Here is a 72089-nt window from a genome sequence, read left to right as displayed (position 1 = left end):
AGTTGAAGTACGGCCGAGCATCTAAGCTACGCTCCTAAAAATGTATGTATATATTGAATGTTCTGTTTGCACAAAAGGTTCCGCGAAATGTTATTTTTCTGGTTACATTGCGATGAGCCAGCTTGGCAGTCAATACATTTTAGGCAGCTTTACTTCTGTTGAAGCGAATAAGTTTTAACACATCTCAAACCAGTGCATATATCGCGGTGAATTAAGCTGTCCAAGTCGAAAGGAATCGCAAAAGTACTCTATTGCAAATTGGAAAATTTATTTCTGCAAAATATCAAAAAAGGAACATATTGGGTAATTGGCAAAATATTAAACCACCGACTTGTGCTTGGCGACAGTTTAAACTGTGTTACTTGCATAATTAAAAAAAAAACTGAAAATAGAACTTTTTTGCATGTGTTGGCTTGAAATAAAATGATAATGCGAATAGAAATAACTTTAACACTAACTCATTTTCTGGTTTGGTTACAAATAAAAATTTCGTACACGCAGGAAAATAAAAAAGGAAGGGCAAACACGACGTAGTCAGCGTTGATCACAGTGATTAGTACCCCGAGACGGAGGTCAACACGAGGCCGTGTTGGGCGTATGTCTGCAGCATCAGGACGCATTTCATGAGCCATCCAGCATGTACCCGGAACATTACGTCAACAATACCATATTGACAGCTCAGCTGTACCTCAGACCAACCAGTCGTCACCTTTTCAGAAAATTCCGGGTGCGTAAATAATCAAGCATTGCCAGCTTTGCATTTCGAAGTTAACAGCAAGTAAAAGGACAGGAGTAGCAGACGACGCGCCGGCAACTGCCCTTTCTTGCACTTTTTTGCCGGAAAAGGCGCTGACTATACCCCGATAGCGACGCCTCCTAAACACGTGCTCAGCGCCTATCGCGTCCCCGATTTCTGGGATTCGCGCCTCATCCGTGGACGCGCGGACTGAAATACACTAGCGCCTTTTCACAAGCGGATTTTTGTGCGGGGGATTGATTCGAAAACCGCTTTTATGGCAACAAAACAAAATGCTGCTTTTGTTTTAATTTGTCGTGGGACGAGCAGAACGAAGATCGCGCAATATTATGTTTTCTTTGTTCAGTGCCTTGTCGAGCAATTTCTGGTTCCACGCCAGTGAACTAACATCTGGAATGTTCGGACCCCGCATCGGTGCCTGTCTTCAAGTTATTCGTTCTCCAGACATGGAAAGGCCGACATTAGCACCATTAGCACGTACAGCGCGTGCGAAGGAACCAGATTTGCGTAAAGCGGAGCCTCCGCTCGTGCGCGTGTAGAGGCGGGACGTCGGGGCCGCATGTTTGTGTCTTTCCGGCCAAACAAAACTCGCAAACAAGCGTCGGTTCGTGGCGCAATTTCTGTGCGTGATTGGTTCAGTCGGTGATAGCATGCACCCAATGACAATGGCCTCCGTGATGATGCACTTTTGGCGCCACTTGTTTGGGTCCATCAGAGTGTAGCGTCGACTGGGGTCGGACTTAAAGTCAAAAGAATTAAAAGGGGGGGGGGGGGGGGGGTGTTGGCACACCCCAACGAACAACTAAGGATTACTTTCAACCACCCGGGACACTTCTTTTGCTGTGCATTCGACATCTCGGTTACCACGTCGCTTTCTCCGCAATAAGCCTCCGTCGGATTGCGGACACCTCGGTCACGGTTCGAGCCCGCGTCAATCTGAGGATCCAAAGGCCCTATATTTCGTTTCACCTGAAGTCCTGACGCAGACAACGCTACGAGCCGATGGAACCAGTGAAACAGCGTCATGAAGAACACCATCGCTATGTTCGCCATGTTTCTACCTGTGTTCTGTCATCGCTGAAACAGTCATAAACGGAAAAGGCCTATAGTGACTTGCGTTTTTGACGCTTCTTGATTGTCCCAGTACCCCGTAGGGTTCGCTGCGTCTGGACTTAAGCTAAAACAAAGCATTGCCTCCGGGCCACTGCGGCGGCTTAAAGTGGAACGGAGGATGACGACGCTAGAAGGGCTGCAATTCTTGTACATCTATGGTCGTAACTCAATCTACGGGCCCTGAGCACCCTAAAGAAACAAAACTTACATCTATACGCAGTTGATTTCTCTATCGAAATCGGCATCAAAGATCGATTACCTCGGTGACTGATGAGGAGCGTCAGGGGTGCGCTAGAATCTAGTCTATCTAATCTGGTTTAGTTTCGACCGTGAACAGCCATTTCGCTAGACGGTTTTCTCGCCATTCTTCTTTATTATCTTCTGTCTACATTTGTGGAGTATGAAGGGAAAATGTTTGTGCATAAGGAAGGCCTGCGCACTGAATCCTCGGTTGCACCGGCTTTAGAGGAGGTTTATCTGAACTCATTGGATTCTGTTGTGTTTGATCGAATTCAAGTTCTCAAACCGGGCACATGTATTGTTACGAGATATGTGAGCGACAATCTCGTCAGAACTTTTCTGGATGATATGTCGAACGGTCTCGAGCGATTGATAAATTTAGCAACTCCTAAAGTACGCTTCACTATGGAGAAACCGGGGAATGGAGTAAGACAAGTCTTGAATCTAGGAGTTCACCCTTGAAGAAGGTCTCGGCTGGGGAGTACGGCAATGAAAGCCCAAAAGCGGTACTGTCAAACATCAGCTGCCATTCGAAAGCGGTGAAAACGGGAGTTGTGAAGTTTTTGATCAGAAATGCTCTAAACGGTCGTGCATACATTTTATCTCAAAGTCGTTCGAAGGTCATTGGAAGAGACTAGGCAGGGAAGTGTACGAAGCTGAGTTCATCAAATAGGAATTTAAATGTACGCATCAAGGAGAAAAGAGAAACGTCAAAAAGACGGACTGCTGTGAATCCCTATTTCAATTTGATTTCGCATTACTTGAAGGTACGTGCTAAGTAAACTAACTCCTTTTGAAACGGGAGTGTATGAATATAGGAAAGCTCACCGGTGAAAAATCTATTTCTTGCAATAGCAATGTAGTGTATGAAACTCTGATGTCATCTGTTTTTGCTTCTGTACGGCAAACTTCGAGGTGTGTTTATGATAGACTCACAGAACACAGGAAGGACGTGCGGATTAACGCAACGAAATCGGTAATAGCAAAACACATAAATGAATGAAAAGATTGCACTGCTTTGTGGTAAGGAATGTAGGTAATATAGAGAGAAGGTGAATGACACTAAAGGACTGTTAAGAAAAGACGGTGGAATAACATCAATTGGTAAATGTATGGTTGCATCTTTGCAGCTGGGCAACAACGACAATTCATTTTTGAGACTGTGAGCGATTTTCTATGTGTGTGTATTTTTTGTGTGTCTCGTAGAGGAGCGTTACAGCAAGAGCGCCGACAGCAGAGCCCCGACAGTAGAGCGCCACGACGTTAGCGCGCGCGACACGAGAGCGCCGCGACATTAGCTCGCGTTTCATTAGAGCGCCCTTCACGAGAGCCCCCAACCAGTCCAGCGCTAGAGCGACTCTATGTGGGAGCGTAGCTGCCAGAGCAGCGCCACGCTTTTCCCTGTGCCGCCTCTCACCACGATTGGTCACACGCGGTACCACAGCAACGAGCGGAGCTGGCACCGTGCCCATAGCAACCGGGTGACTACTCGTCACGTGACCTCGCAAGAGTCGTGATGTCACCGGTAAGATGGCAGCACCCAAAGCTGGTGGATGCGAGTTTGTTTGGTGTACGGAGTCGTGACGTGCAGCTGCTTGCCGACGATTTCGGACTTCTCCGTGCTCGCTGATGCGGGTATAGCGTGAAGATCTGAAAGAATGAAACTTTATACCTCTTCTGTGCAAGATCGAATCAGTCATCTCGCCGTAGTGGTGCCCGGATTCCCGGATGTGTTCGAGGATCGATAAGTCTCTTAGCATGCAACTTTCGCATACTCTTGGCTTCGTTTCAACGTTGGAGTGTCTGAGAACCGGTGCGGAATGTATAAGTCACAAGTTGGGCTTTACGAAAGTTGTTTCAGCCCCAGGTAACCGCATAATCGTATAAACGTTTAGCGAGGAAGCCCCTGCGATCTTTACTTTTTGTACTAATCAACGATTACACGATATAGCTTTTAGGATAAAATTTTAGCATTTTTCTACTTTTCCTTTGAACGTCTGAATGTCTGAGAATCGAAACGAAATACCTGTCTACCTCGCGTGTAGGGGAACTTGTTTCAGCCTCGCGCATAGGGGAACTTGTTTCAGCCCTGGGTCATCGAATAATCACAGCAACTTTTAGCGAGGAAGCGCCTCCGATCTTTGACCCTTTGTACTGATCGACGATTTTACGAATTGGCCGTTCTAAAGACTTTGATATAACGTGCTTTCGTTGCAATGGATTGCATTTGATCGCAATGTTTTTCGGCTTGTTTTTTCAAGTGACGAGGTGGCGTTTCCTCTAATGACGTATATGAAATGACCTGCTATATAAAAATGCATCAACACATACAATTAAAGAGGTCATGAAACGATTTTCCTACTTCTTCCACCTGAGCTTTAAAAAAAAATTGGGTTGTGTGTGTGTTTATACAGACCGCGTGATTTCACACTTCGCTTTAGAGTTGCGGATTATAGCTAAGAAAGAAAAAGTTAAAAAATCATTTCCTGGTCGCTTTAACACAGATATATGTGCTACACCAGATAAAAATATTGACTTTTTGCATGCTGGTAAACTTCCGGACGACCACTTGGCCTGTCGACAAGAACACCTCATATCCGGCATCCGTCTCTTTTGATGGCGTTAACAATATTCCTGAGACCACCAGGCTGTCCTTCTTGGTTTAACCCCGTCGACTTTTCATCGCCGAAACGAGAGTAAGACCGTCGTCGACGTCGCTCCTCGCCAGTCGGTGAGATAATTACATCTTGAATGAATGATTGGTCTTGAAGAAGTATGATGCTACGCATACATTCGCTTACTATGGGGCAGTCTCGAGCGATAGTCACGTCCCGAGGCAATAGTCTTGTCTTGGCCGGCGTAATCGGATTTTTTTTTTCATAGGAGCGAAGTCCGAAAGTACAATTACGGTACGTGCGTCCCACGAAGCGGCCACCATCCCGGCGACGCGGAAAACCAGTCGCCTTGTCCGCGCACCTACGATACTTAGCAGCTGTTGTCGCCCGACAGTCCCCGGGCTGCAAATTTTCTCACTTCACAGAAGAAACCGGCAGCGTTCCTCCAGAGGTTGTGCCGTATTGCCAAGCCAAGCGTCTTTTACCACTTTCGAATGGACGAATGGAGATATCAAGTTCAACTAGCAAAAAATTTCCGCCCGGCGTCACTAGCGGCACGGTTACCATGGCAACCTCCCAGGCCCAAAATGGAGATTTTTATTGGCGCTTCTCACGTCGTGCATCTAGATAATTTTGCGTCGTGTCGCTACTCTGGCAGCTACGCTGCCATATAGAGTGGCTCCATCCAGCGCCAGTGGCCCGACCCGACCGATCACTTGTTCGGACATTGCATGTTTTGTGTGAAATTTGGGGGATTTACGCCGCGGCATTCAGAAAAAAAATTGACCTACTAATCCTTTAATCAATCCTTTAAAATTACTACCAGCGGCACCATCCTCGTGTGGAAGTCTATTCATGCTTAAAACATTTATGTTCGAATTTTTATTTCTGTTTGTCCTGCGAATTTTTCTTCGATATTCATATGTTTGTGAAATCGTTGGTTTTCGTATATCTCTGAATTAAAGCACTTTCGTTCGGTCCCAGAAGATTGGACTACTATCTAAAAACACAGGGGGAAAGGCTACGGTTCTGTATAATGCAAAAAAAAAATGGACAATGCGATAGGCGAGTCTTTTTCTTTGTAGACTCTTTTCTGAGACATGCAGAACGGGCATTGCCTTAAGGTTGTGTTCTATCAACAGAAGGTGACGTCTTCACCATACCCGTCCTGTAAACGAATTAAGATTTTGAAACCGAGTTCTCAAATATATTTCACAAATTTGCAGTCGAAACTTCCCTTCCGTCAATAAAACAACCGCATCTCCACGTGGTGAATGATGTTGATTGGGGCGAAGCTCTGGTGGTGCTTGTCTGCGTAGACGCTGAGCCGCAGGATGCCGAGCCTTTCGTTCGTTTTCATCCATGTCACGCTGCGGTCAAATGCTCAAATGCGTATTTAACCACGTTCCATACCACACATTCTCTTTCTGACATGGATGAAAACGAACGAAACGCTCGGCATGCTGCGGCTCACCGTCTACGCAGACAAGCACCACCAGAACTTCGCCCCAATCAACATCATTCACCACGTGAAGATGCGGTTGTTTTTTTCTTGTTTTTTTTTTGCCCTACGTGAGCACCCGACGCCGGACATCAGACGGACATACGGACATGGCGAGCCCCTAAGGAGCTTCGCCCCTAAAAGCTGGAGCTTTCCTTCGATGAGTCTTTTACCGATAGATTCTTGCGACGAGCTTCCTTCATTGTGGTCATGGACGTCACAATACTATCTAAAATTATGTGAGGGATGTCTAAATAGCCACCAGATAGATCGGAGCCAAAATGCGTGTCCATAATAGATAGCAAAAAGTAAAATATTCCTGGTATATCCAAGAGGCGCACCGCAGCACCGCGAAGAAATCTTAGACTCGCTGCTCCACCCAACTCCAGACTTTACCAGTGCCTATATGCCCCACCCCACTCCCTTGTCCCCTTTCCTATCCGATGTCAGTAAACAATTGGTTAGAAAGAGTCGTACCCGTTTTATTAATTTTTTTATTTCGTTATGAAATGCACATTCAATCAATCAAAAATCACCAATATTTCGATTCGATGAGTCTCACAATTTGCTTCTGTCTCTGGAGCCGGGGGTACGTCAGACATTTAGCGGTGTTCGCTCAACATGGCGAGCAATCTCCTGTCGCGCGCTCTTGTGTCAAGCGCGCTACTGTGGCAGCGCCCTCGTGTCGCGCGCTCTAAAGGCGCTTTGTGGTGTTCGTTTCTTTAACTTGTCCATTGTTTTTAGCGCTTTTAACCTCGGAAATATGAATCACCAACTAGCCCAAGTACATACCCTCTACGATTTGAAAAGGTTTATTCCCAGTTCTATATGTTTTGTTGTTGTTGTTCGTTGAGGATGCTGGTCTTTGAACTTATGCTCGGGGTCATTGTTGTGCGCGGGTGTAGTGTCAGATGTTTCATAAAAGATAATTATTCTTTTTAGTGAAATGTTAGCCCAAGTTAGGAAGGTCTGTCGTTGCTGTTATCTTTTTCTTCCTTGATGGGGCATCCCATTGTCCTGTTCTCGTTGTTCCTTTCCAGGCACACCGCGCTACCACTACAGACGCTTTTTATTTCTCGCCTTGCTTGTGTGCCGTTTCTAGCGTTCGTTTCCTCTTTTTTAACGTGTGGCCGTGTTTTGGAAGATTCCGTGAAATGTTCGCAATATTAGATTTCCAAAACCAAAACTATTTTTTTAGCGGGATCGTAGGGACATTGTTCTTTTTTCTATCTTTTGTTTTAATGCTGAACGATGAAGGCGTTGTATTCTGATCTCGAAATTTTAGAAAATTCGCCATCCTACTGTCCAACCCCGGGGTTGGGCAGTAGCATGGCGCTACAAGTCCGGGCAACAACGAGAAAATATGTGCTACTCTGCCCAGTCCCCAGGCCATGCGGGTCGGGTCCGGCCTTTCGCAACCGGCAGTAGTGCCACTTTCACAACCCGCAGTACTGCCATAGCGATGTTGGTTATACGTGGAGAAACAGAACACCGGGTGATAATCGGCTGGCATACTTGGTAAGAACGTAGTAAGGTTGACCCACAGACTAATAACAGGCATGAGAGTCGCTGCAACGGTAGATTTCGCGGTCACCATAGTCACGGGCTCACCATCGGGACGCTCAAATAGGCTCAAGCAGACTCGTGCGACTTTTTCGCATTCCCCGTGCCCACTGTACGTAACACCATTTTGGAACTTGGTGGTTTATGACGAATTCGTTTACTTATTTCGCGAAATGAAAGCTAGAAGCCAGCGAACTGCTCCGCGTTCTTGGGAGAATCTCCTATGGACGCCCTGTGGTTGACATTCAAAGGTTCACAGTTTCGGGTAACTTATCCTGCTGTCCGGGTATGCGTGGGCGCACAGATACTGCTTTCCAAATTGCGCATGCAGCGTATGTAAAAGAAAATAATAAAGAACCCACGAAGCCTAGAGCAGCTCACGAAGAAAAGGTGGAATTACCTTCTTCCAGTCAGCCTCAGAAAGAAGGAAGACGTCCTGCTCCTCCTCGCTTCTCGGATCAGCTTGGGGGCGCATCAGTGAATAGGGGAAACCACGCTCTTGCTACTTGTTTCCTCCGTTTTTTCTTAGAGTGGTCAGCCACAGCCTGTGGCACGAAGAGCTCAACGCTGTCCGCAGTAGATGCAGCTGGAACGAGGCCCTCGGGGTCTCCAGACAGCATGTTGGCAGTGGCGAGGCACTTGCCAAGAACATACTGCACCCTGAACTGGTAGCGCAGCAGCCCGATGCGGAACCACTGGGCGCGACGAGGCATGCGATCGATGTCGTCGGTGCCCAGAAACCGGATCACCGGCCGGTGGTCGGTTTCGAGAACAAAGCTCCGATCGCGCAGAAGCTTTTTGAACCTCTGGATGGCTTACGGGACTCTCAGCGCTTCCTCCTCGATTTGGCTGGACCGCTGTTCGGCAGTAGTCAGGGACCGCGACGCAAAGGCAACCTCTTGTCGCTCAACAGATCTTTCTCCTGCAGCCGTACGAGCTGGTGCCAGCTGAAAAGATTGTGGGACACTCTGGGTTCTATCGAGCCAAGCAGGAGCTGGATGTCACCATCCTCTTCAGCGAGTCAAGGGCTGAAGCTTGACCATTTCCCCGCGTCCAGACAGTGTCCCTGTTCAAAACGAGCCTGGTTGGCGCAGTGGCGGCGGACAGGCTCAGCAAGAACTGTTCGATGTGGTTCAGCATTCCCAGCTGGCGCCGCGCACCTTGCATGTCTGTCGGAAATTGCATACCCGTGGTGGCGGGGGGCTTATTGGTGTTTGGTGCTACGCTGGTGGTGCCCGACACCACACCGAGGAACTTGACAGACGACATCCCGAGGCGACACTAAGAAGCTTTTGCCGTAACGCCCGGTTGTTGCACTCTTTCGAGGGCAACCTGGAGTCTGCTATCGAGTTTAGACCGGTCTGTGCCAAACACCAGGATGTCGCATACCATGTTGACGCATCCTTTGATTCCCTCGAGAATCGGTGACATCGGACGCTGGGACGCATCTAGGGCCGACGTAATTCCGAAGGGCAAGCAGCGATAATAGAATCGTCCGAAGGGTGTAATGAACGACATGTACTCCTGGCAGCATTCGGAGAAGGATATTAGGTGAAACCGAGACATTTCACCCAGTTCTGAGATGACGGTAGCGCTTCCCAGCGGCCCGAACACAGATAAACGGTCGCCGTCAAATGCTACTCTCGGGGGATGACCCAAATCGACGCGCAGTCGATAGCCTCCCGCTGCCTTTGAAACTCCAACGAGGCCGGCGCGCCATGCTGTAGGACTCTCAACCCTCGATCACGCCAAGGTTTGAAGCCAAGGACACGTCTTCTTTCCGCACTGTTTGAATGCTGTTGAGCCTTCTTTTGTGAGAGCGCCCGAAGTGCGGCTAGCGGGGCATTTCACGCAGATGAAAACAATATTAGCCAAAGTGCTATCTGAGTTACGCTCTAGATCAGCGTCACAACGTGCGCTATCCGCGGGTCGATCGATTGTACCGTAGTCGCACAAATATTTCCCTAGCACATTGAAATCTGAAACAGAATAACAACCAGGGGGCATATGTCATATTGCTGCGAAACAAGGGTTGAGACCTGAGCGACCGATTGCGTCTTCGTTCGCAACAACTTCCAGGATAGACAGCACAGCTTTAGCGACTTTAGTGATGCAAAGAGACGCGAACCAAGATGATGATCAAATGATCGTCAGTTGACACTCGTACACATGGAGACATCGGAAACCGTTCGCATAGCCGTTCACGACCACATTCACAAGAAGCAGCAGTGCCTGAGCGATGTTTGTCGTGAGAGGAGAAACAAAACGAAGCGATCATCGGTTGACAAACTCGGCAAAAACGTAGTAGATTAGGGGCACACACCAATAATGGGCACCAGAGTCGCCGCTACGCACTGTTCGCAGTCTCATTTGTCACGAGCAGGCAGCAGCTTTCGAGTCTTGGACGTACTTGTATTACCGGACCTACGCCTGCCCGAACCGCTCGCATGCTACAAGCCGACGCCCAGCTGGCCCAACACCGCTGGCACTGCCATGCCCAGTGTACGCAGCACGATTTCCAAACTTCTCTGTATACTATGAAGACCTCATTCACTGATCTTCCCAAATTAAAGGTAAAAACGGTGCAGCAGACGAAATGAGCAAAACAGCCGAAGCGCTCGTACTCTACGGAAGACTTGGAAGCGGAGGGTATTATGGACGGCCTACGGTTGACTTAGAGGGTTGGCTCTCGGTGGTATTAACCCTTAACAATTTTGGAATGTGGCGGTGCACAAATGCTGCTTATTAAACTGCGCATGCAAAGTGCTTCTCTCAAAAAAAAATATAATAAAATAAAAAAGAAAGATGCGCGAGGACGAGGCATCCTTTCATCAGCCTGAGGAGGGAGGACCTCGTTGAATTCATCCCATGCTTTTGGGATCCACTTGGGGGAGCGTCAGCAGAAGGAAGGAAAAGGTGCAATGCTACCTTTTACCTGTTTTGTTTTTTCTTTTTTTATTTGTCTTAGACTGCAGGCTTATGGTGCCTGTGCCTATCTCCGTGCCATAGAATGAAAATAAAATGTCAACGTCAGTCTGCTGTTTGCCAGTCCAGAGTTGCCCCGCTCAAGACGCTGACCCACCCGGGACTATAACTGATGGAAGCCCTTTTTGGGAGCATGCATGCATATGTGTAGAGTTTTGTTTGGTGTTGCAGCTATATAATGGTGCTGGAGAGATTCTATGATAAATCTCGGTTACATTAAATGATCAGCAACTACGTGGAAAACTTTCGTCGGCAACCGAATGACAGAAATACAAGCACTAAGAGATTCCTTTAATTGGTACCACTGCCCAGGTAGCGCGACCCCAGCTGACAGCCCTACTAGGTCGAAGAGGTAATGCAGCTAAGTGCGTGCCAATTACGGTGGTCTGGGCCCGAATGGCTTTCCCGAGAAGAACGAAACTGGGCAATTGCCAGTAGCTCAAAAAATGATAACCTCGACGACATTGACGAGGAGAGACGACAGCAGGTCGAAATACTCCTGACCAAGTTTCACAAGCAAACATTATTACAAAAATATTCTCGTCATCACATAGCGGATAATCGGAACCCCTCAATATGGGGGAGATTAAAGTCCCCAACTAGAATAGTGTATTCAGCCTTGTATTTTAAGAGACAATCGTAAAGTCGATTTAAATAATCTGGACTAGCAGGAGGAATCCCATGCACAGCACAAAGGCTAACTTTTCTTGACCAGATATCTAGACGTGAAATTACTTTCAATATTAATAATTTGTTCTAACGATGCTACACAAATGAATGATTTGATTGCGACTGCAATTCCGCCCCCACGAGAGGGGCGGTCCCGAGAATAATCTTTGTGCGATTCAGCAGAAATCGTATTTTCTGGCACATTTTAATTCAACAATGTTTCTGTAATGACCGTGACATGAAGGTCATGATTCAAGAGAACTAATACGAACCAGTTTGTTTGATTGACAGTCCTTTGCGCTTCGGTAGACGAAACTGTTGGTTTAAAGGAGGTAATCCTTGTCAAACACTGACAGGCGGTTCATGGGAGGGGGATAACTTGACACGCTCGTTTGTAGATTCGTTCCATTCCTACAGATCATTGGCATCTCGAAGTTCGTCATTCACTAGGAAAATCTTTACTTTGTTTTTTTCTATCTTAGCTTGAACTGTTCCACAGTAGCCTCCTTTTGTTAATAGTTTCTTGGGAATAATCGTTTTAAAGGTGAATATTTTGGCCTTAAGTTTTTTTTTTTCTTATTTGATTTCCGGATATATTTCCGCATAGGGGGCAAAGCCGTAATGCCTGACAGAGCCTCTGCCCAATACAGTTCAGCATAACATATGAAAAAAAGCATGCGATACAGCATAACAGAAAACTAGACAAAAAAAAAAAAAGTATCAAGAAACTTGAACAACATATGTCCCAATGGCCATGAATAGTCTTAAGACTCTTAACTAAAGGCAGAAAATAATATTAAACGCATCAAATGAAAATAATACTAATAACAATAGCATATGTTATAAACACAAAATTCACTTTCATACGTTCAGTAATGCAGTAAAAATTTCAGATACTACCATTCTTATAGCTACAGTAATGCGACACTTCAAATGAACTGTCATGGAACTAAAACAAAAGGACTAATATCGGAAAATTGATTAAGTAATTAAAGTATACTAAAACTACCACAAAAACTGAACAATATATATAGAGTGCATATATGTGTATGCACTCTAAACGTACACAGACTCTCTCTCTATATAGATATATATATATGCACTCTAAACAAAGAGACGTAGACATTGAAATGCACTCGTGTAAAATTTGATTTAAAAACATAAAAAGCAGCACATGCTTTTTAACATTTACTAATGTCAAAAACAAAGTTAGGCTTTGAAGCGCGTATCATGAGTATGAGAGGTCTCAAGGTGATGAAAAAGCAATACCACTTCCCAACAGGAATCTTCTTCATCCGCTTTTGAATTTATAAAAGGTTTGGTAAAGTCTATGTTTATATCTTTTCTGTTTAAAGTTTTCCTTACCTGAAAAGTTATTGTTTGCCGTCCATAGTTAGTCCTTATAGTATGCATCTTTCGCTTTGGGTCTCGAAAATCCTACACTGTCAGTTGCCGCAATGTACAATTTGTTGATATAAATCCACCGCAAAAGTTTGGAGTAGTATACCTGGTCCGCTTTGATGATATTATATCTTATGAAGAGTTGTTTTGTACCTAAATTTATTTCATCTCCTATAAAATTTTCGCATATATGTAATACTTTTTTTTCTCCAAGCTGACTAGCTTATTAATGTTCGAAGGTGTAGTCATTCCCCAAATTAAAATTCCATCGCTGATGTCAGATTAAAACAGGGAATTGTATAATGTTTGTTTTAGCCAGATGGTTATAAGGTTTTATATTTTATATACGCTACCAGTAACGCGCGATAATTTGCTTTCAGTTTGTTAATATGAGTATTCCATGAGAGGTCATCTGCGAAACATACGGCCAGAAACTTTTGTTCCTCCACTTGTTCCAGCTTGTACCTTCAAATAGGATGTTGATACAGCTGCAGTCTCGCCTATTGGCCGGCTTAAAAATAACATAACTGGTTTTACTAGTATTTCAGCCTAAACGAAATCATGTTGATAGTTTTAATAGGCAAGTATTAGCTGACAGTTCGGAGCAATTTTTTCACTTCCGTAAAAAATACATTCCTATCATCGGCGTACATTATTAGCCCAAGGGAGTGGAATTTTAGTTATGTCGTTGATGTGAAAAAGGAATAGCAGAGGGCCTAAAATAGAGCCCCGAGGTATAACACCAGACTGTATTTTTTTATTTTTCGAGATGACTAATTATTTATACAGGGTGTCACAAATACAATTCACAGGGGTCTTTTTTACCGCAAAACTAAACTAGGCGTCGCCGAACGCTCATTCTTCGCCCGAAGGTAGCGCTAGAGGTCACGACCAGATGCCCAAGTTTCAGCCCAATCCGATACCTTATTCAAAAATCATAAGTAATTTTCTGAAAATTTTAATGGGAAAATGGAGCCCATTTTTGCCCGTTTTCGGTTTCTGACACCGCGTTATGGGAGAAAGGAGGGGAATGTGTCGGTGGCGTCGAGGTCACAGACAACAGCACTGTCTGGTGCCATAAAGCCCCATGTATTCAAAAACTCTGTCGGCCGCCTTTTTCCCATTGAATTTCTTAGAAAATCACTAATAGCTTTTGAATAAGGTATCGGATCGGGCTGAAATTGTGCCATCTGGTTGTGACCTCTTGCGTTACCTCTGGGCGGAGAATGAGCGTTCGGCAATGCCTAGTTCAATTTTGCAATAAAAAAACATTTTTTTTGACGCCCTATAGATACATATTGGTAAAGGTCGCTAAGATACGTTTTAATCAACCTTAAGGCCACTCCTTATACCCCATAGTTTTCTAGCCTTTTCAATAAAATATTGTGTTGTACAGTACCAAATAATTTTCTTAAATCTAAAAATAAACCAAGCGTGAACAATTTGTTTTCAATATTTTCAACAATTTTATTTTTATGCCAACTAGCGCTAGTTCCGCATACTTTTTTTTTTTCTTAAATCTATATTGAGCCCTTTTTATTATTTGATGTTTCGGAAGAAAGGACGAAAGCCTGTTCGAAAATTTTTGAGAATGCTGGGAGAACAGTGATTGGACTGTAATTATAATTATATTATGTCCGCCTCTCTTGTAAGCAGGAGTAACTTTCGCTATTTTTAATTCATTAAGAAAGTCTCCAGACTGGAGGATATTACTAACTATGTGTGGTGAAACAGGGATAATTATGCTCGTTGTGTGCTTTATCGGTAAAGCCTTGATTTCATCATCTCCAGCAGCGACGTAATTTTCTAAACTTCTAATAATACTATCAATTTCCAATTGTGCTGCTGGAGCAAGCATGATTGATTTTAGCCTTATATTAGGCATCTTTCAAATGTGCAGTCACTCGCAATTTTATCATTTCCGTGTACGATCCAATACTAATCAAATGCTGACTCACTCATTACATCTGCGAGTTCTTACCCACCTACAATTACATTATCTATTACGATTTCCTTTGCACTGCAATGCTGATTTCTGCAAGTTAAATTGTTTATTGTGTCCCATACTTTTTATGGTCATTGTGTACACGCTGAAATTGAGTTTGAAAGTAACCACATTGCTAAATTTAGCGGAAAACGTTTTCCGCTAGATTTAGCGGCAAAACTTTCCCGCTAATTTTGGAGGAAAAATTCCCCCGCTAAATCTAGCGGAAAATTTTTCCCGCTAAATCTAACGGAAAATGTTTCCCCTAAATCTAACAGAAAAATGTTTCCGCTACATCTAGCGGAAAAATGTTTCCGCTACATTTAGCGGAAAAATTTCTCCGCTAAATCTAGTGGAAACATTTATCTGCTAAATCAAGCGGAAATATTTCCCCGCTAAAGCTACCGGAAAAATTTCCCCGCTAAATCTAGCAGAAAACGTTTCCCGCTAAATCTAGCGGAAAAATTTCCCCGCTAGATTTAGCGGAAAAATTTCCCCTCTATAACTAGCGGAAAAATTTCGCCGCTAAATCTAACAGGAAAATTTCCCCGCTAAATCTAGCGGGAAAATTCCCCGCTAAATCCAGCGGAAAAATTTCCCCGCTAGATCTAGTGGCAAAATTTCCCCGCTAAACCTAGCGGAAATATTTTCCTGCTAAATCTAGCGGAACATTTTTTTTCGCTAAATTTAGCGAAGTTTTCCCGACACCCCCCCGGTCACGTGACCCCCTACACAAGGTCACGTGGGGGGGTCAGGTGACCTCGGGGGAGAGGGGGGTCTACCATTCCCTCCTCCTTCTCAAGAGCTGCGCTCTGATTCGGCGTTACAGGTAAACGGCTTTCACTTTTTTTAACTCGGCGAATAAGCGAGAATTACGACATTTAAGGCCACGGTCCCACTGAATGTGGCAGTTTAGGTACTTTTTGGCAGGTCATTACTCATCTCCTTTTAAATACTGTATTGTGGGATTGATATCTTTCGAAAGGCAATGCAATCCTCTTTCATTTGATATTATGTATGTGTTGGTTTTTACTGTTCATGCGCGGTTGTAGCGTTGCGAATATGATGGCGCGGACCCTCACTTGCTCCGCTAGTTCATGTTTTATGAGCGATCCATTAAAGATAGCACGGTTCCAATATAGCACTTTTGTTAAGATGATGTTGGAGCAGAATGCAACGATACACCTTTTTGGTATTTGCACTACTTTGTTTTTTTCATCCCTCCAAATATTGCCCTAAAATTGACATTTTTTAGCACAAATATGTTTTTAATTCAAGAGCTAGGGCAATGAAATTAGCTACAGATGTAGTGCTTATAATTGGTAATATGCAGAAAAAAATGTAATGTTGTGTAAAATGTTTTTGTTTAGATATTTTATATCAAACGTAGCACTTTTTGGTGCTTCGAGTCATGCTACTTCAAATGCCGCTGAGGAAATAATTAAACGATGATAAAATCTTTTATAACATTTAGAGCTACAATGGTTGCCCAAGAGGTGGACGATGGCTTTTTTTCATTTTCAAAGTCGTAACGCTCCAGGAGCCCTTCAATCACCTGTTTTTGACGCATATCTTTTTTGGACATCAAACAGATTTATTGGCATCTAATAACAGTTATTGTTTGGAATAGATATACATTGCGATGTATTAACTTTTCACAATGATCTTGCTTTGGTTTCTTAATAGGTGTAGAGCTTAGCTAATTTTAAAAACAATTAAAAACTGTTTGGGTGTTTTGTTGCGCTATCTGACGGATGGCAGACAAACTGCTGATATCTAGTGTTCAAACATTTCCGAGGGCGGCGTTGGCGTCTGTATCATCATCAATCTCCGTGTCTTTTGACCTTCACATTTCAAAAAATATATTGGAAGATCTACAATCGATAAACGAATGGTTTAAGTACTGGGTCAGGTTAATAAATCTAAGACAAACAATTACACACGCGTAGCGTGATATAATGTGTTAATTATTCGATATGATTGAAATCAACAAACAATAAACACGAAGAGGGAAATAATATACCCGCGTTCACTTCATGCCTAGAGTCACTAAATTAGCTTTAAAGTATCGGTACTCCGTCCCCCAAAATTGTTTTGGGCGCCGCCATGTTGGGTCTTGTTCAGAGCAAACGCAACTGCCGATCGTCATGATCCAAAAGTACGACTTCCTCAGCATCAAATGCGGTGCTAGGAAGCTGATGCAATATTGCAATGCTCTGTCGCGGGTTGTTTAAACATTCGTGGGGGACGGAAAAGCGTTTCCTGTGATTTTAGATAAAGCTTCAGGTAACTGGCAACCATGATTTTAAGCCAAAATATGGCCAAGTGTTGTTACTCTGAACCGTAGCTAATTTACTGGCACAAGCGGGAGCAATGAGGAAAAGGCAGGTTTCAAAAGGTAGTGGCTTGTGGAATCCACGGAGCTTAAGTCATGGCCCCTCCACGTATTGCAAGCCTCTTAAACAAGCACATGAATAGTGTCATTAAATAAGCTACGCGTCAGAGGCTACGTTTACATGGATGCGACTGCAGCCCATCGGATCGATCCGCTGGGACGGGGTGGTTTGAGATGGTCAATCCGAATCGAGACTCTCCATGTATACGCTAGCGGATCGAATCGAGTGCTCGAGCGAGGGATTACGGGGGCTTTGCTTCGCCTGCCGCTAGGCAAACCGGACGCCTCGAAAACAATCTGAAGGTCACGAGATTTGCGTTGAGATCCTTCTACACGAGGTGCCGCTGCTGGTCGATCCGAATCCATGTAAATTTAGTGGTTGAAGTGGATCCGATTCGCTAACTGGATCCGATGCGCTGCTGTCGCGTCCATGTAAACGTCGCCAGAGTAGCGACACTTGGCCATATTGTGGCTTAAAATCATGGTTGCCAGTTATTTGAAGCTTTATCTGAAATCACAAGAAACGCTTTTCCGTCCTCCACTTTAAACAGTGTGCGACAAAGCAAAGCAACATTACATGAGCTTCCTGGCACCGAATGTAATGCTGACGATGTCGCACTTTTGAATCATGACGATCGGCAGTTGCGCCTGCTCTGCACTAGCACCAGAATGGCGGCGTTCACAACACTGTCGGGGAAGAGAGTGCCGATACTCTAAGCGCACCTAATTTATTTGCTCTAGTTCGCGCGAAACTCCTTTTCCCTGATTGAAACTGAAAGTAAATATGAACAATACACCATTATTATAGTTTATTTAGTTATAACCAACTACACATAATGAGAGGAGGAAGCGGCCGGGTAGGAAAAACGCGGGTTTTATGTGCGACCGTTCTAACCGTCTCAAAAGAGAGAACGCGCGAGATTGCGCTGGTTTAAAAAAAGGCATCCAAAGAAAGAGGCGGCGCGCTGGGCTCTTTGTTATTATGCGTCTAATTGCAAATTGTTGTGTGTATGTTTATACAGCCGGAAGTTAGTCCGCCTAAGTGGGCGTCTGACTCTCAACTGTAGATGAGCAATTTAGCCAGTGTGGTACAACCGCAAACCTGGGGTCTTTAACGTGCACCTCGCAGTAGTGATACACGACCGCACGCCGGTACGATGCTCTTCCAGATCAAAACGGGCAGGGGCGGGGTGGCTTCTGCAGCGCGAGCTTTCGCTCCAAGTGCTCCGAGCTGGTGTGCGCTAGAGCATGCACTCGGCCACCGACACCCCCCCCCCCCCCCCCTTGCGCGTCTAATTTATACACAGGTATAAGTATTTGAAGATCGACGATGGACGTCGATCGTCTCGAGGTAATATAACGTAATAACATTACATAAATAATAAACTTCTTGAAGGACTGAGCGGCTCAATTTTTCAATTCTTGGATTGTAATATGGCGGTATCCTATTGTACTTACTGTTGATAATAATAATAATAATAATAATAATAATAATTTATTTTCCTTTTTTTTCAAAGGAGGGAGATAGGGCAAAAAGCTGCGTGGCTTGCAGCTTGACGAGGCCCTACTCCGTGTAGCAAAGCAGCAGAGACATTTCAAAACAGGACACGCAAAAAACAAAGTACTACACCTTATTGCATCGATTATCTAAAAAAAAAAAAAAAGTCTTTAACACTGTTTTCCAATAGCATTTCGCGTAGCATACCCTTTGATTTTTTTGTAATGTCAATATTTTCACCTTCGAGCTCATTTAAAAGTGACGGTAGTGTATGTTTTAAAGAAGTTAGTCCATAGTTCGTGCGGGAAGTAGTAACACACCAGCCCTCACTGTGTCTAGTTTCATACGTCTGGGTTGTTGTCTCCAGGCCCGACAGCACAGAAAGAAAAAAGTTGTTATTTTGTTTTACTGCCGTACTGTAGACTCCCATCAAACGATAGTTGTACAAATGCTTAATTGTCACAGCTTTATGTTTACGAAAAAGCTCCTCAGAAGAATGCGAAAAAGAAACATTTTCAATTATGCGAAATACTTTCTTCTGTGTTAGTAGCAGTGTTGTTAAGTTTTGTTTCGTTGTGGTTCCCCAAACCAGGTGACAGTACACGTAATGTGTGTAGATCAGAGAGCAATACAAGAGCAACTTCACTCGCGCGGGAAACATAAAACGAGTTTTTGATATTATTCCTATGGCTTTGCAAACCTTCCGGTGGATATACTCAACGTGTTCAGTCCAAGAGAGTGATTCGGTAATAATTACACCAAGAATTTTAACAGATTTTGCAATCTCTAAGGGAGATTAATTCATCGTGATATTTAAAGGCAACGATATTTTACGATTCCGTGGTCTAAACAGTACGCATTTAGTTTTGTCTGTGTTTATTTTTAGTCCATTGACTTGCGTCCATAAGTATAGGTTTTTAAGAACAACTGCCGCGGTACTTTCGATCTCAGAAGTTGTTTGACCTTTAATAAAAAGAGTGGTATCATCTGCGTATGAAAAGAATTTGACGTTTGGTGCGCATTGTTCGATATCATTTATAAACAATACAAACAACAGCGGCCCAAGTACACTCCCCTGGGGGACTCCAGTCACAATTCTTTTGGTTGCTGAATTATAATTATTTATGCTAACAAACTGCGTACGATGAAGAGGAATATGAGTTGACGAGGTAATGATTAAATGATGAGGCTCTATAAGGACGACGACATTAGTGGGTGTCGAACCACAACGTACAGTGCCAGACTTGTTTCAAGTATTGTGTACCCAAAAACTTTCTTCACCCGCAACAGAATATGGTAGAATCAACGAGGATGCTGCTTTACAAGTGTACGTGGAACAGAAAAACTGCACTGTGCAGAAGTGCGGCTTATTCGTTAATAGGAGGGACGGATTCCTAGCAGCATTCCCTGATCGACTACTTCGAACAAATGGCCTCGTTGACGTAACGTGTCCCCGTTCGAAAAGATTCTTGAAGCATACTTAAACCGCAAAGGAGTATGAGGGGAAAAATAAGAAAAAGAAGCCTGGTGTGAAAGGTCCAAATCACCACCATAGCTTCTACTATCAAATGCAAGGGCAGTTACAGAATACACAAAAAGAGTTTTGTGATTTAGTTATATTTACACTCAAGGGCATTGATATCCAACGTATTCAGAGAGATGACACCTTCTGGTTAACCAACATAGAGCCTTTTCTACTCAAGTTTTACATGGAAGGCCCCACTTCCGCTGAAATTACTTACGTAGACGAGTTGTCCAACCGAATAAACTGCAATTACTCCCGATCTGGGAATCTCTCGATCTTCGTTCGTAAGCCATAGTATGATCAGATCGAAGGGTGTGGCTCTTCGTCCGCCGAATATTGCTTCGGCGGGTGTTTTTACCGTGTAAGATGAGACCGTCGGCGTGCTGCTGGAACAACAACCTGGCGATTCTTCACTGAACTGCTGCTTCATAAGCTTCAAAAGGGCTTTTTTTTTTTTTTTTTGTTTCGCACACCATCTGTTCTGCATGCCCGTTAGTTGCAGGATGGTATGGTGCACTAATGTGATGCCTGATGCCGGTTTTTTTTCTTCAAAACTTGTTTATTTTGTTTGAAGCAAGATTTGGCGCGTTATCAAAGAAAAGTATTTTAGGTAGGGCAAAAGTAAGTAAAAGAGACCGTAGAACATCAATGACGTGTTTGTACGTCGTGGCAGGCATCGTGTGAACTTCCAGCCACTTAGAGTACGCATCGCCCATGACTCCGCAGATGCGGATACGTTTCGCCACCCACCGATTGAATAGTGGATCGTTTTTAGTTATTGTTCATCATGGCGTTGGACTAAAGGATGACTTCGAGTATTTCCAGCAAGTTAACTTAGGTGCCAGGACTTTTGTCAAAAGCGGTAAGTGTTCGAAACGTCGACAACGTCGGTTGCCGCGTGTTGTGCTTGACACTGGACACTTACCATTCGCTGAGAAGAAACTTGCTTGTTCGTCTGCCACGAGTCGTCCGATATCAGGTCATCACCGCAACACCATCTCCCGACAAAAACACATGTCCATAGCTAGCAATCACGTGAACTTATAAATTCCCGAACGCTCATAACTTGCCGTCGCTAAACGCCGTTCATTCATAGCGTAATCATTGCAAATAAACGTCTTCCTATTTCTTCTGATGGTTTTCACCATATTCCTCCTAAGCTGTACTTACAACATTATGTGTGTCGGTACTTCCGAAAATATTGCAACGGCGTTTGTTTTCTGGGAACTATAATGTAACAACCTTCACAACATCTTCCGGACCGCGTGAAACACAATACTTTGTGACGTTATTTTAGTCGCCATTAAAATGGTGAGGTAAGTACCGAAAATCGCGAAGCAGTTTGCTTGACGTCCGCTTCCACTGGTGTCTAGGAAGATTGAGTCTACTGAGCGTGCATTCCTGCAGAAGAAATTTTCATTGATAGAAAATTAACACGTCAATCAACATTTGATTCCTTCGTGGTAAGATTTGTTGCGAAAGCCCTTTACAACCGCCGAACCGCATCTCCCTATATCAGAGAACAATTTATACCCAGCCTGACATTCTCGCATACATCCGTTTGCTGGGCCACGCTACTTGAGCTAGCTGAGCAGAACTGGCAGCGGCGCGAGCAAGGCCACGAGGGGAACGTGATGGTGCTCGAGCCATCCCACTGTGAACCAATGCTTCGGCCACCCCACGGGTGCGTGTCGCCATCTATTGGTTGAACTAACGCCTTGCTCAAGATGGCTGCCGTGGGACCGCAGCCTTAATGAATGCATGGTATTTACTGTTCTTTTCGTTTATTCTTTTATGAAGGTATCTAGTTTCCCGAAGGCTTTCTCAACTTTTTCCTTTTTGTTTTTCTCTCCCGTAAAGGAAGGGCTGTGTCATAACATGTCATAACAAGAAGTTTCTATAGGCGCGCGTGGGGTTGCACTCATCGTTCACGACATCCCAACTTTGTTGCTTTTATTATGTAGCCAAAACGTCTTTGTTTCGTCGTTTATTGACCGGTGCCATAATTTTTCTACCTCACAGTTTCATTCTTTGATTGAAGAAGACCCAAAGCAAAAGATAGGTAAATGGTTCCTGATATCGTATAAAATTACGCCAGCTGTAGCATGACAACTATCTGTGATGCAGACGTCGTGGGACGTTGCCCTGTCTGCAGTCACCCCATTAGACAGTGTTATTAGATTGCTACACGCGTACTGTTGGGTAATATCTCGAAATGCTCTTGTTTAAAGCTCATCTGAAATTGTATTTATGTTGCATCGCCGAGAATAATAAATGACGCAGATATTTGATAGTTGCAATAAGGTAGTTTTTCTTCCATCATAGCTTTTTGTGTACTCTAGGGCCGAAAGTATTTTGTTTAATTTGTTATTTTGTCAAAATCAGATATGCTAGCGATTCTGATAATGTTTGCCTCCTCGTCCTTCCGTGCGAGAATCTTCTCACCTGAGGACCACACGAACTTCCACCTTATGTCTTTCTTTTTTGGAGATTGCAGCACCCAGTATCTTCCTGCTTGAGCCGGTCAACGTTTATTCACGTGCACGGAATTGCTGTGACCACCGTAGTCAAGGTCCTTAGTTGTCAGCATTCTTTTTTTTTTCTCTTTTGAAGGATTTTATCTTGTTTCGTACGTTGTACGAAGCGCACAATGATATTCTTTTGTGTTGGTCGGAAGGTAGGAACGCGGAGGCAAACGTTAATATAAGAGTCTAATATCGGTTCGTTGAGAAGATTTCCAATCCTTTTAACGGCATCATACGCGTCACCTGCTTCGAGCACGCCTTTTATTTCTAGATTGTTGCTCCTCTGGTACTGCTCGAGCTTTTCGACTTTTTCGTTAAGCCTACGGTTTTCGGTCGCCAGCTCTTCGTTCTTTCTCGACAGTTTATAAACCTCTTTTCGAACTTCTTTTATTTTGTTGTTGTTTTTATTTCGTTTACCCTGTATAATATCTCGCTGCAGCTCTTTAAGCCGTCGTTGAAGGCCCTAAGATCTGCCCTTAGCTCGCGATTGAGGTCATCAGAAACTTTCCCAATATCTTTGCTCATGTTGACAGGAGCGCCGGGAACAAATCCTGACAACACAGTACCTGTACACTCTGAAGAATACTAACAATTTTTGCAGTGTTCGGCAGCAGTTCAGACTATATTCTGGTTCTATACCCAAAATAAAAGAAAGTCACGTGCTCAGACACAAGAGATTAGTTGTCTTGCTTCAATGTGCAGTGCTGCCGAACTGAAGTTGTGGCTGAAACATTGGCTGGTATATATGAAGATTTCCAACGTCAGTGGCGCCCTATCCCTCGCCTGCTCTGTCACGTGATGGTTCTAGCGACGAACGATGACTGGGCGATGTTTGCCGTGTAAATTCCACGCGTTCCAGGTCACTGCACACACACAAGAGATTGGTTGTCTTGCTTCAATGTGCACTGCTGCTGAACTCGCTGCAGCTCTACTCCGCGGAATTTCCTCACTTTGTGAGCGAGGAGAGAAAATTTAAAATCTAACAATGAACTCCATTGTCTTGAGACATTTAGTCTGGAGCGAGAAGAAGAGATGGGGGACGGGGGAATCGCGAGCGAACGAGCAGTCGGATAAACAGTTTAACGCAAGCCGGTTATGCTGTGATTCTTTCTCGACCTCAATGTAATCAACGAATACCGAGCGAAAAAACGCTTCAAAGTGCAACAGATCCATTGCGCCCGATCTTTCTGTAGGCACCAAAATGGCGGCGCCCACGGGGAAATTGGGGAGCGGAGCGCCGATATCAGAAAGAAAATAGGGTCACCTAACATTTTGGGTCCCCTTAGTAGCTTGTGGCGCCGCACTACGCATGCGCAGTGCGACGCCTCGAGCTGCCAGAGGAACCGCCAACGTGGCCCCCGATTATAAAACTGGCAAATATATGCGTGGTTTACTTAGATTCTCCATGTCTATTCAGAGCGCTGCCTCGGTTCGTCTTTCAGACAAGCAAGTTAAATATAGACATTTCGGCAGAACTTCGTCTGGTTAGGTAAGCAATATCAAAATGGTACTTTGTAAACTCTAAACCCTTTCTTCATCAAGCAAGTTGAATCTTTGCGTTAAAAGTCCGACAGGGACCTCGAGTATTTGTGTTTTTTTCTAATAAATAAATAATAAAAATGTTATTTTCTGAGTTCTACTTTGTCGTCTTGCGTCTTTTCTTGTCATCCTGCACCGCCTTTTATATATGCAACCACAAATATACGCTTTGGAAGAAATATAACCGCGTGCATGTTGGAGAAGCTGCGCCTCTCCGTTCATGTAGACGATTCGCATAGACACTTACCGCGAGCGCAAAAGATAAGGAGGCCAGAAGAATATTGCCTAGTCAGTCTCGCCCTAGCTATTTCCCGATGGTTCTAGGCTTAATATTTGAGATGACAAACATAGTGATAAAGAGCCGAGCGCCGCATTGCCGAATTATTCACTGATTCTCTCTGGCGAAAGCCAGCTGTTACGCCGACGCGCCGTCGCTTGCTGCTGCCACCGTCGACGCTCGCTGCTGCTATTTCGACGTGTCCTTTTTCGTTTCTAGCACAAGTTCGCCCCCGTTAAAGGCCGCTGTACAAACGGGACGTTCTGCAGGGAAGAACCTTCTCTCCCGAAGCTGGAGACGGGGAGGGAAAGGGCCAGCGTTGGGTGGAATGGGATTAGCCTCGGGGCGAGGCCATCCTCTCGAGAGGGAGTGGGGACGGAACAAAGCTGCGGTGGGTAGAGAGCCTTCATGTGCGCTTTGCTGGGGGTTTCGGCTACCAGGTGGAAGATGAGGTCGTCAAACGGCGACCTCGGATGCGAGGACGGGCACGTCAGAGAATTTGAAAATAGCTGCTTGATTAGCCGGACGACCCAGTGCGGTCTACTGGCTCTAGAAGGTGACTCGGATGAAGAAAACTCGTTTTGCTCCAAAACTGTGAAAGCATTCTGAAACGTGAACTCTTGCCACAAATAAAAATAACAAATACATGAAAAACTACGAAGGCACCTAAGCTTTCTCCTATGATGTAAGAATGCGTGAGCATTACAGGCAGAGTTATGTTGGCGCAACTTGCAATAAAGAAAGAAAAAACAAAGTTATGTTGGCGCAACTAGGCGCAACGAATAGCGCGCTAGTTTCACGATCAAGAGGGCCTAGCTTCGAAACCGGGCAGGGGATGGTTTTTTTCTCGTGTTCTCTTTTTATTTCGTTTATTTTTTTTTGTTCGGTCACGTGACAATAAAAAGCACATGAATAGAATTTTTTTTGGCCACGTCACCAGAGATTTGTTTTTTCTTATTTCTCCTTTTCGTCTGTTTTCTTTTTTTTTTTCCCCTTTTTTCGGTTTACGCTCTCTTTTGCAAAACTCTTTGCACCTATTTCGCGTTACTTTGGCGTCAGCCAAATAATTTTATTTATGGCAGGGAATTCTGCCGTACGTATCTTATGTTACTATTACCAATCCTGGCTTGCAATACGCATAGAGAATTTTGTCCGGCAACCAGTTTGGGAATGACGAGGCCAAATTTGTGTTATAATTGTTTTGAGGTACAAGCATAATTTCGGCCTCGTTATCCGTCGGTTTCTATGATTGGCTCTTCAAGTATCTTTTGGGAAGGCAGACGACTGGCATTTTTAGAGTGCACGTGTGTCGACCAGAGTGAACATTGCTGAAGCGCCTCCAGTGTGATTTTGGCCGTAAATGACTGGAGGCCCCGGGCAAACCCTCCCAATGTAGAAAAGTATCTACCTTTCTGGTTTCATAGAGAGCTACGAAAGGGACGAATCCCAGCCGAGTCAAACTACCGGCTTGCAAATGCAGTCGTGTTGACAATAGCTCCAAGGAGTTTGTATGACTCTCTCTGGCGGTGTGCAGAGGGCAAAGGCACGGAGGTAATATACGCTTTCGCCTAGTCACCTCGCAAACGGTTGGGTATTGGCTGCAGAGATCCATTTCGCTTTGTTTTATCACCGGGATTACAGCTTGATTTCTGTGTTCCTAATTTCACAGAGAGAACGAAATCGCTTTTCTCGTGTGGTGTCACGGCGGGGAGACAGAAATCAGTGTACCGAAATTCAACGCTGGTGCTCGTTCTATAGCGCTTCTAAAAACCGTGCGATCACGGCTGTGCAATGTTAAAGGGGCCCTCCAACAGTATTTGAGCGTCGACTTTTTTTTGCGGTTTCTACACGCTAGTGGTACCGGAAACCCAGTGGACAACGAAAGAGTTTGAAAATATTAGCGCATCATATTTTAATTTGACAACTCGGAAACACCTCCTCCGACGGTGGCGCCGCGAGGTGCCGAATGCGCGCGCAAAACTGCGCTCCCTTTCACAATACGTCACATTCTCTGGGTTTCGTGATTGGCGAGAGCCGTCCCAGGAATTTTGAAACGAAATAAAGTATCACACGTTAACCGTCATTGTTTTTCAGACAAGTCATTTTTACAGAGCTCATAAAGTTGCAAAGTAAAGTTCAAAAAGGGCGAAAACAACGGCTTGTCGCTCATGCGCGCCTCCCAGCGGCGTCCGCGACGTACCATCGCGAGCAGACGACAAGTGATCCGTGCCAACAACGCGCATCGTATTTTCACTTGTGCGCCCCCGGTTCCGGTCAACTAAAAGCAGTAAGAGGATCCAAGGGAACCCTTATTTTCTTTTAGTGCTGTGACAGACTTTTCACTGTTCGAGTGAAGTGCGGCGACGGGACCCAGCTTATATCGTGCCCAACGGGAACGCTCCCCAGTTTGTACCTCCTACTCGCCGAGGTGGCGGAGTTGCGGGAGACGAGTCTTCCGCGGCTGTCGAAGCGGACTGAGGCAGAGACGCGGCGCTTGCGTGGAGTGTCCTCGTACGGCGCGACGCCCAGATCCGTACTCAAAATCCGATAAGCCCGGTATATTCACCGATGATGGCAACCCGATCTCAAAGCTACGATGGTTGCAGCTAGGCCTAATGGCCGACGAGCCGACCGGGCCGACGGGCTATCAACCAAACTCGCGTCCAATTGGCCGACCACCTTGCTCCAATCGCTGAACTGTTTCATTTTACGTCATGAAGCGCAATGTTTTGCTTATTTAAAGTTGTTTTCTACAAAATTTAATTTGCTAATAACTCGCAAAATATTGCGAATTTCTGTAATATTTTTTTCCTCGGTGTTCCTGCTTTCATGGAGCTCCGTTTCAGCGCGAACTTCAAACCGGTCAAAAAATTGTTGGTGGGCCCCTTTAAGATTGTATAAGCTGCCATTACTTGTACTCGTATTGCATCGTGAGGGAACGACTATGACTGGGTAAACAGGAATAGGGAGAATGGGTGCGTGTGATTTGTTGAAGTTGGAATCAACAAATCAAGCTTCAACGAATGCGATAGTATTGCATTCACTCAACCAGCTATATGAGTTTTCAGACGGTATATACCTTCTAAGTATGCGATTCGTGTTCTGCCAGTGGTACCTCAGCTAAATTAAAAAGCAAAATCCACGTTGAAAAAAAAAAAAAAGTTTACGGTGACTCGAGTTGCTTTCACGCAGAATCATGTTTCACGTAAGCGTAATCTTGGGGTCGATGCACGACGATGGGTCTTCAATCATAAAAATATTTTGATTACGATTATTCGCAACGCTAAAAATTTGAAAGCCAAGCAGTGAAGACAACGGTGTTCTTTTAAATATTATCTACATTTTATTTTACACTGTTTGAATACGCTGCCGTCGTTATGTTCTTGAATTATTGGCTAGCTTGTGGCGGACAGGGAAGTCTTGCAGGACCATATGATAGGACCTACACTAAACCTGCCGCGCTTCGAAAAATGTTAGTCCAATGCATACCAGGTTAGCGCAACCAGTCGCTGCCGGCGGCGTTTTCTTTTTTTTTTTTTTTTTTTTTGGGGGGGGGGGGGGGGCAGCGAAATAATTTTTGGTCAAGCAGCAGGCCCCCTTTTCGGCGGGTTAGGCCGGATTAACGGAGGCGTCTCCTGATCCATTCTCCGTGTTGTCCCCCCGGGGGGGAGGGCGGTAAACAGGGGGGGGGGGGGGGGTGAAGGAAGGAAAGGAGGGCAGGAGAGGAGGAAACGCAGGAAAAGTGGAAAGCGCGAACTGTACGGCGGCCTTTAACCGCTTTCTCGTACCTCGTTGTGTGTCATCCGTGGCAATACTTTCATTGTTTCCTTGCTGGTAGGCAACGACATCCGTGTTCGACTTGGATGAAACGTCGCGTATGCAATGTAGTGTACGTTTCAGCGCCGCTCCTCGGTTTCTTGAACTTGACTGCGAGTATTCCAAAAATATTATACTCGGATCAATTTCGCTAGTCTATTCACTACGACATGCTTGTTTGGTTTCCTACTGCGTCACGCAACTTTGCAGAACATGGTTATTTCGGAAAATGTGTGTCGGAAGCGATCTTGGGAGCGAAACAGGCTAGACTAATGTATGTAGTTCGTCTCTTATATTGCATCCACAGTTTTTTTTAAGATATGTGATTGTTCCTGCACGCCGATTTAAATACAGGCTAAAGTCCTCGTGTGGTTCGGCGAGGAAAGGTCAAGGGAATTTTACGAGTGAATGACCATCAAAGCTAAAGACGGCGCTTGTGTCACGCCTTCCCTGGCGTTAATTGACAAATAACTTATATGCATTAACCATTCTACATGACGTTTTTGGCTTCGGTGTTTTTTTTTTTCTTCCTGCCACTCTTATAAAGAAGTGAATGAACTTTTAATTGTATTTTCCTCAAATTTCTACGCTTACCGTTACATGCTTATACTTTTCTCGTCTCAGGCATTTCAAGTATAATTAGTTATTTCCTTTTTTTTTCTTTCTTATTTCAGCTCAAGCCATTGGCGCTGACCTCATGGATCTTACACAAGGAGCGCCTCAGGGCTGTGAGGCAACGACTTCCTTTCTCCACACAGAGAGCAAGGTAGAGCCCACGTGGCTGGAAGTGCCTATGCCCTGGTATGCGAAGGTCCTCAGCTGGCTGCTGAGTTTGGCACAACTGCCGCATAGTGTGGCACTTGTCCCCGACGGCAACAGGAGGTGGGCCAAGCAGCGAGCTGCACCCCTGTACGAAGGACACATCCGTGGCGTCTTCAACATTCAAAAGGCAGGGACCTGAAATCCTTCTTGGTTCGATAATCAAACCCATCGACAAGGGCAACCTAAATTTAAAATATGAGCGTGCCTCTACTTTCCTTCAACGTTTCTTGAGCGGAAAGTGAACACTGCAAGCTGCAGTGTCCACAAAAGGATGCAAGTTTTTTTTTTGTGTGTGTGTGTTTTTCCAGCAAAAATATAAAAGTATGTATTGTCGAATGCTTATTTCCCGCCCAAATGTAGTGCTAGCGGTTCGAACCAGATGCCGAAGTTTTAAAACAAACCGTTATCTTATTTAAAAAGTATTTTATTGTTATTTATTTATTTTTTTACTGTCAAAATGACAGCTAACGAAGCCCTCAATTCATAGAGCTCAATGGCCCAAGTTATGAAGAACGGAACCCATTTTTCCATTGAAATTTTAAGATCACACACAACTTTCTAATAACCGTTAGTTCTGAAATCTTGACATCTTATTGGGATCGCTAGCACTACATTTTGGTTGAGGCTAAGCGTTCGGCGATGCGTCGTTTATTTTTGTGGCAAAAACAAAAATCTATATTTTAACACATAGTACTGAGCCGTTTTTCGCCCTTTGCAGCGTGGTGAGAAGTGTGGTGAGCATTACAAAATTTGAGCAGCCTTTATCTTTAAAGTCTTATAATGAGTGGAATGCAGCATTTAAAAAAGCGATTGTTTAGATTTGTTTTGAAGATTTCAAACGGTCGTTTTGGGGGTGGGGAGAGGGAAAGAGGGAAGAACATATTGCTGACTAGTTGATATAAATTGGCCCGACGTTACACGACGTGGTTACCAAGAAAGGAACGAACCAATCTTACCAATTCACTCTAAAAGAAGAGTGTAGTTTTACACCTTTTCTCGTGTATAATACACCCCGAAACTTCAGTTCAACGCACAGCGCACTCACGTCGAACTTGAGGCCTTAACTCTTACGAGGTGCTTATAAAAAAACTTATTAAACGGCTAAAGTACGTATCTAAGACCTCAGAAAAAACAAATACTGAGATTATGCAGTAGGGCTAACGGAACCTCGATCATATTGTTTTAATCAGTAACACGCACATTATATATTTTAATAATCCCTCGGCTCTTAAGTCGCTCACAAAATTTGGTACCATCGGTTCTATGTCAGTGCGTTGTACATCGAAATGAAGTTTTGGGGTGTTTTATACGTGACAAGGGGTGTAGGACTACACCTTTTTTTTCTTTGAGCATATCTTGTACATTGATCTACACACCTTTCTGTCCACAATCCTTGAAACATTTCAAGGAGTCTTTATTTTAACGTCGATGAACACTTCGAAATAAATACGTCGTCAATAACTGTGTTTTTTTATTATGGCAAAACTATTTTGAGATACAACCTTGGATCTTTTATGCAGTAGTTTCGCCATCTTTTCATTACACATTCCCTTAACTGAAAAAAAATAACCTGTCCTTTTCTTAGGAACCTTAGGTTTCTTGAGGTTAGGAAGCGGTATAAATATTACTTTCAGTAGTTTTACTATGTTAGAGTTTAATATTTTTTGCATTGGTGTTTTCAATGAAAAATGTAATCACAGGTCAGAACATTTGTTCTTCCTTTGAATTTAAATCTTTTTAACAGCGGCTGTTAAAATTCACTACTAATTTTTCCGGATTGTCGTTCTGACTGAGCTATATTGCAAGAAAGAGACGAGGTCAATTTTAAAACGTACGTTTGACGTAAGTGCGTTGTCATTTATTTTGCGCGATTGCTAAATAAAGCCCTCATAATATAATTTACAGCAGCTTTCTTCATTTTTTGTTTCTAAGTTTGAACAAACTCTTTGCAGTTCCAGGCTGCAGCGATCGCATTAGGCATACTCCAGTCATCCGTCTACGCATTCAGCGTCAGAAACCTAATGAGGCCTGAAGACCAGAAACGCTACATTTTCAACATCATGGGTGTCATCGCTGGTAACATCATTAAGAACTGGTAAGTTGGCTTCAATTTACTGCTTAGGTCCGCTTACCCGACTCCCTTCGGCCTCGGGACTTATCGAGGCAATCGGATAAGAAGCTAGCGTGGATCGAGTTCGATCAGGTTCTACTGTTGCAAACTTCTAGCGCGACGTTCGATGAAACTTAAATGATCGATCGACTTTTTGTGCTGATGTGCGAAAATTGAAAACAAGACGATGTTGCTGGCAGCGAAAAAGAGCTATACGTATTGAGAATGTTCTTTTTTATTATTTCACTTTAACAAACTAACTAGAGCGTGACAAGTATGCATGCTTGCTTTTATATCGCATAAGGAGTGGTAATCAATTTTACAAGACGTAAAATAAATTCCTTTGTGCATTATTTGTTTTCCCCAGGTGCGAACTTATTGCGTAAAAATCAGGTAACACTGCAGTAAGTCGAACTTCGTCGTATTTTGGTCAGAGTTCGAAAGTTCGTCGAACCAGCAAACGTCGAGACTCGGCGTCAAATAACAGGTTCAACAAAAGTTCTCCACACCCTTATAACCAGCACCCTCATGGCAGCTACTTTTTGCAGTTGGTCGTAAAAGAGCACATCAAAAGGATGTCAAGAACTGATGAGACAAGATATAGGATTGAGGGGACGTGTGAAAATGTTAGCGTTGTACATTAAAGATACGAGCTTACACTAACAGTTTTCAAAAAAGAAGGATTTTGTGTAAAACCATTCTTTTATCACTCAGGGAACTCTACCAGAAGAAGAGATGGTCCGTGATGATTCCGGGCGACGTTGACCTTCTTTCAGATGATGTCCGCAAACGCATAGCCACGGCGGAGTTGTTGACTCATCAGACAAGGTCAGTTTCCCCATTATATATTACAGCGATAACTGTCATGGGTATCTAAATGTTCGTTTGTCGTCGATATTGTCACGTGACACCAAGGGTCACCAGACGTCTTGATCTCAAGTGATGTCACACCGTCACGTGAAGTCAGTGCGTCACCTGACGCCACACATCAATTGCAAGAGGCATAAGGATGCATTATTAGAGTGTCTGTTACAGCTGTCGCTGTGACGGTACTGTGACGGTACAGCAGTACTCACAGAGTACTGCTGTATTTTTAGTTTGGCAAGCTATCACCTGGCGAAATAAGCTAAATTTTAATGGAAGCGCCAGAGGAACCTTATCTGCGCTCTCAAATTATTTGATAACCAGGCTGACACTCAGTTGACATTGTCTGCTTAGGAGCAGAGTGTCGATCTGAAATTTCTATCAGTACGGTTCGGGTTTGGGTTCGGGTTCAAGGCTTTCGGTTAAGTTCCGGTGCAGTGCCAGGGAGCAAAAATAAGGGTTCAAGTCGGTTCCCGAAGGAAAAATCCATCAATGCAACGCTGTTTGGCAGTCAATGTTTTCTAGTGGACCGCTGACAGTGCCTGACTGTACGTCAAGCACGTCTGATTGGCCAACAAGTTACTCTGGCCGACAGTCAAACTCCAGTCAGACCCCGCTGGTCGGCTTTCTGATGGTTTCCTGGTGGCAGTAGGCCGCCGCGAAATGCCATCAGGATGTCCTGGTGGTGATTCTGACTGTACATCGATTGTCTCTGACTGTACGTCAGAAAGCTTTGACGTGCAGACAGAAGTACGGTCAAAGGACGTAAAGTTCGTTCGGATACCACTATTTCGTCAAATCTATGAATACGAAAAGTAATCTATGCACGAGAAAACGATTTCGGGACGTGAGCCCACAAAACCGCTGACGTTAGAGATGTGACACGCAACCGACCGACAACCTTGATCAGAAGACCGCCGAAGCGCCGAACACGACACTTCGCACTTTGCTTCGCCCATAGAGGCTTCGCCGAGCTTTCATGAACGATCGCTCTCGACTCGTTTTGTTTGCCCGCTTGCTCCAACCTGTCGATCCTGCCCGGGCTCTACAATGCCTTATGTTTTAGTGGAATTTCTACTCGACAAGACCCAGCCTGTTGTGAGTTCCGACTATGTAAGGGACTTTAGCGGTGTAGTTGAAGACGACAAGGTGTACCAGGTCTACTGGGCCGATGACGCGCGAACAAAAGGATCATTCTACGACGCGAAAGTACTCTACATGGCAGGTGAGTAGAACTGAAGTACGGCGAGTGATGTACGAGTGCTTTGCATAACATGCTGACGGCTTAACTGCATTTGCAGCCGAAGCATCTCGTATAAAACGAAAAGTCAAATCGAGTTTCTGTAACTGTGGCGTAGCATAGCGGTTAAGGTGTCCGATTTGTACGCAAGCGGTCGCGGGTTCGATCCGCGGTAATCCTGTTTTTTTGTTTTTTTTCTTTTTTTCGAACATTTTGTTTTATCGAGGCATTTGGCAATATTTATGAGTGCGTATAGCTTTACTCTTATATAAATGCTGCCCTTGATGATGAAATTCTCTTGGCAGTGGCAGTCAGACGTCATCTGATGGACCATCAGATGACGTCTGATGGTCCATCACGTTCCACCAAGGCTGCTGACTGGCAGTCAGTGTCCCAAATTACGTAGCTTGATGGAATTTTCAATAGGGTTTGAACCGGTTTAAACCACTTCATTTAGAATTCCTTTTTCTGCGTGGGTTCTGGCAATCTGCGCTGTTCCCGCCATGAAACAATGAACTACCTAGCTTTTTCTATCCTTCGTAGATCCTCCTTTATTTTCAGGCGCCAAAATATGAAATTTCGTCATTTAATTTCGACACAAGAGTAAAAGAAAGTCTAGATTAACATAACAAACAGCCTGTTTATACGACTCAACACCCCTGTTGAGAAACAAAGGATGAGAAAGAGCGCGCAGACGATTGGAAAGCACGCGGGGCTTGGGCACACGTAAGGTTAGTGTTCCATAAACGGCCACACAAGCAGGACACGTCTTGGGTCCCTTCCTCCACATAAAATTGTATTTCATTTCATTTCATTTCTTTAACCCTTAAATGCCCACGGGGGCTTTACATAAGGGGGGCAAATTTAAACACTCAAAATAACACACACACAAAAAAAAGACTAGGATGTTTATGAACACATGCAAACAGGACGCTAGGTGGTGACGAGTGGGGAAATGGCAGATCTGAAGTTATTACATTCTTTGATGCTCACAATAGGTTCCGGGAGGTTGATCCAGTGAGTAATAGCCAATTGTAAGGGAGAAAATTTGAATAGGTTTGTCCTAGGCGTAGTCAGTTGAATTTTGAGTGGGTGGTCAGTGCGGGGGGAGATGTGGATGGCCGGAGGGCATTATTCATCTTTTTAGAGCGCAGCTCTTAGGGGCCCGTTCCCGGCTTGAGCGGCGTCGGCGTCGCCGTCGGCGTAACCGAGGTCATCCCAATGTCACGCGGCCCCCTAAGGTCATCACAAGGTCACGTGACACCCAAGGTCACGTGACACCCAAGGTCACGTGACACCCAAAGTCACGTGACCCCCCGAGGTCACGTGACCTTGGGGGAGGGGTCACGTGACCTCTGGGGGTCACGTGACCTTGGGGCGACCTTGGGGGTCACGTGACCTTGGGGTGACCTTGGTGGTCCCAAGGTCACCCCCGAAGTCACGTGACCACACCCAGGGTCACGTGACCTCCCCGATGACGTCATCGTCAATGATGACGTCACCGGCATCCGCATCGTCATCGTCATCATCACTGATGACGTCATCAGTGACGTCACTGATGACATCACCGGCATCCGCATCGTCATCATCACTGATGACCTCACCGACATCCGCATCGTCATCGTCATCATCGCTGATGACGTCATCGGAGTCCGCATCGTCATCGTCACTAATGACGTCATCAGTGACGTCACTGATGACATCATCGGCATCGTCACGTGACGCCCCAAGGTCACGTGACCCCCCCCCCCGTACCCTTCCCTCCTCCTCCTCGAGAGCTGCGCTCTAATTCGGTGTTACAGGGAGTTGTAAACGGCTTTCATTTTTTAAGGGAAAGTTATAATATAGTTTGTGCAGGTGGCTAAGACGCGATACTTTTCTTCTGTGTTTTAAGAGCGGGAGGTTTAATTTTGCTTTCATTTCGGTAACACTTGTAGGCTGATAATTGTGGAGAATGAAACCTGTAGCCCGGTTCTGCACAGCTTCCAATTTTTCCTCCATATACAACTGATGGGGATTCCAGACAATGGATGCATACTAGAGTTGAGGACGGATGAGAGAATTGTATGCGATGAGCTTTGTTTCTTGCGTGGCCTTATAGAGATGGCGCTTTAAAAATCCCAAACTTCTGTTTGCTTTCGCAGATATGTAGTAAATTTATATGAGGCTCCCATGATAAGTTATGGTTAAAGTTGATGCCAAGATACTTGTAGGATGTTACGGCTTGAATTGGTATGGTAGAAAGTGAATAGTCAATCTGAGTAATGTTTTTTTTTAGTAAAGTTAAGACATTTTGTTTTGTCAACATTGATCTCCTTTTGCCACTCTCGACACCACGCTTGAATTTGTAACAAGTCATTTTGCAAGAGGGTACAGTCGGTTACACTCATTATTTTTCTATAAATCACGTAGTGGAATTCAGAAGCTTTGGCAGATCATTTATGTAAATTAGAAACAACAATGGACCCAGCACGGTTCCCTGCGGTACTCCCGATTTAACAAGTTTTCGTGACAAACAATTGTTGTCTATAACAACGTTATGAGTTCTGCTTGAAAGGAAATTTTCAATCCAGTTTATAACGGACGTTTCTACTTTAAGTGCTTTTAATTTTTGGATAAGACGGCAATGTGGAACTTTATCGAACGCCTTTTTAAAATCAATGAAGATAGCATGAGTTTCGTGTTTTATATGTAGGTTATGGTGGATGTCCGTTAAAGATTCAAAAAGCTGAGGTTCACTGGAGTGCGACCGCCGGAAACCGTGCTGGTTTGTAAAGAGTATATTGTTTACACATAAATAATTTATTACATTTGAATAAACGACATGTTCTATCAATTTACTTACAACAGAGGTTAGAGATATGGGTCTAAAATTGGTAGGGACATCTTTTGCGCCATCTTTAAAAATCGGGACAACCATTGCAGATTTCCAGCCAGCCGGAACAACACCAGAGTCAAGGGATTTTTGAAATATGCGGGATAAGAGTACACTAGATATGTCACTTGTAATCTTTAGCAACTTTGTGGTTATAAGTCAGGACCGGGAGCCGAGTTAGATGGTAGATTTGATATTAATTTTGAAATACCGTCATTTGTCACAATGATCCTATCCATTTGGGTGGTTATAAGATATTCTGGGCAGTAAGAGGGTAATGGAAAAATTTCATCTGTGAACACTTCACTAAAGAAGGTACAAAACAGCTCACAAGTCTCTGCGGTTGGTAAACTTTTTTCAGAGGCGTCAGTCAAGCTGACCGAGTCCTTTACCTGCTTTGGATTCACAGCGGACCAAAACTTTTTGGGGTTTGTTTTCAGTATATTACAAAGATCGTAATTAAAGAACTTATCTTTCGCATTTTTTATTTCATATTTGCAAGTTAAATAACACTCCTTGTATTTTAACCATAAAATAGCAGTCTGAGACGCCTTTGCGACACGAAAAAGCCTATTCTTTTTATTTAGCAACCTCTTCAAACGTGTTGAAAACTTGAAAACCACGGGTTCGAAAACGACGTGTGAATGGTTAAATTCTGAACAAATTTGTCACACAACTCAAGCAATTCATACTTAAACAAAAGCCAGTTTTCATTCAGAGACCTAGAGTCAAATTCATCTAAAAACCAAGCTGAAAATAGCGAAAAGTGTTGGTTAATAGCGTCGAGGTTTGCCCTAGCGTAACTCGAAATTGTTTGTGTCCGAAGAGGTTGCTTTCATGATGGAATGAAAAGTTCAACATTAATCGATATGTGATCACTTAACGGTTCCATATACACAAAATTTGACACTAGATCGGGTTTTGAAATAAAAAAAAAGGTCAAGCATGGCGTCACCACGACTGGGTTTTCTAACAATTTGAGAAAGTGCAAAAGAGTATATAACGTCAACAAAATCGCGAGACTGTTTTGAAAGGTTCTGCCACGATAAAAATGGTATTTTATCAGACAGAATGAACCACTTAATTTCAGGGTAATTGAAATCGCCAGAACTAACAAGCACATCATTTGGGCATAAAAGAATAAGAGACTCCAGAAAATCATGAAGTAGCGGAGCAAAATCTAGAACACTTGGGAGCTTATAACAAGCAACTACAATAATGAACATGGTAGGCATTTTTATTCTAACCCAAACGGTTTCAAAGGTCCGAACACTATCAGAACGATCAATGCGGTATGTCTTTTTGACTGCAAGGAGTACACCTCCTTCCTTTCGGCCTGCTCTGTCATTACGAAAAATAAAATGCGAGGGGTGTATGGTCAGTTCCGAGTATGAGATATCATCTGTGAGCCAAAACCCCTCGAGAGGACAGGGACTGCCTACGCAGGACCCGCGGCGTTGTCCGCTCCGCCGTCATTCCAGCTGAACCACCTTATCCAGGACCCGAACACAACAGAGCTTGACTGGCGGCTCCCGCTCAACTATCTAATCTAGAAGCAGACAAGCCTAGCCGACCTGGACCAGGATATCTAACATCGACAACTGATGACGACTTGAAGAACGAGATTGAGGGAGCAAAGGACTACCTTGCGAGGGTCAGCCACGACATCAGGCGCCTTCGTTACGCCCTGGACAAACTGAACCAACCCACGAACATCGCCACGCGTGTTGCAGACATCCCAACCGACACACTGCAGCCCAGCGGCCTCCCTCCCACAACGGAAACTCTGAGCAGCCTTTTTTCCACCGGAACTGTCCCTAGAGCACCACCACGTGGCAGTCATCAAACAGTTGCCCTTCCCAAACTCCAGGTACCTACCTTCGCCGGAAACATCAATGATTGGCAGGGATTTTGAGACCATTCTGATGGCACAATTCACAAAAAGGCCAATCCCCCTCTCATCAAGAAATTTAGGTACCTCATGACATACCTTACTCACAGCGCAAGGGGGGCAGTCGAAGGCATTCGTCTTTAAGAACAGAATTATGACCTGACAGTTCGCACACCTCATGACAGATTTGTAAACGCGATATTCTGATCGACGATCATATTAACCAGCTTCTGAATCTCCCGAAAACAAGAAACTTAAGAAACGTCATCCGAATTCGTCAGCTTTCCAAGGCCATTCGCTTCCGCACGACATCTCTAGAAGGCTTCGATGTTCCGCCCAACAACTACGCGGTGGTTCTTTATCGTGTACTGACGAAAGCTTTTCCCGAAAATCTACCGCTCATGCACCACAAAGAACTAAAGGAGAGCATAAAAACAGCCAGCCCCAACGCGCTCAAATGACGCCCAGACAATCATGTCAAACTTATCATGACATTTCTTCAAATCCAGTTAGAGATACGAGAGCAAGGATGCAGGAACAACTTGCTCGGGCGTTCGAAGAGACATCACATCCGCCGAACTTACAAACTCAGTTCATATCTAGCAATCCGTCGGCACTGGCACTGACCAACGGATCAGTTCAAGGTCGGGTCTTTTCGTGTTCCATCTGCGGCTCCGCCAAACACGACGTTCAGAGCTGCCAGGTTACACTATCGACCCAGGAAAAACTATTAAGGATCAAATGGGCACGCTGCTGCTTTAAATGTGCCGAACGAAAGCACATAGCCCATACCTGCCGCACAGCAAGGAGCCTAACGTGTACCATTCGCGGGGGGCCCCACCTGACCATTCTATGCGACGTTTCCCGATCAACTCAAACTCCGCAGGCCATCGGCCAATCTGAATAACACTCTATTCCAAACTCTGCGGCAGTCATCAGTGCCCCAACGAACGCGCCATTGCCAGGACCGTAAGAATTCTGCTTCAAACGGGCCAAGTGTGGGCTTCTTCCCTCTATCAAAAAGTCCTTGATCGAATATTGCTGAAGAGCGGCAGTCAAAAAACTTTCGTGCGTCGCGTCGTCTCAAAAAGTTTGAACTGCACAGCTCCTGGAAACGAAGAGCTCACCGTATTCATGTTTCGTAGCGCTCGACGACCTTCACGCCATCACTGTCGACGAGTTACCATGGAACTATGCGGTCGAACCAGCCGCCTCCGTGGCTCCGAGGCGAGAGAGTCGGCCTACGGATCGCCATGTGGCGGGTTCGAATCTCGGCCGAGGTACTCGCAATCTGACGGAGGCTTATTGCGGAGAAGACGCCGTGTAACCGAGCTTTCGCCTGCACGTCAAAAGATCCCCAGGTGGTCTAAATTAATCCTCAGTCCTCCGCTGGGGCGTGCCAGATGCCCGCCGTTGGTTTGGCAGGTAAAACCCCCAAATTTGACTATGTGATCGAACCACCGGCGCACGAATCCACTTGGAAGCATTACAGGTCCCAGAACTCTGCACTGTCATCAGTCATCCGGTCGACTAAAAGCTGCAAGCTCCACTCTACTCTGAAGACATGCTGAACGCCGATACAGCTCCAGCAGGCGTGCCATGCCCAAATGAAATAGGTGTCCTCATCCGATCTGACGCCTATTGGAAGATTGCCACAGGGAGAATTAACCATTTAAGTGAGACACTGACGGAAGTTGAAACGGTCTTCGGCTGGATGATACAAGGAACGTGTACCGGTCATTCTGGCAAACCGAAGAAGCATAGTTACCACCCTTTCTCTGTCATGTGAATTCTCCAACGACGGCAACGAGGACCTTGATCCTTCACAAATGTGGCGCCGAGGTGCCATTGGTATCACCTAGTGCCACTAGATAAGCTGCGCTTCAGAGTAACGACACTTGGCCATATTGTGTCTTAAAATCATGGTTGCCGGTTATCTGAAGCATTGTCTGAAATTACAGGAAACGTTTTTCCGCCCTCCACAAATATTTAAAGAGTTCGCAACAGAGCAAAGAAAAATTACATGACCTTCCTAGCACCGAACCTAATGCTGAGGAAGTCGCACTTTTGAATCATGACGACCGGCAGTTGCGTCTGCTCTGCATACGAGCCAAAATGTCAGCGCCCACAACAATCTTGGGCAACGGACTGCCGATGCTCTAAGCGCAGCTCATTTAGTGGTTCTAGTATCATTGATTTAGCCGACATTAAACAATTGATCACCCATGCGCTCCAACGATTTGAAAAAAAAGCATAAAAAATCGTTATCAGCGGTAAGAAGTGCCTCTTATCATGAATACCGCAGGCCTGGGACCGAATTGCAATAACCGCAACAAACACGAGAGAGAGATTAGGACGGCGCTATTTTCGGAACCAATGTCCCAGTGCAGTAGTGTCGGCCACGAAAAGACCTACGTGCGGGACTGCACACCCACGGAAATGTCGGCTGCCACAGAAGACAACGTTTTCGAAGAACCGGTAAACCAATTGAAAAGTCCCGTTGGTGCACACGAGAAAGGGAGAACTACAATGCTACCTTCGAAACCAATGTCTTTGTGCGATAGCATCGTCCTCGGAGAGAGCGGTACACATGGTTTTATATCCACGGAGGATGCCTGCGACAGACGGGTAGATCGTTCGACCTCAAAAAAACGGAAACCGCTTAACCGCAAGCTGTCGCTGCCCAGGAGGAGCTGGCTCTTGGAGTTGAAGGTTCCAACCGAAGATTTTATGCAAGCTAGGCTGAGCAGACGAAGAGGTGAAGGTTTGTCCGGTGCGGCAAGACTCCGCGGGGTGAAAAGCAGATTCTACAGGAACCACCGTAAAGATTCGGAAATGCCATGAACGGGATGGAAACCCAAAATAGGCGGATCCCGAAGACTCGCGCTGAGGAACAACCAGTGGGGCCGGAGAAGGACCGACACCTTTTAGGCACGGTTCAGCAGTCAATGTTTGTCCATAACAAGCTGAAAATGGGGCCATCTGCCGCGACGCGGTCGCACGGGTAACAAAAGATCTTCCTACCGAACGGAATGTCGGAGCTGGCGGATATTGTGCGCTCCACACGACCCGGAAAATTCGAGCACTGCAAAGTCGTGCAAGGGTGCGAGCCGTTTGAAACGGAGAATGCCGCGGATGCGGCGGCAAGCCGAGAACAACATGATATGTCAAGAGTTATGGGAGTACTATCAATCGCCATTCAGACCGTTCGACAAGGCGTTCAGAGCTCTAGAAAAACAGAAGGTTCAGAAATGACAGTAATACTGTCAGGTCTAAAGTGCAGAGGAGCGACTGAGGGACGGTCGGAGAAGCCGGACTGAGCGTGCGTCAAATAATTGTTAACGTCAAACTTTTGTCACGCCGAAGCAGAAGCGACGGAAGTTGTCGGTCAGAAAGAACTTCGAAACGCGCACAAGAGGATTTTTGGAAAGCTTCTAGAACTGGGGTAACGGACGGTCCTTCACTTCCAAAAGGCAGAGAGGGCGCAGCATCTCCGGAGTCCGCGCACAATCCGAAAACAAAGTCAATTTAAACATGGTTAAAAATCGCGCACAAAGGAACGAGGACCAACGAGGATGGAACACAGAACACAAACAGGCGCGCACTCACAACTCTCTTCTACAAAGTCTCTTCTACTACTCTTCTGCAAAGTAAATTGCCACGCCCCCCCCCCCCCCCCCCCCCCCCCCCAGAAAGAAAAAAACTGAGCAAAAAAAGATAAAAATGCAAAACAGAAAAGAGCTACCGTTCGAGGACTGCCAAGCAGATCGTCTTCCAAGCACCGAACAGACAACCCCTCCAAGGAGGTGGAAGATGAAATGAAACGCCACCACCAGGCAAAAAACAAAAATGCACCCGGAACTGGGGTTGCAGACGTCCACGACGACCGGGAAAGCTCGTGGGACGAATTTGGGCAGGAAGACAAACTCTTCCCTTTTGTAACCAAACGAAAGCGTAAGACAAACAAAAAAAAAACTAAAAAAGCAACAGACGAAGAGAGGAAGAGAGACGAGACAAAAAAAAAAACAAAAAAACAGACAAGTTGCGGAGCGACAAAAAAGATGTCGACGAAACTTGGTGCACCGAGAGGCGGACGACGGAAAAGAGCGAACGGATTTCCGCCAAACAGAGTCGGGCGGACAAGCACACAAAGAAGTACTAGAAGAAAGCTTCATCGATTCAAAGCGTTTTCGCTGGGAAAAATATTGTAGGTGAAACACCTGACGAAACAACGCGCGGCAAAAAGCAGCAAGACGAAGCAAGGTCAAACGACGAAGAGCCAGATAATGCGCAACAAGCAGGGAGGAAACAGCCCGGAGAAGCCCTATAGCAAATCAAATACTATCAAGAGAAAGACGGCAGAAAGAGACTGTTTCAAGCGGCACCTGAAAAAGTTCGACCCCCGAAGGGAGACACCCCGACAAGCACCAAGGTGATGAAAATTCTGACAGGATGCACAAAGAGAAGGTAGGTACCACTGGAAAAGGAAGCCAGTAAATCGTGCCAAGGCAATGACAACCGTAAACAGGTCGTCGCAGAAATCTCCAATGAAAATAACAAGACAAATGCAGGTCAGGCAAAGAGGGACATGACAAAAAGGAACGCAAGATAGCGAAACCAATCAAGAAGGCCAGTGATCAAAACCAAAAAGAAGCAGACTCATTTTTGCTTTCATTCGAGGAGGACCGAAATAGGCCTCGATTTATTTCGCCGACGAACTCGAGCTCGAACCACTGTCCAACGAAATCGACGACGACGACTTCTTGAGGGACGAGGGTCCAAACAAAACATCCTGGTCGACGAAAAGTGTACCTTCGGAGGAGGAGACTAAAAAACAACAACCGGCGGCGCCCCTTTCGTCCCGTTTTCTCTCGAATCCAACGAAGACGGCAACCGACCGAAAGCGGGTGTGGATGAGGCTTGGCAGTTCTTCAGCTGCAGTTGGCAAAAGAAGCAAACGGTGTCTCTCAGTTTCGGACAACAAATCTCTGACTCCAAAGACCTGTCATCGTGGCTAGTGAGAGGACAACGAAAGGCAAAGCTGAGAAGGTGGATGCAGTTCACAGATCCAGGGTTCCAAGTAGCGTGCCCGATGACGATGACACTCCTCGCCTAATGTGGAAACTCGGTCGCATCGCAGCGGTTTTTCGCGGGAGAGTTTCACGATTGCAGAGTTGTTCTTCCAGATGGGCGACAGATGAACAGAACTGTCCAGCGGTTCTTCCTTCTTGAGGCAGCAGCGACACCAGCGCCGGCCCGGCAGGATGTTAGAAATAAAAGACGAGGAAGAGCGCGCGGACGGTTGGGGAGTACGCGGGGCTTACGAACCCGCAAGGTCAACGTTCCATAAACGGCATCCGAACAGGACGTCTCGGGTCCCTTCCTCCACAATTCCTTGTTTACCAGAGTCGTATTTTTTACATGAATCGAAATGTTGTCACTATGTGTGGTATTATTTTGAAATAAAATGTGTGGTAGGTCGCATAAAATACCAGTGATTGGTACAACTTTGCGTCGCGGTATTTAACATTGAATCGTGGTTGTGCCCTTGCGCTATGGAGTTAACTATAGTGCATAAAATCATAAAAATGGGCACCTCGCAGCCATATCTTTCGTGAACTAGGGTTTATAAAATATGTTTCACAGTGTATATATATATATATGTGTGTGCTGGCGACACAAATGAGCTGAGAGCAGTGTTAGCGGTAACGAGTTACAACGGCGTTACCGGTAACGCGTTACTTTTTTCGGTAACGTAGTAACGTACTCGTTACGTTTTAAAAACTGCAACCGGTAAACTACTTACGTTACTTTTTTCAAGTAAAGGGTAACGTAGTTACGTTACTCGTTAATTTTTACTTCTTACCAAGACCTAAAAAAAGTACACTTCAGTATGTTTCGTGTTTCTATGACCTTCGTTTCACTTTAAATCCAGACCCTACCGACTCTAAAAGCTGATGGGACCAATGTCTACAAATGTTCAATTAAGCATCGTCAAAACGGAACCATGGTGGTGTTCTTTACGCTTCTGTACGTGTGCCATCATCACTGAACCAATCATAAACAAAAAATGTCCAGTGACTGGGACTTTTGATGCTCCGTGATCAGTCCCATTAGCTCTAATACCGTCGGCTGCGTGAGAAGCTCAAACGAAGTAAAGGCGCCAAGTCATTAATTATTGCAGTTGTCGGGGTTGAAATATTCAACGGGACGAATCCAAAGGACGACTGTCTTCGAAGCACCTCCTCGGTCTAGTTTTTCCTTTTCTTCTTTTGCCCTTTTGGGCAGGCGCGTGGCCTCTTGAGCAGGCCTGGCTTGCTGTTGGGCTTGCCTCAGCCTATGTCGCCACAGAGATCCCCCCGTAGTGTCCTGGTGGTAGAGGCTGAAGCAGGATACGAATTTGAGAGGGAGAGGAAGAGAAAAAAAAATTGCATAAATGTCTGTCGTGGCGGAGGCTCACGTATCTTCAGTAGCAGCGGTCTTGCAGTGAGGTGTAGGCAGAAATTGTCTTGGTCTTCGCAGATAATTGTTGTTCCGAATCATACATTGAATTTTGAGGGTGTGTCCCAAGATTCGTACTTGCGGGGAAACTCTGAGTGCTACGAAGCTGGGGCCCACGTTACCTTCTTAGGTTGGATGTGATATGTTTCAGGGGACTTAGTTCCCGAAAACCATGTGGTTGATGAAAGAGAGGGCGAAGGTGTGTCGGTATTAGCAGGTTTGATCCTATCGACTGTGACGACTTGCTGACGGCCATTGAGGTCCAATGTCATTGTTTTCATAGGGCGTTGGAGAATCTTGAAGGGTCCATCGTACGCCGGAGTAAGGCTCTTTTTTGATGAGTTCACTGCGTACGAAAACATGTGTGCACGACTCTAGATCTTGAGACCTGAAGAGTTTTCGGTGAGACGAGTGTCGAGGGGAAGTTGGCTGGATATGTCGAAAGAACTCGCGCAATCTATTCACGTAAGTTGACGGAGATAATACGTTCTCATCCTGTGGGGTGAAAAACTCCCCGGGGAGCCTAGGTGTGGCACCGTATACTAGCTCGGATGTTGTAAATCCGAGATCAGGCTTGAAGGCACATCTTATGCTCAGGAGAACCAGAGGGAGATTTTGAAGCCAATGAGTGCGGTCATCTTGAGCTACGAGCGCAGCCTTGAGTTGACGGTGTAGCCGCTCCACCATCCCGTTGGCGGAAGGGTGGTATGCTGTGGTCAGGATGTGGCGCGCACCAAGGAGTTGGGTCAGCGCTGTGAATAACGCACACTCGAATTGTCGTCCTCTGTCAGTTGTGATGGTGGAAGGGCACCCGTAACGAGAAATCCAGTGCATTACAAAGGCATCGGCAACAGTTTCGGCTGTAATGTCTGGGAGTGGTATCGCCTCCGGCCATCTGGTATACCTATCTACGCAGGTAAGCAGGTATCTGAAACTTTGGCATGGAGGCAAAGGTCCAACCAGGTCGAGATGTATGTGGTCAAACTCGTTTTAGGGAGCCGGAAATGAACTAGGGGTGTTACTGTATGTCTGGTAATCTTGACCCGCTGACACTGCAGACAATTCTTGGTCCACCGACGTACGTCAGCATTTATACTGGGCCATACATAGCGGGCAGTGACCAGCCGCTGTGTGGAGCGAATTCCCGGATGGCTAGCATTGTGTAGGGCCTCAAATACTGTTCTCCGGAATGGCAGAGGTACGTAAGGGCGTGGTGTGTTGGTTGATAGATCGCAAGTGATAGTTGATGAGGCAAGTGGTAATGGGATATCTCTAAGTTGCAGTGAGGATTCTTTTTGTCGCTCTGCAACTAGATCAGGATCGTTGTGTTGTGCTTGGGCCATCGCTTGAAAATCCACTGTGACAGGTTGGATGGAAAGGGTCTCCACTCTCGAAAGAGCGTCCGAAGCGGTATTTTCCGATCCTTGTACGTGTCGGATGTCAACAGTGAATTCGGAGATAAATCCTAGCTGTCTTATCTCACGAGCGGAGTAGTTTGTGTGATTTCCTGTGAATGCGAAGGTGAGAGGCTTATGGTCTGTTAGTATGTAAAACGTAGTGCCTTTCAGGTTGTGACGGAAATGTTTTACACTCAGGAAGATGGCCAGCAATTCGCGTCCAAAGGTGCTATACCTTGACTCAGCTGGTTTTAACTTCTGGGAGAAAAATCCGAGCGGGCGCCATTCTCCCTCGGTGTATTGTTGCAGGACAGAACCAATTGCAATATTTGAGGCATCTGTCATTAGTCGTATGGGAGCGTCAGTTTCCGGGTGGACGAGGAGAGTAGCGTCAACCAGGGCTTTCTTCGCGCTCGAGAAAGCAGACGCTGCTTCGGCTGACCACTCCACGGTTGTATTGGGACCTTTTCTTGTTCTGAGGAGGTCTGTGAGGTCTGGGACAACCGGCGTTTTTCTGAAGGTGATTCTGGCAGGACGCTGACTTCTGTGCCGGTGTCCACAAGAGAGCGTTGTCACGTGACGCGATCCAATACATAAAAAAGGCGGCTTTCGTGTAACCCGGAATCACCTGCCGCTGCCAGTGCCCGGTTTTCTAGTTTCCCTGCCATGAGCAAGGCTGAGAACACTTCCGTGCTTCTTGTCCGAACGTCTGATGATACCAGCAGAAACTGGCGTTCGAGGTAAGAGGGTCTGAAGAAGAGCGGCGGGATCTTGCCCGGGGACGGGAAATGCGCCTTGGTCGGCGAGACAGTTGTAGATCTTGAATGGCTTCTTCCAAACGGCTGAGTCGAGTCTCCAGATTATTTTCTGTAGATCGAGACGGAGGGCTTGCCACTCGGTTTGAGCGCCTGGACGTGGCGGAAATTGTGGGAGCGGAGTACTCTCTCACCCGATCTGCCAAGTTCGCCAATTGATCCAAGGGCATGTCCTCGGCCGCTGCCAGAGTGGGTACCATGCTGTGTGGCAAACGCTGCAAAAACAGCTCACGGAGAAGCGATGTATCGGCGTCGGTAGTCACGTCACCCATAAGTTGCCGCATCCGGCGCAGCAGCTGAGAGGGACGTTGATCGCCGAGCTCCTTCATGTTGAGCAGATGTTGAAGTCGGCTGCGCTCTGACGGGGTCTTCCGGGCTAGAATGGCGGCCTTAAGAAGGTCGTACTGGTTCGATGTGGCCGGAGCTGCGAGGATGTCTTCTAGCTCGTCGGCAAGCTCTGCTGGCAGCGACGAGACTACATGGAGGTACTTCGTTGTTTGTGAGGTGATGTGATGGAGTTGGAATTGCGCCTCAACCTGCGCTAACCAAACCGTAGCCTTTTTTTGTGCCCAAAATGCCGGCAGCTTGATTTGGAATGCCGCTAAAGATCCCGATGGAATTGCTTCCGCCGCAGGCGATTCACCGTTAGCCAAATCCATCATTGAAGAGGGTGAAGAATCGTGAAGGGGAGTCGTTCGTCCGGGTCACCAATTTGTCGGGGTTGAAATATTCAACGGGACGAATCCAAAGGACGACTGTCTTCGAAGCACCTCCTCGGTCTAGTTTTTCCTTTTCTTCTTTTGCCCTTTTGGGCAGGCGCGTGGCCTCTTGAGCAGGCCTGGCTTGCTGTTGGGCTTGCCTCAGCCTATGTCGCCACAGCAGTCATTCCACATACCTTCAAGATTGTTTCCGTCTTTTTCCCACGCAAAATGTACAAGATTAGACGAAAGAAAAACGCCCAGGTCTTTTTATTTGAGGTAACGTAGGTCGGTAATGCGTTCCTTTATTTCGCAAGTAGCGAGTTACACATTTCGTTACTTCTTTTTCGATAAGCTGGAAGAAATTCAATTTTCCAAATGTCGCGGAAGTTTTAGGACAAGCCTTTTCAGCTTACCTTTAACAGGAATACTGAGCGGCAATCACCACCCTTGTATTTAAAGCAACATTGTTTACTCTCACCATCGTGATGCTGGCGAAGAATCATGCACAAAGGAGTGTTTGAAATGGTTCATTTCAACTTATAAGAACATTCCTACTCAGATCTAGTCTGGCACTTACCCAAGTGAACATTTTCTTCTATAAAGAATACTAGCATAGCCTGACTGTTGATATTTATTCTTGACAAGATGCAGGTAAATTCAATTCGCAAATAGGCATGACACTTTCTAATTTATATTTTTGTTAAATAGAAAAGAGTAGTATTCCATGCTTTCCTCATCATAGGAGCTACCCAATTGGTCACTTTCTGGCGGTTTGCGTGCGCAATCATCATACTTCTGCCACGCGCCCTTGTGTACGTCGTGTTTGTCCAGCCCACAGACAAATAAAAATTTTCTTCATGACATAAAAGAGTCAATAGCAGCCTTCTGTATGTTTGAGAAGTTATAAGTCTGTCAGGGGCACAGGATTCCTTAAATTCGCTTCAAAATCAAAAATTTGTTAAGGGCTTTCTTAAATTATTTATACAATATCGAGGATAAAAACGCCGGGAAATATTTGCAGAGCATCATTAATATAATTTGGGGGTGCCTATACTCGATATGTTATCGTTAAGGTGATCGGAATTTTATTTGTGTTGTCAAATTTCCAGTCAGTAAGTAAATATATTTATTAGGTATTATCAATCATGCCCAAAAGGACTAGTGCCCATATGATAGTTCCGAACGAAAATACACGAAATTTGCAGAAAAAGAGAGATAATAAATGTTTTTTTCGATAATACCCTACACACCGATTTACTGCAAATAGAAATACATTGAGATGTATGGAAGGATATCCCTAATTGTACATAAATAGCGCGAACGACAGTCGCAGATTTTTAGTATCCTAATATAAATCAAATTTGGGTATTAGCTTGCATGAGCTCTAAACCTCGCGAAATGCTGCCTCGGAAGGCTAATGTTATATTCAGTTTTACGTGCATAGGTTTTAGGTCTCCACTTTACAACTCTGTGCTTTATCAGTGATGTGCTTTAGCATTTTATTAGGCTTCGTATATCATCGCGAGGCTGTTATACAATTTCACAATTTGGACATTTATTGCTAGTGCTGCCAACATCGTATTTCACCAGAAAGCTGAACTGTGTTACCCTTCGATGCCCAGTATTGCTGAGGAGAAACATCTCTGAAGAATGATTTAATTTCTCCCACGCCATGTCCGCCTCAATAAATTTAACACCCTCTGCGGCAAGGGTGAGGATACCTGCGCTTAGCAATGAAGAATCTAATTGCATCTTCAAAACAGATCAGTTTTCTCTAAAGCCAAAGTTGAGAGGGGATGTGAGGTGAGATCGTGTGCATCACTGACCACGAATCTCTGAGAAGAATAACAAGCGCAAATATTGCAAATCCGATCACAAGTGCCTCTACTGTGTGAAATGCGAAGTGCACCTGTGCCCTCTCCCAGGTTGCAACTGTTTTCGGCAATGGACGAGATATAACGCTGTAAATGCTCAATGTCGCTCACAATCAACATTTCGGAAATATACTTACGAAAAAAAGTTATTTGCAGACAAGATTTCTGTTATTCTTTGTTTTGTAAAACCACGTCAGGATTTATAGGTATTCCCTATTTGAAGTAAACTTTCTGGCATCAAAGGGTTACCTTGGTTTGCACGCGACGTCATCGCTCCATATGCTGGTGGTCATTGCGACTTGTTCTAGCCGAGAAAATCAAATCCAATAGTGCAAAATGCACACTGCACAAGGTTCGTACTTAGCGTAAGCCATGTATTTGATAGGCACAAATTATTGATGCGAAAGCAATAACAATCCCATAGAGCGGAGCCGACGGCATCTGTAACCGCAAAAAGAAAACGCGAAAGAAATTCCTCTTCTCCCATTGAGCGAGTAAGGCGGCTCCTAAGGACCGATTGGCGGCCGCTTCACGAGAGCGCGTGCTCGGCCGCCGCTCTCGTGACAGGCGTTTTCGAAAAAGGGAGGGTGGCTGCGGCCGCTTCTGCTCCTCTCGGCGCCGGGGAACATGGCGGCTCCTGAGGCATTTATATCGTCGGCGGCTGCAACCTCGGCAGTGGCCGACCACGCCAGTACACCACAGACGAACTAAGGGAGCGGAAAAACGATATTCATGCTTTCGCATTCACAAATCTGAAGGGCATAGGTGTTCTTGGAATCGGTTCTCTTAGCGTCGTGATGAACGGCGCGAGCGTCTGGCACCTCAAAAGCGCGCTGTCTGTCAAGATTGTTTTTGCACACAAAGTAGTCTGCGAGGTTACACTTTCTGGTTCGTGCCGAGCATGCGGAGGGCAGGGGAATCTTCACAATACAATGTGTTTTGAAAACTGTCCCCCCCCCCCCCCCACCTTTTTTATTTTACTTTTTTATTTTATTTTTTTATTTTACTTTCTATTCCTGAGGAACTGCCTCCTCCGTTCGGGTGTTAACACGGCGGACAATTATGTTTCTGTTCCTTGATAACAGAAGCCCTCCGTTGATTTTATTTTGCACCCAAAACTGTGAAGCTTAAATAAAATTCTCAGGGTAAGAAATATCAACGGCACTGTGCAACTTAGAGCGGCTGCCAACGTTGTGCAGTCCCTCCGGGGTCACCATGATATCTCTTCTAAGGTATCCCTTTCGTACAAGTGTGTAGTTATATGTAACGTCGGATTCATAAGTAATATATAGTCCTTCCACTTTTCTCGGTAATAAAAAATTTTGGAGCAGTTCAGCAAACAACAAAAACTTGTTTGGGTGCCTCAGTGTACATGTAAGATGGGTCGTGCGACAATTTTTATATTTTTAGTAAATACCACTACAAAATAATCCCGGACGTTGATACCTTGAAAAAAAGCACCTATTAGTTGTCCCCTCCGCGCAATGGCCGACGCAGAAAAAATACATGAAACAAACTGCTTTTTCCTCAAATCGCAGTTACAACAAACGGCCAGGTGATCTGACACTAGTTATATACGGTCAATGTACACCATAGTTATGGGGTTGTCAAAGCATAGATCATGGGCTGAACATTAGGCATTGTTAAAGCTCGGCTATTCTCATCTTTGATTGAACACAAGCCATTACCCGAATGTTTTGCGATGCTGGTTGTCATGAATCCGAGCATGTGATTCGGGGTTATTAAAATCTCGTACGTCACGGAATCCCGTGACTCTTTGTGCGAAATGATGATGTCGTGTTACGTCACGGTTTCCGAACTTTAATAAATATAGTGGCGTTCTCAATTTAAATCGAGCTAAAGCATGAGTCACATGACCTCACCGGGTCACATGACGTCAGATTATTTGACAGCAAGTTTTGACACTATGACGTCACGTGACCACGTGAAACATGATTAATCGTAGTGCCCATAAAAAGCGCCACTAAACCCACCATTTTTCATGCATTGCAATTCTGTATATGACGATTTGATCAGTACATAAAAATACAGCTGCCAATATTTTATTCCCAAATATTCATTGTGTGCAACTAACAAAAAATTATCGTGAACCCCTCTGAACGGGTTGACGTGATATTGATTTTTTTTAGTTTAGGTTCAGTTTTAAAATGGGGTAGAAGATATCGGTTCAGTTCCGGTTTGGTTAAAAATGACGGTTCGTTCCCGGTTTTCGGTTCGGTTCCGGTTCGACACCCTGCTGAGGAGGTCCTTCCTCTCTAACCAAGTCGTTTGACACATATAAGGAATACCAACACGGGGCTGTTGGACTCCCCAAATAAAGTCCGACTGATCCACTGTTTTTAATTGTAATTTAATTGTAATCACCACCTAAATCTAAATCGTCACAAGAACAATTCGACTCCTGGTGTAATTGTCGCCGTAAGAAAGGGATGGTTGGCTTCAGTCCTAGGCAGGCGCCGGTACCATGGCACCACCTGGCTCTCGAGCCTGCCTGCCATTGCTCGGCTGAGAAGGCAACCCCTTATGTTGAATGTGGTCACCTGATTTGATGACGTCCGATAGTTTTCTGATCAGCAAAACGCCCCCTCAAATGCAGCTCGGAAGTCCTTATAAAACGTATCGCTGTAATGGCTGCAGCATGTCCAGCAGATGCTTCACTCGGCGCAGGTCTACTCTGGTCCCGACGACTGTGACTTTGACTGACTTTCCCCTGAACAATCGCCGGTTTTTATTTCGAGGAAGTAAACGTTATTCGATGTCCTACCGGTGTACAGTGTATTCCTCTTTTTTCAGAGCCGAAGCGCAGATATTCTATGCCGCATCATACTCATCGCAACATCAGATGTCTAGAATGGCACTCACCCTCTGCCACGCTGTCAAAGAAGGCCTGTTGGAACCCCGGTAAGCCCCCTTGCTGTAATTGGGCAGTATTTACAGGTTCAACAAACAATTGTTGCTCGCAGGGGGCACCTGTGAAAGCAGGTGTTTGGAAAGTGGCGTCTCCACGGACCCCCAGCCATGCGGGTTCGCCCGCCCACGTCTGGCTGTACGTGGCCTTCCCGTGTCTGGGGGAAAGGGCATCCTGGTGGTTGAGCCGAGCCCGGGGTAGGTTCGGACCCTTCGGGGGCCCCCGGGTGAGGGAATACACCACTTCGGCCCTCGCTTCCCAATGACGGGAGTCCTGGTAAGGCCGGTCAGGATGATTCAGTCTAGTCGCCAGTTCTTCTGCTATCCCCTCCCTTCTTTCACCCTTGTCTTCTCCTTCTTTTCACTCTTCTCATTTCTCTTCTTTCCTTTTCAACTCCTTTGGCGGAAAGGGCTAACCTTGGGGGGTGACAGACACTCTCGTCCAGATCCACACTTGTTTATAGTTTCTGGGTAGCTCTAATAGAGTAATGCTTCCAGCAAAGGCATATTTGTTATGGAGTGTTACCTTTTCCCTTGTTGGGCTCCGTGGTGGGCGGCGCACCACAGATTCCGAACACCCTTTGCCTTTTTATGGCGTCCCTTTCTTCTAAACCTCGAGCAGCTCGACCCCCAAAAGGGTTCGCCCCACTCCCCCTACTTTTGCAAAAGCCCAAGAACCCGACACCTTTTCACGTTTTCTTGTAATTCATGCTGCAAACGACAGTCTACCGGTGTCAAAGATGTCACCTTTCCTTGTCTCTAAGGTCCTAGAGCAGACGATCGGAATTCACAAGGCAAAAAAAACTTGCTGGGGACCCCCTCGTTGAGGTAGAAAAAAGAACTCAAAGCACAGTATTACTCAAGTTGACAAGCTTAGGCGAACACCAAGTTTGTGTAACCCCGCACCGCACTTTGAATACTGTCCGCGGCGTCATCTCTGAGGATGACCTCCTTCAGTGTACTGAAGAGGAAATCCTTGAAGGGCTGCGTCGGAGTGCTGATGTAGCCGTGCGGCGAATCACCCTACGACGCGACGGACAGGAGATACCAACCCGACATCTAGTCCTGAGTTTCGAACTCCACTCTCTGCCTCCCACCGTGAAGGCAGGGTATCTAAACTGCAGAATTCGTCCTTTCGTTCCGAACCCACAGCGGTGCTTTCGTTGCCAGCGTTTTGGGCATGGCTCCCGAAACTGCGGCGGCCTAGAAACTTGTGCGAAATATACTGCCACTGACCACGTCGCTGACATATGTGAAAACAACCATAAATGCATAAACTGTGGCGGACCACACCCCGCATTTTCCCGCACATGTCCGAAATGGAAGGAAGAAAAAGAGATTATTACATTTAAGGTCAAACACAATCTCAGCTACCAAGACGCTATAGAACAGCTTGCCTTCAAGGCAAGGGGCTCATATGCCGAGGCAGTGCGAAGGGGACCCCCACTGTCTATGGCATCCGTGGAGACGCAGACTTCCCCGGATGACCTGTCATCTCCACAAGGGTCCTTTTACGTACGTCCGAAGACGGTGGGCAACCCACTGCCTTCATGCTCCCATGGGGTTGTTGTGACCTCTAAGGAGGGTGCTACACCCTCCAAGGAGCCAGACGTGCCGTCACCGGCACCAGCTGGCCCTTCTGGCCGGGGTCGGGGGCTGCCTCCCCGTGCCTCTGGCAGCTCTTCAAAGCCTGGGCGGTCAGACTCACCTCTGCCGTCCAAAGGACCCAAGGTCTCATTGGATGAGAAAATGGATGTGAGCATCCCGCTCTCCGATGAGGACCTTCCTCTCTCTAGATAAGGGTCTTTTTCCTCGGCCTCCTGCGAGGCTGGAAGAAGGCCTAAGGACACTGAAAAAAAAGAAAACCATCCCACGGATCGTGGCACCAAACGACACATAAACTATATTTCACAATTTTCGTATAAAAGACTTATTGAGGCGTTTCCTTTATTGAAGCTAAATGTCTTTCTTCCTTCAGTGGAACTGCAGAGGCCTCCTGCCTAACTACGATGATGTGAGCTATCTTTTAAAGGATCACCGGCCCATTGCATGTTGCTTACAGGAAACGCACCTAAAGACCACCCACACTAATGTTTTAAAACACTTCCAGGTGTTTCGTAGGAACCGTACACATGCAGCTCACGCAGCTGGAGGTGTTGCGGTGGTTGTGTAACGTTCAGTTCCTCCTACCGAGGTAGCCCTGCAGACTTCATTGGAGGCAGTGGCTACACGCATTTTGTTAGATCGAATAATTACAGTCTGTTCTTTGTGTGTACCTTTCAATTATCAGTTACATATGAAAGAGCTAAAAGACCTTGTTAATCAACTTCCTTCACCTTTTTTACGTTTAGGAGATTTTAACGCACACAATCCCCTGTAGGGTAGTGACAGACGGGATTCTGGAAAGTCCCTTGTTGAACGTTTTTTGCTTTCTGCTGGATTGTGCCTGCTAAACACAAATAAATCTACATATTTTAGCTCAGCAACTCACTTTCACTTCCATTCACCTATCTATTTGTCACCCATCATCATTATTCCCATTGCTTTTATGGAAGGTCATCCCGAATCCTCAAGGAAGTGACGACTTTCCGATCATCATAGAATTTAACCATCCTCCCATGACAGTCCCAACACGTTCTCCTCGTTGGAAATTCGAAAATGCCAACTGGCCTCCAGTTCCGAACATTACACCCAAACGTTCCAGCGACAAAAGATAACTGCAGAAAAAAATCTGTTATCACATCAGGTGGCACGCACGAACCCTATAATACTCATTTTACATTATACGAACTTCAAATGGCACTTCTTTGTTCCAAACAAACTGTCCCTGGGACCAGATGGTATTCATTATAAAATGCTCGGACATCTTCATCCATCCACTATGGAGCTAATTTTGTACCTTTTTAATCGAGTTTGGCTCGAAGGCCACTTTCCGTCCTCCTGGAAGATCGCTGTGGTTGTACCAGTGCTGAAGCCCGGCAAAGATCCCTCTTGTGCATCTAGCTACAGACCAATAGCTCTAACTAGCTGTCTTTCCAAGACATTAGAAAGGATGATTAACAAGAGAGTTATGTTTTTTCTGGAATGAAACAACTGCCTTGATAAGTTCCAGTGTGGCTTTCGGTCAGCACGGTCCACTGTCGATCATCTCGTCCGCTTTGAGACCTTTGTACGTGAGGCTTTTGCCAACAGGCAACAGAGTCCATCTTCTTTGATTTGGAAAAGGCATACGACATGGTCTGGCGTTACGGCATACTGCAAGATTTATTCGATCTTGGTTTCCGTGGCCGAATGCTGAGTGCTATAGAGAGTTACCTGCAGCTCCGTACTTTCCGCGTGAGGCTGGGAAAAACTCTCTCTAAGGAGTTTTTACAGGAAAATGGAGTCCCTCAGGGGGACTCCATTTTCCTGTAAGTGTCACTCTTTTTACTGAGTGTCACTCTTTTTATCGTCAAACTTAATTCCATTCGCCGTGCAATTGCACCTTCGGTGCAATATTCTTTATATGTCGATGATCTCCAGATCTCCGTTTCATCCTGTAATTCCTGAATTTTTGAACGTCGCGTCCAACTTGCGGTCAAAAATTTGGTCAGATGGGCGGATACGAATGGTTTTATCCCGAAAAAACAGCTTGTGTCAGCTTTTCTCGTCGACGTGGTGTTCTTCAGAAACCGTCTTTGAACATGTATGGTTCTCCTATCGTTGTAAAAAATGAACACAAGTTTTTGGGCCTTGTGTTCGATTCCAAGTTGACTTTCGTTGCAGAGATTAAGAGCTTAAAACTCAATTGCCTTAAATCTCTGAACATCCTTAAGGTCTTGTCACATGCAGCATGGGGCTCTGACCGACTGTGTCTGTTGCGTATCTATCGCTCAGTCATTCGCTGTCAGCTTGATTATGGTTCGATTGTCTATAACTCTGCTCGGGCATCAGTTCTAAAGATGTTAGATCCTATTAATCATCAAGGACTGCGATTGGCTACTGGTGCATTTCGCACCTCCCCAATGCTTAGCCTTTACGCAGAAGCAAACGAACTGTCCCTTGAGTATAGGAGGTTTTCCCTGGGTTTTATGTACTCTGTCAGGGTGCGCTCTGTCACGGAGCACCCCGTTCGAGAGAATATTGAGATCATGAAGTTACAACGCACATTTGAAAACAAACTACCATAGTCCCCCCTTTTTCTATGAGGAATAATACTGCAGCACAATCTGTTGGGATGGATGCAAAGCCTCAGTTAGTCCAGTCCCACCAGATATAGCTCCATGAAACAGCTGCCACATACATTGCGACCTTACGCTGACCAAGTATAACAGAAAGGATGTTCCACAGGAAGTCATAAGGCAGGACTTCTCTGAGCTTCGGACCACATATCACGAGTATGCCAGTTTTTATACGGACGGGACGAAAAAAGACACGATAGTAGGCTGTGCTATGAATGTCAGAAATGCGATGGCGCATGTCTAAGTGGCACACACAATGTCTGAAGGTTCGACAAGCTCTCTCGTCGTCAGACTTCAGCGTGAAATCTAGATTTCTCGAACGCAAAGCGAAAAGTATGTCCCGCCACAACCCGGAGCTCTGCAAGGCAGGTTTCCTGCAAGAGTGGTGTGTCTAAACGTGGCGCACGTGTCTGCTTCTCCGCCATTTAGTTACTCTAGGATTTATTTGGTTACAGCGACATAACTGCAAGTCTGATCGACCGCTACATCGAAATCGAAGATGGCCCCATGATCGACTGTTACCTGCGGACATCTGGCGAACGCAGGCTGAGCGATTTCATGACCTGGCAGTCCGAACGTGCAGCCATCTACTTCCTGACAAAGAATTTCCCCGATTTCGTTTTGCTGGACATGTTCAAGATGATGCTTCACTATTCAGCACCTTCGTCTTCAAGAAAGGTAAGTTTTAGTACAAGATATAAACGCGTCTAAATTTGTTTTCCCTTCTAAATGTCTGAGTGTATTTCAAATTTATTGGATATCATCTGTTACTAAGGGGGATTCCCCCGCCCGTCATTCAATGGTCAAATTTCGCTAAGGAAACCTGAGTTTCGGAAATGCACGTGTGATGATCATTTTGGCGGTTAATTAGAAGGACATAAAGAAGGTCGTGCAGCCATTGGGTCTTCTCCTCAGAGCACTGGACAGTTCTTTAATACAGAAATGTTACCGTTTGGTCCGTTTTAGCTCATTTTGGGTCAATTTTAAAATTAAGTATATTGAGAAGATAGAAATGACAAAACGAATTGTAGTACGTGTTAGAGGTGTCTTTTATTTTAATTTGAAGATCCTGACGGGAAGAATAAATGTGGCATTTGCGTATTTGCATAAACACACTTGACGGGACAGTACGCTTAACGATGTATAGCGATCCGTATAGCGATGTCTAACAACAAAGTTCGCGCTGCCAAAATCGCAATACTCCGTCGCGTATTCGTCGGCACCAAACCTCATGCTACAAAAGGTCGATGAACACCGCCAACGCCAATACATGATGTCAAGGCGTCGATCAGTTGTGCGAGCGCTGGCCGTTGGTCCCTGGGGGCCGGACGCCTAACGGACGCCTAGATCGGCAGAAAACATAGCTCGCCTATATCGGCGGCAAACAGGCTGTGGGCCGAGCCAACCCCCAGCACGCGACCTGCATGACAGGCTGCCCAACTTGCCTTCGCATTACTGCGCTACAAAAGACGGGCAGCAAAACCTTGCCTCCGCCAGTCACAATACATTGGCATCGTGCAGTTGTGTTGACCTTCGTCGCCTCTTATGACCCATACTAGTGTTTACTCAAACAAGAATCGCCAAGAAAGGCAAAATACGCGCAAAGATAAGTACTGAACATGTTGTACGACCGGAACTTTGCATCGCAAAAATGGTGAAAGCGCTAAACAAGGTCAGGAGAGAGGGTGTAAGCGTACGTAAAAGCGTACGTAAAAGCTTAAAGCTTATTCTCTCTTAGGAATACGCCAGCAAAAGTCTTTAGCGCTTTCTTTTTTTTTTTTTTGTTAGTTTACGTGGAAATCGGCGCGTTAGTCGCGCAGCAGCAAGGCCATTGGCAAGCCTGTCAGTGAAGGGTTATTCACACGAGGGAGAAATCCCGGGGATTTCTCCCCGGCACGCGCATCCCACGACGAAAACGTCAGGCTTTGCGATGTGCAAAAGCCTCGCGTTTTCATCTCGTGATGCGCGCGTGCCGGGGAGAAATCCCCGGGATTTCTCCCTCGTGTGAATAGCCCCTAAAGGAGCGCATGTTAGACGTTAGACGCCATAGTTAGACGCCATAGTATACGCCCAACCAATGACTTTGCGGCGCGCGAGGGGGAGAGCGAGCGTTGCCGCACCGCTCGTAGCTTTGCCTCTAAACCATTCTCAGTGACGTCAAATACTTTACTAAAAAAATACAGGGCCCGTTTGTTTGAAGCCGGTTATCTTTAACCGCTGTAAAACGTTAGCCGCATTTTCAGTAGTGTTGACGATTAGGCTAGTTGGTCATTCATATTAGCGGAAAACAAACAGCGCGAGGACAAGGACAGTGTAGAAGGCGGTAGACACACACAGTACTGACTTATAACTGAGCTTTATTGGCACTGACAACCTCTATAAATACACAATTTGCCCGGCCCAAAAGCCAAGAACAGAAACAACACAAGACTGCACTGTCCTTGTCCTTGCGCTGTTTGTTTTCCGCAAACCGCATTTCCCTGCGAGGGGAAATTTTAGGTCACGTGACCGGCAGGGTAAGGACAGCGGGGAACATGGCGGTGCTCCTGCGAGCGAGCGTCGCTCGCTTCGGAACTAATATGTCGTAGTAGCTGCAATATCGGGCGCGTAAGTCAGCAATAAAAGGTGCAGGAGGCTTTCGTTTTGCCTTACCTCACTTAAATCGCACACCATGAGCAATGACCTCGCCCCATTTTAATGCGAAAGCATTAAAGGGAAGATGGGGCACTTCTACATTTGAGAAAAAACGCCTGAATTGCGTTCATTTGGCCTTTAGAATAACAGATATCAAAATTATATTTCAATGCGACGCGCCGGAGAGCCACAAGAGCAATTTCAAAATAGGGCTGAAGCCCCGCCCCCCTAGCCTTGGGCAGCCAAAAGAGCCGTCGATGACGTCACGGACAGCGACTGTCTTTCGCGTTTTTCTCGCGTTTAACAATACTTACGCAGCAAATGGTTTGGGTATTCGGGTTCATAGGGTAAAAATACACTAGAATTCACTTCTAACTCAATTTTTCCAAGAAGCTCCGTAGCTTCCCTTTAACTGGGGGTCTCATGGAGCGAGCCGTGTCAAACGGCACTTTAAATCCTTTCTCCAAGTGAAGCCAGCTCCCAGCTATGAAACCACGCGAAAAGCCAGCCAACTGCACCAACATTCCCCGATTCCAAAGGAGCGAAGTAAAGGTGATTGATTATCGGCTTCGGTCCCATTGGCGGGCGCCCATCGACGAGGCTCCCATTGGCCACTGCGCGTCAGTTTCAACGACCGCTCACCCCATGGCGCTGCGCGTCCGTTAGCGCGTCGTTAACAGGGAGCGTCCAAGGTGAGCACGCCCAGGAGAGCGCGCGAGCTGACCGGCGACGAAATAAGGAAGCGGGCGTGCGGCTTAGCATGCTTTCGCATTCACAACTCATAAGAAGGTATACCTTGAACCCATTTTAAATAGTATTTCGATTCTGTACATTCCTAAGCTTGAATCAACGCGATAATTGTCGGCACGGCAGCATCTTTCGAATACTAAAGTGGATTGACTTGACTCAATCGGCAGGGTATGATAGCACGCAGAAGCAGATAGCGTCCCAATAGACCTTTTGCTAAATTTGCCAAGCACCAAGGTGCATGCTATGAGTGTAGTTACACATGCTGCACGTGCTGGCATGCAGCTTAGCCTCCTCTATACTCACAAAGCCTGGCAGTTCGACGACGGAGACGTAGAGTGCCCGGTCGCAGATTTGGAGCACGAGGATCTGGTAGCACAGAGCATCAAAGAGCCATTTCTCAGCGAACCTGGACATCAGTGCACAGCTTCTTGCAGCGGCGAGGACCGGAAACACACTTGTTCGCTCGGGAGAAGTGTGTTTCGGAGTCTGCCATGGCGGGGCGCCAGTCACGTGGCCTTCCTCTGATCCGTTGTTTGCCGCTCCACCTTTTTCCATTTCGACGGCCGCGTCTCGTGGCGACCTGCCAGTCTTTGTCAGCATTTTATAGGGGTCTATGGCAGCAGTAACTAGGGTGTCTTCATGTGCGCTTTGCTTAGGGTGGAGACATCCGGCCATTTTGTCCCACACTTTTTTTTTTATTTAGAAGCGCGTGAAAGAGCGTGACCTTGCACGCGTTTGTGGCGCTGACTGCGCTATGGAGACACTTTGTTTTCTTTGATTTCTTCGTATTTTACCCACGGGTGCTGTCGGCATCGGGTACTACAAAGGGTGGCATCACCCTAAACAGAAGGACATTGAGGCACCCAAGTAGTAGCCATTCTAAAGCTAAAGCCTGAAACAAATTTTTTTCTTGCACGCACGTTCGTCAAAGCCTTATTATGGTTATTTACTTCGAATATTTTATACGGGGAAGGGCCAGCGCGCGAGGAGCGTAGAATTACATTTTCAGCATTCTCTCGATGCTTGGCTAATTTAGTAATAGGTCTATATTCACTAAGGCCGAATTACATGGTTTTCAATTTATGATGGTGTTATATATTATTGTTACATGCAAAGCTGCCTGTGTACCACCCACCTTTGACTGCTCACTTCATCATCATCGTTTCTAGGACTGAACTTCGTCGGCCTCTTTCGAACTTGGAGAAAACTTTCAACAAGGATTGTCTTCACTTCAGACAGCCTAACATTTAGAAATGTTTTAAACAAGGATTAATTTATTTTTACTTTACCCAGTATCTCTACCACAAGCAACAAAACGTGTTTCTTAAGCTCAAGTGTATGCCGCGCTGCGTCGCAAAAACCCGGTAGGGGGCATTTCGTTTTTCGGAAACTTTTCCACGAAACCCACTTATATTCGCTACAACCAGTAGGTGACACCAGCTACCTCCCCATAATAAAACACCAAGCTATTGCTCATCCAGCCCTCGTAAAACTTGGCTCGGTACTTGTAGATACCTAGTACGGAAGGGCGGTTAACTTTTTACCGCGGTTAAAGTCGACTGGCTTCGAGCAAACAGGACCAGGGCACCCTCCTCATTCGCATTAAACAAAATGACGGCAAATAACCCCTGGGTCCGTTTTCTCGAAGCGCAAACCATGGCTAAAGTTAGCCACAGTACTTAGGAGAGGAATTATTTTAAAAATCAGGTGACTGGAGGATGGGGGGAATATGGCGGTGCCCTGGTGAGCGAGCGCCTCTCGCTTTAAAACTATTATGTCTTCGTAGCTGCAATATCGTGCGCATCAGTGAGCAATGAATGGAGCAGGAGATTTTCACTTTGCCTTACCTCACTTAAATCGCAAAGCATGAGCAATGACCTTGCCGCATCTTGTAAATAGTCTTTCTATTCTGGCCATTCCTAAGCCCCAATGAACGCGATAATTGTCGGCATGGCAACGTATTTGGAAGATGGATTGCCTTGACTCAATCGGCCGGGTATTGATAGCACACAAAAGCAGACAGCGTCCTAATAGACCTTTTACAGCGCAGCTCTTAGGGGCCCGTTTCCGGCTTGAGCGGCGTCGCCGTCGGCGTCGGCGTCGCCGTCGGCGTAACCGCGCGGTGCATCATGGGAAATGTCCCATAATGCACCACGCGAGCCCCCCACCGGGGTCACGTGACCCCCCGAAATCACGTGACTCCCCTGAGGTCACGTGACCCCCGCCAATGTCGCGTGACCCCCCGATGACGTCATCGTCACTGATGACGTCACCGGCATCCACATCGTCATCGTAATCATCACTGATGACGTCACCGGCATCCACATCGTCATCGTCATCATCACTGATGACGTCACCGGCATCCACATCGTCATCATCACTGATGACGTCACCGGCATCCGCATCGTCATCGTCACTGATGACGTCACCAGCATCCACATCGTCATCGTCATCACTGATGACGTCACCGGCATCCACATCGTCATCGTAATCATCACTGATGACGTCACCGGCATCCGCATCGTCATCGTCATCATCACTGATGACGTCACCGGCATCCACATCGTCATCGTCATCATCACTAATGACGTCACCGGCATCCACATAGTCATCGTCATCATCACTGATGACGTCACCGGCATCCACATCGTCCTCGTCATCATCACTGATGACGTCACCGGCATCCGCATCGTCATCGTCATCATCACTGATGACGTTACCGACATCCGCATTGTCATCGTCATCATCACTGATGACGTCATCAGTGACGTCACTGATGTCGTCACCGGCATCCGCATCGTCATCGTCATCATCACTGATGACGCAATCATCACTGATGACGTCACCGACATTCGCATCGTCATCGTCATCATCACTGGTGAAGTCATCAGTGACGTCACTGATGACGTCATCGGTACCCGCATCGTCATCGTCACTGATGACGTCATCAGTGACGTCAGTGATGACATCATCGGCATTGGGGGTCACGTGACCCCCAAGGTCACGTGACCCCCCCCTGGTTAGTTTAACCCCCCCCCCCCAGTGCCCTTCCCTCCTCCTCCCCAAGAGCTGCGCTCTAATTCGGCGTTACAGGGAGTTGTAAGCCGCTTTCATTTTTCTAAATTTCCTAAGCACCGAGGTGCATGCTACGATTGTATACACGCGTTGCACGGGCTGGCGTCTGCAGTAGTAATTGTTCCATAGCAAAAGGTCTGAAACAAATTTTGCCTAGCACGCGCGTTCGTCAATGCCTTATTATGATTATTTAATTAGTTCGAATCTTTTATGAGGAAGGCCAGCGCGCGCGGACTGTCGAATTACACTTCCAGCGTTCTCCTCGATGCTTGGGTAATTTATGGCGAATTCCACTGGTCGTTTTGGAGCGCTTTTTGATTGACTTTTCTGGAACGATCCTATTTCACTGGGCGATCGGGATCGAGACGGACGTGTTCCACTGGTCGTTTTAGATTAGTTCCCGCTCCAGATCTCGATCTGGATCCGAGAAAAGTCGCTCCGCCGATTTCGGCGGATTCAACCGGAAACCAGCCGGGTCAGCCCTCGGCGCACACACGTGACTTCCTTCCTCGCGGGGCATCTCGCCTGATCTCGCCCATCTCGCCTCAGAATAATTCGTAATGGCCGCTCGGGAGGTGCCGCCTGTACCGCCAGCTGCTTGACGACAATTCGTCGTCAAGTTGCTCGAGCAGCTTCCGGCATTCCGGCAATCTTTGCTGGAAGCTCCTGAGCCATTCCTACCGCTCGTGCGTCGAACACGTGTTAGCGCCGCGATTGCGAAAACGTCTTCGAAACGACTGCGGCGGCCGCGGAAAGGGGATTCCCTTGCAGGTGAATGACGGGAAGGCATCCGCCGATCCCGAAGCAATGGTAATATTTCACTGGGGATCCGTAAGCGGCGCGACCCCGTTCGGATTGTGTGCTCCATTCCGGATCTGGTCAACTGATCCCGGCGCGCTCCAAAACGCCCGGTGGAATTCGCCATTAGAAAAAGGTCTATTGGGACGCTGTCTGCTTTTGTGTGCTATCAATACGCGGACGATTGTGTCAAGGTCACCAGCCGGTCGTGGTCAAGGCAATCCGCTTTCCAAAGACGTTGCATGCCGACAATCGTCGCGTTCATTTAGGCTTAGGACTGGCCAAAATCGAAAGACTAAAGTTGAAGCCTGGGCGAGTTGGTATGACATACTTAAAAGGTTAAAACAGCGCAAAAAACGACGGACAGGGTAAAGAAGGACACAGACTGAGCGCTATCTTTGTTTTTTCATCTGTGTTCTTCTTTCTATCTAAAAATACGGCGAGGTCATTTCTCACGTTCTCCGATTTAAGCGAGGTAAGGCAAAGTGAAAGCCTCATGCACCATTCGTGTCTGACTAACGTGCCCGTTATTGCAGTCGAAACGACAAACTAGTTCCAAAGCGAGCGGCGCTCACTCACCGGGGCACCGCCATATTTCCCCGCATTCCTACTGTGCCAGTCACGTGATTTCAAAATCCGTCTCCTAGGTACTGCAGCTAACCTTAGCCGCGGTTAGCGCTTCGAGCAAACGGGCCCCGGTGGAGTGGTTCATTTGGCGATGTCTGTCTCCCCACCCGCCTCATCTCGTCCCCAGAGCACGCGAAGGCGACGCCTTGGATAGCCTCGGAATGCGCTGCAGATGACGAGGTCGCGGATTCGAAGAAGGTACCGCTGCCGCCGTCGCGCGTACCTTCATTAAAATTTCCTTATCATCTTTTAGAGCGCAGCTCTTAAGCGCCCGTTTCCGGGTTGAGCGGCGTCGGCGTCGGCGTAACCGCGCGCGTTGCATTATGGGAATAGTGCAACCGGGCGTATCCGCGCGTTTCATTATAGGAAAATATTACCTTAAGTCCCGCTAAGTTTAGCGGAAACTTTTCACTAAATTTGCCCCTAAATCTATCAGAAAAATTTTGCGAAAATTTCCCACTAAGTGGAAGGAGAGGAGGAGGGGACGGTATGGGAGGGGGAGGAGGGGGCATACCCTCCGTACCGTGCCCTCCTCCTCCTCAAGAGCTCCGCTCTAATTCGGCATTACAGAAAATTGTAAACGTCTTTCGTTTTTTTTTTCATGTATTCTCGGGGAGGTCCTGAATTCCCCTGGTAAAGTATTTGGTGACGCCTTCGGTTTTTTCCACCACAGAACAATCAAACGGTGACAACCGGTCGATCTCTTAACGCGCTAGCTTATTTTTAAGCAATTTCCAATTTCCTCAAATTTCTGTCGTTACGTTGCAGAGCATTTGAGTGCGCAAAAGTGTGGTAGCTGGCCAAATTGAGCAGAAACACCAGAATTCGGATAGTCCCTTAAAAGAACCGAACCCCAGGCCCCCAGACCGTGAACATGGCTCAGCCACAGTGAAATGAGGATTTTTTCTTTTTTATTGTAGGCGAAGGGGAAGTTTTGAGAAGCGAAAGTTGTTCCGTTATTCTCAGAGCTTGTAAAGGCTAGTTTACATCTATGCATCTGACGGTGACCACCCCTGTTGCGACTTCTTGTGGTTACAAACACACGGGCACACTGGCGCCATCTATCAGTTGTCTGGTCATTAGCAATCACAAGCTGTCGTAACGCAGTTGCTCACAGTCAAATGCAAACGTCTAAACCAGCCTTTGAAGTACATGTGAAGTTCTTTTCTCCTTTTCGCATGAATGTGCGGGTCACGGCACAGGCGCTTATGTTCAGCGTATTGGATGGTTTTCATTCGCTATTATATGTGAATAAATGACCCTTTTCCCTGGCAAGCGTGCTTTTGTGCCTGGTACAAACTGCAAATTGGAGCAGTTTTGAAAGCACTCAACTGTTTTCCAAAGCAAACTCGCATCCGTATGTCATTGTACAAGATGAACCTCGGTGTGCGTGAACAGTGCCCTTTTTTTTAACGCTCATATCCTGTAGAATGTACACCGTTCGTTTTCTGGTTCCTGTCTTCTTTGAGTGTGTCTCTCAATCTTCCCACCCCCTTCTCCCAGTACGAAGTAAACAGCTGAATAACTCCTATCTTTTAACTCATCTTTCTTCCTGCTTTGTCCCTTTTCTTTATTTCCTATTCCTTCTTTTCGTCCATCTAAAAATGGCGATTGATCTGTTGGAATCTTTCCAGCGCTTGGAGGATTGTTACCTCAAGGTCCGGAACCGTACGGAGCGGAGGTTCAGTGTTGCGCAGAGGCTGAAGGAGCGCAAGTTCCAGTCCTGGCTGGAGGCGAAGCGACAGGCTCACCTGCGTCTCCTCGCCGGAAGCGACCATTAAAGGAGCGATGCAACAATTTTTGTACTTTACGCAAATACCGCTTAAAACGGATCCCTAATTGTTAATGACGTATGAAACACGCGTTCGTTTTTCACCCCACGCAATAGAAGTCCCAGAAAAAAAATTAAGAAAAACGAGCAGCGTTCACCCCCTCAACTCGCAGCCAGAACAAGCGGCCACGTGATCTGGAGCCGATTATATGCCGCCAGTGTTGATCATAGCCACGCGCTAGGGTTGGCAAAGCGCAGGACACGCGCTGAGTTCCAGACATTGTTATAGCTCGGCTGTTGTCGTCGTTGAGGCGATTGGACACGGGTCACTACCCGAATGCTTCTCGAGCTTGCAATTATCACGAGCCCAAGTCGAGTGTCCACGCAATGCTCGGGTCCAATCTATGAACCGCATTCAAATATCGTCACTTGGGTGTACTGCGATCCCCACGTTACGTCATCAAATTTTGCAAAGGAGAGATTGAATGAAAATGATCGCTTTTGTCCTTGAAATTACACCGCAACAAAGGAGTTTCTTGGCCAGTGGCGTTGCGTGTGAGTATCCTTGAGTCCCAGGTATGCCAGTAAGCTCGTGTCAAGTGAAAAACATTTCAATTGAATATCGTTGCACCGCTCCTTTAAGCCCGCCTTTGACAGGCGTGCACGACACGGTGATCTGTACACGACTTGCGGATGGGCATTAAAAAAATGAGAAGTAAAAGTACTCTCCCTCTCTTTTAACGAGAGTCATTGACAGATTAGAGAGTTTTAGAATATCGTACGCAAAGAATGGCGTCGTCGCCACCGCGGATGCGCCGAACGCTAACCGGGTTTTTCGCTTTGCGCTTTGCGTGCACCATTTCAGCCTATGCTATCTTTTTATTTTTTTGCGTGCTAACTCAAAGAATTTTGGCGCTCCTCCAAGAAGGATTTCTGATGCGCGAGAAGTTGGCAAGACGGGCATAGTGAGAAAATGGCGGACCGCAGCTGCCGCACCCTCGACCGCTTTAGCTGTAGTAGTCGTGAGCGCGACGTCGGCGGCATCCACGCGACATTGCACTTCTACGGGAGGTGCACGTCACGAACGGCTTTGGAAGACCCAGCAAGCTGAGCTACGATCGCCGGCCACTTGCTGCATGCGACCAGCGAACGTTTCTGCGCGAAGATATACGGTGTGGGAAGGTCAGTACTCCAGGCCTTGCCGAGGCGACACAATCGGACACCACCGGCCGACCACTCCCATTGGATTGTTATATTTAAACAAAATTGAAAATGTTACTCGGGACCAAAAAGCTTTTTTCTATAAAGTTACAGCATTTCATGCGTGACATAAATATTCTTACTATATCTTGACGGTGCTGAAAACGCGAAAGCTTGGGTTTTTGCGTCGCGGCGGATAAACGCTGTTCTAAAACTCTCTCGCGTAGCGTGCGTTAATGCGCAGACTACAGCGTGCGCTAAAAATGCGTACTTTATTATAACACTCCTTGTTAAGAACGGAGTAGATGCTCCACTTCGTTCATGAGACTTCCCGTTTCTTTACAGCTGAGTTTCAATTTGCACAAATACGCTTTGATATTTTAAAGTAGAGTGTATCCACATCTTGTTATACAACGATGATCCTGGTCAAACGTTTTACATATTTATGTTAAAAATGTATATGCAATAACCAGGCTCTTGATGGTGGCATTCAGCTATATGAAAACGCCGAAGCTATTTTTCTTTCGGAGATATGAAATTTCGAACCGCGAGGCGTGGGGACTGCCAAAGTTTCACTACGATGGTTTGCACAGCTGTCAATTTCACGCCGAATCATGCACGTCATAAGTTTTTTCTTAATATATATATATATATATAAGGTTTATAACATGTGGAATGAATATTTAAAATTACAATAAAATATATCTATAAAAACGATTTTCGTGATACGTCAGATAAACGCGTTTTAGAGACACGTTCACAAATCATTTATTAACAAACTACTTCATATTAAACGGCCCAAAGCATATAACATTTGCCTTTTTAATTGCGTTTGACACGTTTATATTAAAAATATGCTTAGCCGTTTTTGTAGTTTTGTCATTAGCGGGAACGCTGCTCATTTCTTTAGATGTGGCAAAATTGCGCATCAATATACAAAACAAAAACTGCATATTTTATTTTCTTTAAACTCTCCTTAGCCAATAACAGTGACTTGAACTAATTTGAGATAGCGAAATATTGGGTAACATATCAACTCCTTAACAAACGAAATGACAACAAACCTTCGCTAATTTTGTGCTAGCTGGTTTTTGTTACAGTAACCTCGCCGCAGGACATCGATTCCAATAAGACATTTTCTAGAACCGACAAAGACTGTACATCAGTGCTGCTCTACCGCAGGTTGTAAAAAGTGATGCTGTACCTAGTTGATCTTTATATTTGTATTCTCTTGCGTTGTCTCTCAAGCTCCCCCCCCCCCCCCCCCCCTCGCCTTTTTTTTCTGAGAACACGTCTAAACTGAGCGTAATTTCGGAGCACCGTAATGTGGGTGTACTTAATGGGTTCCGACTATGCCCCCAGGCTTCTTACTTAACTTATACCTTGAAATTTATTATTTATAAAATAAATTACTAAAGTAGTTAACCTAATTCTATAAAACATTGACTTTTTTCAAAAGATGCCCTTTGGTAGAGACCACTACAACATTTTTTTCAGTGCGATGCGTACCTTTCACAGGAGCGGTTTAGCCTGCGTTTAGTTAATCACCTTGTATGTATAACTGACTGCTGCTTTAAAGGAGATGACTTTCATATAGGATATATTTTTCAAAGGTTTACAAAATATGACCGGCACCTTTATTGTATCAACTGGCATAAATAAAGAAAAATAAAAAAAATGTGGTTAACAACTTTTATATGCCATCAAAAATACAGAGTTATGTCATTTTAATTAAGTGCAATATATTGAAAAGATGTTGCCCTACGAAGCAAGACACGCAGCCCTACAGTCACTCTGAGTGCGGAAATTGTTCGGGCCCTGGAGGCATCTTGGCTCTACGGGGTCCACGTGCCTGCATCCAAGGTGGCCGTCCTGGTATCTCCAAGAGTACGCGGGGAAGCGGAGCTGGTCTTCGCTGCACCGTTCTGCGACGGGTACCACGCCGCACAGGGGGTGGCTGTGTTCCAGGCAGCCCTGGTGGCAGTCCTGGGCCGCCTCGAAGGCGCTCAGGCGCGCGCTGACGCAGTCGCCATCTGGGAAGTCCCATTGGGAGCACGTGCCGTTCAAGAAGAACCACCACCTCCGGTTGACGTGCGCCTGGGAGCAGCGAACCAAGCCCGGCGCTTCGGCGCAGAACGGCTTGGGAAATTGGCTTTTGCATGAGGACCTGGGTTTGATTTGGACGCTTAGAGAAGTTCACTTTCTCCAGAGAACACGCGCGGCAGCCAATCACTGCGAACGAACAGCGAGAGAATCTCGGCAAACGACGAAGGCCAAAATACGGTTACAGCAGCAATACGCCTGGGCATGAACAAGCACCACCAGGGAATGGATATTCTCAAGGCGCCATATTGTCGGTCGTTGTAATTCATCATATGCTCAGATCTGTGGCTCCCATCATCTTCATAATATCCCCCATCATCATCGCAGTCATTTCGTTTTCACTCCCTCGACACTCTCCCCTTTTTGTTCTCCTCTTCCCCTAACCCCGGTGTAGAGTAGCCAGCTAGGACAAACATCAAGGCAAACTTCATTGCATGACCGTCATTAAAATCGATCAATCAGTCGTCGTTTATTGTCTGCCGAGGGACACAGCTTGATAGGCTATAGGATTGCGCGAGTCACGACTATGCACGTTGAATGTGCCTTCCTCCACTAGAAGACAAGTCCCGCGCGTGACGTCATCGTTCGTGGATCTCCGACCCGCCCCAAGCGGCAGAGACGCTCAAGCTTGACCAGAGTAGCCCGAAAGCGGTAGACGTGTCCGTCGTGGCGTCGCAGTGTACTGGCGTCGCACTCGTGAGACGCTGGAATGCGGCGACGCCGCGACGGATGGGTCTTCCGTTTTGCGGCTACTATGGTCAAGCTTCAACCATTGACTTATCATAACGCCCGCTAGAGGTTCAACTGGCGTTAGTGTCTATACGCGACTTCCGGGTGCAAATTGAAGCAGACAGCATGCAGCCCACTTTTGCGGTGGCTTGCTATCAGAAAATGCGCGCGATTTTATTTATTTCTTTATTTATTTCAGTGCCTTCAGGGCCACTAGGGCATTACAGAGGGGAGGGGCAATATATAGTACAAAAGTCACTAAAACAAAATCAAATACATACGATGTAAAACATGAGCAGTCAAGGTTAATGTCAACAAAGATGGTTGGTTATCGCATTTGTGAACGAACCAGGGGATGATATGGACACTAAAGATGCGGGAAGGTGGTTCCACTCGGAAGACGTTCTGTGTATGAAGGAGCCAATGCAGGCGTTGGTGCGACACTGATGACACCCTGCTTTGCATTGATGGCCAATGCGAGCTGTAATATGCAGGGGAGGAAGAGGAAAGTTTTGTTTTTTTTAGAGTAGGGTTAGAGTAATACGTTTTGTGAAAAAGACACAAAGCAGAAACTTTGCGACGCAAAGACAAAACAGGCAGAGACAAGTTAGTCTTCATTCACGATACACTTGCGTTGCGGTGATAATTGCAAGAGATAAATCGTGCGCCGCGATTTTGTACGACCTCAATGTTAGATACAAGTGTTGAGTGGCCGGGATCCCTGGTTGCTGCAGCGTATTCTGACTTTGAACGTATCAGTGTTTTAAATGAGAGTAATTTTAATGACAAAGGGGTTAATGTAAAATTTTCTTTTAAGTAACCAAGCATAAAGTTGGCGTTAGCAGAGATGTAATTCGTCGAAAAATAACGTGGATTACTTTTGTCATTTGAACCGTACCGAATATTATGTACCTTCACTAGCATTGTAAAATAATATTTGCTTTAGTTACTGTACTTTTATCCATCAGTGAACGGTGTTACTCTTGGCTATATTTAGGGTCCAAACCTCTGTCTTTGTTCCACAGCAGGAGTGTAAAAACGAGTGACAAAATAGCAACTGAAAGAAATGTGTGTTCAAGGTTAACCAGCATTCCGGTGACGCTTAGAATATTGCTAATAGATCAGTGCTGTCAATATATGGAGGTGACCCCGTCTTACATCGATCTTACGAGCAATTAAAAATATTCAAAACGTAAAATAATAAAATAAAGTACGTGGGCTACGTAGCTTCGTCTTGTATATAGTATTGATTCCCCCCAAGCCGATTCGTCGTTTTTTGGCAAGTGGTAAATGGGAGCTAGTTCTGAGCGTGCGCTGCGATCAACGAACAACGCATCGTTCCGTTAATACCCTTTACTGCAAATATTTCTGAGGTGTTGTCAGCCGACAGCTACAGGGGAAATGGGGGAGACATCATGTGCGAAGAAGACCGATCTCTCCCCTTTCTTTGTGAAAGCACTATCATCTTCGGCTCGATTGTGTATGAACTTATGAATTTCTAAGCACCGTTAAATGTTTACAAATCCACAGCTTACCAGGCGGGTGTCTGCCGCTTTTGCCAGTGGGCGAAGCGAACGCCATAGACCCACAAACGGCAAAATAGCGCAAGCCAGAAGTAACAGTTCGCGAGCCTCATTAAGGTCATGTTCACTCCGGTGTCCCTTCAGACAAGTACCGTTAGGTGGCCTCTGACCTGCAGTGGCTGATGGATTGGAATTTGTTGGGGCCCCTGAGGCACTGCGGCGGTGGCAGAGCCTCTGA

The 72089-nt window shown here is 45.9% G+C and overlaps 1 protein-coding gene across 1 annotated transcript; it reads left to right on the top strand.

Moving 5' to 3' along the window:
- Positions 1-29100: 29100 nt before the first annotated feature.
- LOC8030876 (ditrans,polycis-undecaprenyl-diphosphate synthase ((2E,6E)-farnesyl-diphosphate specific)) lies at positions 29101-66306 on the top strand. The gene is made up of 6 exons (XM_042289050.1): positions 29101-29352; positions 31178-31320; positions 32050-32163; positions 52308-52415; positions 57097-57319; positions 66160-66306. Exons 1-6 carry the CDS (start codon positions 29101-29103, stop codon positions 66304-66306), a joined length of 987 nt encoding a protein of 328 aa, XP_042144984.1.
- The last annotated feature ends 5783 nt before the right edge of the window (positions 66307-72089 follow it).

This window comes from Ixodes scapularis, unplaced genomic scaffold, assembly GCF_016920785.2.
Source record: "Ixodes scapularis isolate PalLabHiFi unplaced genomic scaffold, ASM1692078v2 PGA_scaffold11__112_contigs__length_91849675, whole genome shotgun sequence".
Taxonomy (NCBI): domain Eukaryota; kingdom Metazoa; phylum Arthropoda; class Arachnida; order Ixodida; family Ixodidae; genus Ixodes; species Ixodes scapularis.
The sequence above is the reverse complement of the archived record's forward strand: the minus strand, read 5'-3'. Positions and strand labels throughout refer to the sequence as shown.

Excerpts from the sequence above, each read along its gene's own strand:
- LOC8030876 (XM_042289050.1), top strand. The coding sequence starts at position 29,101 with ATGGATCTTACACAAGGAGCGCCTCAGGGCTGTGAGGCAACGACTTCC. Across the intron at positions 29,353-31,177 it reads GCGTCTTCAACATTCAAAAG|TTCCAGGCTGCAGCGATCGC; the intron begins GCAGGGACCTGA and ends AACTCTTTGCAG. Across the intron at positions 32,164-52,307 it reads TTGTTGACTCATCAGACAAG|AGCCGAAGCGCAGATATTCT; the intron begins GTCAGTTTCCCC and ends CTCTTTTTTCAG.